This window comes from Rhineura floridana, chromosome 11, assembly GCF_030035675.1.
Source record: "Rhineura floridana isolate rRhiFlo1 chromosome 11, rRhiFlo1.hap2, whole genome shotgun sequence".
Taxonomy (NCBI): domain Eukaryota; kingdom Metazoa; phylum Chordata; class Lepidosauria; order Squamata; family Rhineuridae; genus Rhineura; species Rhineura floridana.
Genome location: NC_084490.1, coordinates 13837468 through 13909556, shown reverse-complemented (window position 1 = coordinate 13909556; position 72089 = coordinate 13837468). Strand labels below are relative to the sequence as shown.

At 42.4% G+C, this 72089-nt stretch overlaps 2 protein-coding genes and 1 pseudogene across 2 annotated transcripts; all 3 read left to right on the top strand.

Moving 5' to 3' along the window:
* Nucleotides 1–7106: 7106 nt before the first annotated feature.
* Nucleotides 7107–9626, top strand: LOC133367438 (vomeronasal type-2 receptor 26-like). Its single transcript, XM_061591541.1, has 2 exons — nucleotides 7107–7170; nucleotides 8716–9626. Exons 1-2 carry the CDS (start codon nucleotides 7152–7154, stop codon nucleotides 9624–9626), a joined length of 930 nt encoding a protein of 309 aa, XP_061447525.1. The 5' UTR covers nucleotides 7107–7151.
* Nucleotides 9627–47436: 37810 nt separating this feature from the next.
* On the top strand, nucleotides 47437–60433 carry LOC133367437 (vomeronasal type-2 receptor 26-like). The gene is made up of 7 exons (XM_061591540.1): nucleotides 47437–47687; nucleotides 49361–49652; nucleotides 50867–51724; nucleotides 54940–55167; nucleotides 55612–55671; nucleotides 56588–56714; nucleotides 59523–60433. The coding sequence occupies exons 1-7, from the start codon at nucleotides 47437–47439 to the stop codon at nucleotides 60431–60433; spliced, it is 2727 nt and encodes a 908-aa protein (XP_061447524.1).
* A 71-nt stretch (nucleotides 60434–60504) lies between these two features.
* On the top strand, nucleotides 60505–61314 carry LOC133367436 (coiled-coil domain-containing protein 85B-like; annotated as a pseudogene).
* The last annotated feature ends 10775 nt before the right edge of the window (nucleotides 61315–72089 follow it).

Here is a 72089-nt window from a genome sequence, read left to right as displayed (position 1 = left end):
GCACATGAGCAAATGTGGCCAAGTCTGAATTCTTGCAGGAGTGGGAAAACAGCTTAGAGTGGAAATTTAGTGAACAATATAATTATAGGCACAAAAACGGTGAAGTCCATGCTTTTTCTCCACGAGTTTTCAGATCTGAACTTCCCTCCACCAAATGTTCTATTTTTGTTTAGTGCACTGATGAATGTGTGTGTATCTAATATTTACTTTGCTCAGTAATCATGTCCAGATTGTGATGCCATAGAATTTATAGCCTCCACAGTATTTGCTGAAGGAACAAATGTAACAGGAGCTCAAAATTCTCCCCAGCCAAATCACTAAAGGAAGTAATTTAAATTAAGAAAGAATATCCTAGATTTTTGCCAGGTCTAAAAAGGTCATTCTCATTGTTCTTAGCTCACTTATGCCTCCTTTGACCCTGAACTGAGTGATAAAACACAGTTCCCTTCTGTCTATCGGATGATCCCCAATGAAAGGCCTCAGTATTCTGGGATTGTTCAGCTGCTTCAGCATTTTGGATGGACCTGGATTGGCCTGATTGCTTCAGATGATGACAGTGGAGAATTGTTACTGAGGACTCTCATTCCTTGGCTGCACCACAGGAGTATTTGTATTGCTTTTAAGGAAATTATTCCAACACCAAAGGAACCTTGGGATGCAGCACTGCTAGGAAATAAGAACTTGGCAAGAATAAGATCTACGCTTGTGTCAGTTGAAACCAATGTGATTCTTGTTCATGGAGATTCACGGTCTATGGAAGGCTTACGACTCGTTCTATTATTACAAGAATTTAAGCAACCAAAACCAATAGAGAGGGTTTGGATCATCACAGCTCAATGGGATTTCACAACTGTGTTGCATACGTTAGCATTCACACCAAAATCCTTCAATGGCACCTTGTCCTTCGCACTCCACACTAAGGGTGTGGCAGATTATGAAGAGTTCCTTGAGACGGTCAATCCTGACCTATCGGCACTTTATTACATCCATCATTTCTGGTCTACTACATTTCTGTGTGCATTCCCCACTTATAACCTTAATGCACGAGACACAGAAAATTGTACTGGAGAAGAGAAGCTGAGGAACCTCTCTGAAATTGTGTTTCAAATGGGAATGTCAGGTCAGAGCTACAGTATCTACAATGCAGTTTATGCTGTAGCACATGCTCTCCATGCCATGATTTCATTACAATCTAAACAGAAGGCAATGGGTGCCCAAGGGAACTTATTGAATATTTACCCATGGCAGGTAGGATTCTCATGTCCATCTCTATGCTAATGCAAGACAATAATAATACTCTTCTCTGGCGAATGGAGGTTATTTATTTTAGTGCAGAAATTCACTGAATTTGATAGAAGCCACACATAGAGAGAAAGTTAGCTTGCCCTGCATAACCCCCTTGCTTTATTGGTTTTTGAAATGTTCTGAACAAGCATTCCCAAAACTGGTGCCCCACAGATGTTTGTGACTACAACTCCTTTTAGCACCAGCCAAAATGGCTAACAGTCCTGGATAGGGTTGCCAGGCTCAGGGCCTGAGAATGATTCTGTATCTTTAAGAGAAGAGACAATTCAGCCAAGTGCAGGTTTTCTTACAACCCTGTAATGGGAAAAACCACAAGGTGAAATTCTCCCTTCCCCCTGCACAACTTTTAAAGATACAGAAGACCTCTTGGTTGCCAGGCCCAGCCTCCAAGAGGTCTTCTGTATCTTTAAAAGTTGTGCAGGGGGAAGGGAGAATTTCACCTTGTGGTTTTTCCTATTACAGTGTTCCAAGAAAACCTGCACTTGGTTGAATTGTCTCTTCTCTTAAAGATACAGAATCATTCTCAGGCCCTGAGCCTGGCAACCCTAGTCCTGGATGACTTGCTGTCTAAGACATCCTGAGTGTACCAGGTTGGCAGAGGCTGTGCTACACGAAGCCTGTAGAACTTGTGAATACAGGATATCCAGAATCAGCTCCCTAATCTGTTCTGCTTCTAGAACATTGAAATCTTTTCTCTCTCCCTCTCTCTCACACACACACACACACACTCACATATAGTGTGTGTGACTGCCTCAGTTAACTGCATCCAACTGTAAATTTAGCCCAGGAAGGTTTTTTCACTATTAATATAAACCAACCTGCTGAGGCCTAGAACTGGGTGTGAAGACAGCAGCTTAATTGTACACAGCAAATCTAGAGTGAGAGACTAAGGCGGGGGATCCCAAACCTTCACCCACAGGTGCCATGGCAAATGTGAAGGCCTTGTGTGGCACCCCCAGACAGTAGCCCAGAACCTGAACTTCTGGCTTTTTTTTTTAAAGTAAGTATCTAGCCCTCCTAGAAAGAAAGTTATAGAGTATAATGTGCAGGTACCCTTCTAAGTGATGTATGTGAAATGAGCAAGCCTGGCTGCTATTGCTTGTCAGTGTTATTAGCCAATGAGTGACATCACAGCTGTGACTGATCATAGAATCATAGAATAGTAGAGTTGGAAGGGGCCTACAAGGCCATCAAGTCCAACCCCCTACTCAATGCAGGAATCCAAATCAAAGCATTCCCAACAGATGGCTGTCCAGCTGCGTCTTGAATGCCTTTGGTGTCAGAGAGCCCACCACCTCCCTAGGTAATTGGTTCCATTGTTGTGTGGCTCTAACTGTTAGGAAGTTTTTCCTGATGTCCAGTCAAAATCTGGCTTCCTGCAACTTGGGCTCATTATTCCATGTCCTGCACTCTGGGATGATCGAGAAGAGATCCCTGCCCTCCTCTATGTGACAACCTTTCACGTACTTGAAGAGTGCTATTATATCTCCCCTGTCTTCTCTTCTCCAGGCTAAACATGCCCAGTTCTTGCAGTCTCTCCTCATAGGGCTTGGTTTCCAGTCCCCTCATCATCTTTGCTGCCCTCCTCTGAACCTGTCCCAGTTTGTCTGCATCCGTCTTGAAGTGCAGAGACCAGAACTGGATGCAGTGTTCAAGATGAGGCCTAACCAATGCTGAATAGAGGGGAACTAATACTTCACACGATTTGGAAACTATACTTCTGTTAATGCAGCCTAATATAGCATTTGCCTTTTTTGCAGCCACCTCACACTGTTGGCTCATATTCAGCTTGTGATCAACGACAATTCCAAGATCCTTCTCACGTGTCGTATTGCTGAGCCAAGTATCCCCCATCTTATAACTGTGCATTTGGTTTCTTTTTCCTAAGTGTAGAACTTTGCATTTATCCCTATTGAATTTCATTCTGCTGTTTTCAGCCCAATGCTCCAGCCTATCAAGGTCCCTTTGAATTTTGTTTCTGTCTTCCACGGTATTAGCTATGCCCCCCAATTTTGTATCATCTGCAAATTTGATAAGCATGCTCTGTACCTCCTCATCCAAGTTGTTAATAAAAATGTTGAAGAGCACTAGGCCCAGGACTGAGCCCTGTGGTACCCCACTTGTTACTTCCACCCAGTTTGAGAAGGAACCATTGATAAGCACTCTTTGAGTACGATTCTGGAGCCAATCCCTGGAGTCCTAATGAATAGCTGTTTTGCCCTCCCTTTTAGTGCCCTTTTCTTGCTTCTTTTTCTTTTTAAGTCCTTGGAATCTCCATAATTTGCCCCTTTCACTTAGTAACCAGGATGCATCTTTCCTGTGCTGGGTTCACCTAAGATCAAATTGAGTCTAGAAATTATTTTCTGCAAATACTGCTACACAATACAGTAAGTGTGGGGGAATTTCAAAGAATTCCCCTCCCCCCGAAAGGCAAATGTGAAAACTTTGCAAAGAGGCTTACACATGTCTTCTGCTTTGCAGGAGCTAAACACCAGGGACCCATTAAGAATTCACAGTATAGTTAATTAAGAGTACAATGGTAAAATAGGATTCTTGTGGCTTTAATAGCTATATGGCAAGCTGTGAATTCAATAGGTCAAACCTTTTCTAGTATGAAATACAATTATTGGAAAAGCTTCACCATTACTACTCTCTAATTTTGTGTGATGCCGTGCCCCATGGCAGCCATTTTGTGTTATATCACATTCCTGTGGTAGCCATTTTGTGACTGGCTCCCCAACACTCTCAAAATTTGAAATGTGCTCTCTGGTCAAAAAAGTTGGCAACTTATGGACCAAGGTGATGTCAGCATGAGCCAATGTAGATGGGTGGAGTCCTGCATGAGAGGCAGGAGGTTGAGACATATTGAAGGGGGAGATGTGTCAGAAGAAGAAAGAATTGTTAATCTTTATTAGTAATTTGTATCCATGGTTTTATTGTATATTTTTGTAGCATTTATTGTTTTTCATTTTCTACATATTGCTTAAAGATATTTTATGTATTAAGAGGTATAGAAATGGTAAAAATAAATAAAATATGGTCTTATGTTCTTTTGTGCTCCACAAAGGAGACAGTAAATGAATGGTGGGTTTCTCATGAATCAGGAACAATGGTTCACAAATAGCATGATAGGATTTGCCTTTTTCTTTTTGGATATGGAGAAAGCTGAGGGGATCTGGTTGTGCCATATCAGAGGCAGTTGGAGAGAATCTCTCTTAGAAAACATGAAAGATAAGTGTGAATAGGAGGAATGAAACACAGATCCTCTCCAAGTAGCTTCGTGTCTGAGTGCTGATGCCCAGCCCTTCTTCCTAGATAATCCTTTTTCTAGAATTCCGCTGGTTCTAAAATAAACATCACGATGAGAAGGTGCATCTGAGGCTGTTCTTGACTATGTGGAACGGTACGGAATTATAGGAGTACAGGAGTGCTCCTACAGTTAAGCTGAGTAGCAGAAACAATGTTCTGTCATTGACAGCTTCGATAGCTTGTAAAAATGGCATCTGTTCAGCTAATAATTTGAACCTTGGCATACATGGTCAACCTAATGAGGCCTGCAAAAATGCAAAATTCTAAACTACTATATTATAAATTGCCAAAGATGCATCAAGTTAAAAATGCTCAAAATTGACTCTGATTCCTTTTCTCCAGTTATTAAGACAGTAAATCATAGCAAACTTTTTATAGATATGCATCTCCTAATATTGTGCTAACTATAGTATATAACTGGAATTATGCTAAGAAAATATTAGAAAAGGGAGATTTTACACTTAGTTAAAGCTGTTGCATTAGTAAGTTGCATTAGAGCAAAAAAAAATCAACTTCACATATACACTGGCAACAAGGTGTTGAGGTTGTGGTGAACCTTTTCCTACTTTAAATGTTGAAAATGTTAACACAGTATGTGGCAGCTATGGAAAGACTTCATTCCAAGTTAGGAATCCTTAAAAAAGGGACTGAAAAGGAAATCAGCAATATCATAATGCATTTACTGTATACACGGATCTCAAGGAATGACTCAGGTGGGGAAAATGTCACAAAGGGAATCTGTTTCCTCAAGGGTAGGTTTCTACTCCCACCATGTATTTTTTTCAGTATACACGCTCTTCGCCCTGGGGAGAAATATCTTCATTAACTTTCATCAGAGAAGAGGGTGGAAAAGCAGCATAACACAGATCCCCAGGAAAGTCTGAGATGGAAGAAATATCATCTGAGCCAGAACATTGGCACCCTATGGGTTGTTAATGCAGATGGGCTTCTCCCACACCCACACCCACCCACCCCCAACCCACCCACCCCCCCACACACACACAGGGAGACAACCTCTTCTTCCTGTGTCAGATCTTTCGTTTGATTTACACAGGGAAAGGTATAGATCCATATGAAAAAGCAACACTGTTTTTCATCCATCTCCCAATTCACTGTGATTAGTGCACCCTGGGAAAATAATTCAGCATGATTAAAGGGTATGCCTGTTAATCAAAAGGAAAGAGCCTCCCCACTCTCAACTCCTTCCCCTCTCAAACTCTGAGCATTTCATTACTCCCTTGGCTTTGTTTCTTGGTGGTGGTGGTGGTGATGGTCGTGCCTTTTTTAGACAGCCAAAGCCACAGACCAAAAAAGAAAAAATTGCACAGGAATCAGAGTAGTCCTTTCCCACCACTTGGCAAAGTTCACCTTCTTCCCTTCTCCAATCTAGCTTCACTCCTTCCTGAAAAACATCCGCTTCAACAATAGTGCTGGGGAAGAAATATATTTTGATAAAAATGGGGAATTGGCAGCTGGATATGATATCATCAACACAGTCACATTTCCCAATTGTTCCATCCATAAAGTCCATGTTGGAATGATGGACCCACAGGCTCCTGAGGGAAAGGAGTTCACCATCAATGGGAGTGCTATTGTGTGGAATCAGAGATTTAACCAGGTGGGAAGGGTGATTATTTTCTAGAACTATAAAGTTATGTATCGGTCTAAGACCAAGTTCTGCCTGGCCCTAGTTACAAACAGAAGTGGAGTAAAGCCCATCCTGTTCTGATTTTGTTTAGACATTTTGGAGTAATCTGCACAAATCATGGGGGCGGGGGCCGGGATGGAACCTTTTTAAAAAAGATTTTGATCGGATACCTATCAGAGTTGACATACTGGGCTAAAGTAGCCAAAGATCATAAAGTATATGTTCATACTTCATATTATTTGCGAGGCTGAACTGAGTAAGGAGATGAAAGGAGAAAGTAAGTAAGAAAGAGAAAGAGAAAAAAGAAAAGAAAAAAGAATATAACATCTATGGGACTATTAGAAGATTTTAGTAAATGTGTCAGGGTGTTTACTGTGTTATTATTTAAAATGAATGAAACTAAATATAATAGAAATAAGGAGAAACCATACTTGCCCCAAGGAAGCTTAAAGTCAGTGCCAATCAGAAGATCAGCACAGACTTCAAGGCTGCTTTTGAGCTCCATTTGGGAGCTTCTGAGTGGAAATAATCCTGGTAGGTCATGCTTTTGGTGCCAAATTAGAATACTGCAGAATAGAAGGCCCATTTGCTCCCAGTTGTTGCTTTTTACCTGACCCACATCTGAAGTCATACATGGGCAGATGGGGGCAGATAGACATGGCTTGGGGAAAACATCATAGCATGCCAAATTAGGACCCCTGCTGGCCCTGACTAGGCTCAAAGGCTGGAGGATCACCACCCTGGTCTGTACCCTAATTGCTTTCTTTTTGAATATTATTAGATCCTACCCACATCCACATGTGTTGAGAGTTGCCATCCTGGACACAACAGGATCGTGCGACAGGGGGAACAGATTTGTTGTTATGATTGTCCACGGTGCTCTGAGGGAATGATTTCAAACTTGACAGGTAAGCAGATATTGCATTATGTAAAGATGGTAGTCTATATCTCTGTAACATAAATTTTCGCAAAGGCGTCATTCACACTATGACTTTGATGTGTGAATGGGTCATCATTGATATAAGACCTTAGAAAGAGTGTTCTCATCCCTTCAGATATAATTCTTTTCATGGAGTCTGTTCATACCTTTACCAATTTGTATTCACTTGTATGGTAAACTACTGTAAATAAATGTTTCCCTAACTGATACTGTGTAGATAGATAGACTAATTTATCTAATTCAATTTTGAATTGCTTCTCAGTGATATAGACTTGGATAAAAATGTCAGTTTAAAAGGCTTTTTGGAAGATGAAGGTCATCAATAGCCGCTGAAAATATAATAGAAATGGCTGATATGTAATGGGAAGCAGTTCCAAAGGGTAAAGGGCAGCAATGGACTGATTCCTAAATTGTATGCAATGGACCTCCTGATGAGATCCTGTCTGCAGAGGTCACCTTCTATAGAGCACAGTAACTGGTTGGTTGTAGAACTAGTGAGACAAACGTTAAAGTCATTTCAACATTGGCATAACATAAACATGATAGCCTTATCTATTATTATTTGAAAAATCTATATACTGCTTCATAGCATTAAGCTATAGACGTGATGTCCAAGAAAAAAGAATAAGACCGCCCCCAAAAAAGTTCTAAAGACAATACTATTTGAACAAACTCTTTAAAAACATGCAATAAAACCATGTGGTCTGTGGCTGTGCAATTAATTAATTAATCATGGCCATGCTCCAAAATGCCAATGTGGTCCCTTCAGATTTCCACCTGCTGAAACAGAGAATTAGCAGTCATGTAGCTGCATTTTGTATTAGCTGCAGATTCCAGGCCAACTTTGGGGGCAATGCAATCCAATCCAAAGGTTACCAGCACATTGTACAAGTGCATGGATGACACAATAGCAAGGCTATCTCAGTCCAGTAACAGCCATAGTTGCCTTAAAGAGACACTGTTACCCATTGAGGTCACTGGGATTTCTGGTGACAGAAATGAATCCAGGAGCACTGCCAGTCAGCAAATTTAGAGATGGGTGCCTTACTCATCCCTCTTTCCTTCTCTCCCTTTGAATATATGTCTCACCAAATCCCATAGACCCAAATTCTGCCCTCTGTCATTGTTGTCAGAGCACCAATGACAGAGCAAGAAGGGCAGGGAGGCTGCCGTACATCCAAGAGGAAGCCTTCTGAGGATGAGGCTCTATAATCATGGAGAATCCTATTGATTTTATTCTACTGGAACACCCTCCAAGGGACCAGAGTGCTCAAACTTTATTGACAAAAAAAACATGTGGAGTACAAACCTGTTGGTCTTCCTGGACCATCCGGTGTTACTATTGTCTTAAAACATTTTGATTATGATATCAGTTCTGAAAGGAAGGGATTCCATTCTTCTTCAAGAAAAATAGGGTCAAACCCAGATTTCATACCACAATATTAAATAGTTGATGCAATTTAATTAAGAGAGTATATATACATTTTTAACTATTGAGACTTATAACTTTCAGATGCAGACCATTGCAACAAGTGCCCTGAGGATCAGCATTCAAACAAGAACCAGGATCACTGCATCCCTAAAGATATAAACTATCTATCGTATGGAGACCCCCTGGGAATAATTTTGGCTTTGTTTGCTCTTTTCCTTTCTTTTATCACCCTTGTAGTAATGTGGATCTTCATTCAACATAAGAATAGTCCCATTGTCAAAGCCAACAACTGGAACATCACATGCACCCTCCTCAATTCCCTCTTATTTTGCTTTTTATGTTGTTTCTTATTCATTGGGCAGCCTGGGAAGGTGAGTTGTCTTCTGCGTCAAACAGTGTTTGGAATCATCTTCTCCCTTGTTGTCTCTTGTGTGTTGGCTAAAACCATCACTGTGGTTCTGGCCTTCATGGCTACCAAGCCAGGCAACAAGATAAGGAAATGGGTAGGGAAGAGATTGGCAGTCTCTGTCATCTTCCTCTGTACTCTGATTCAAACTGGCATCTGTGCAGTGTGGCTGGCAACCTCTCCTCCCTTCCCAGAGTTTGACATGCACTCCCAGACTGGCCAGATCATTGTTCAATGCAATGAAGGATCAATCACCATGTTTTATACTGTCCTGGGTTACATGGGGCTTCTGGCCATCATCAGCTTCACTGTGGCTTTCTTTGCCAGGAAGTTGCCAGATACTTTTAATGAAGCCAAGCTCATTACCTTCAGCATGTTGGTTTTCTGCAGTGTTTGGTTATCCTTTGTCCCCACCTACCTGAGCACCAAAGGGAAATACATGGTGGCTGTGGAGATCTTCTCCGTCTTGGCCTCTAGTGCTGGATTACTGGGTTGTATCTTCCTCCCCAAATTCTACATTATTGTCCTGAGGCCTGAACTGAACACCAGACATCAGCTAGTAATAAAAAAGAATTATGGTATCTGATGGTATCTTACTGATATCCCATTTCTACTCACAATTTACTTCACTTGCCTTTTTTAATTTGCAGTGCAAGGTACTTGCAGCCAAGGGGCGAAATCAGACAGACACAGCAGCTTGGGTTGAACAAAAGGCCACTTTATTAAAACTATAACAAAACCCCTTTTAAAGTGACCTGCAGAGGGAAAACCTAGGTGTGGGAACTGTCTATAAGCAAGCAGCTGGCCATATAGCTCTCGGGCGACCAGCCCCTCCTGGGGCAAGGGCAAGCCCCTCTGCTTACCCCTTACCCTGGCACACCCTGTAGGTGAGCAAGGGGGCCTTCCCACATCACCATCCCCCAGGGCCATACAACTCCAGGTGGATGAGGTACGTTGGCCCCAGAAGCAGCCCATATCCTGCCCTTGGGCAGTAAAGCCTTGACAGACACGCCTCTGGAACCACCAATCACTTCCAAAGGTGCCTAAGGGGGGCACCTAGCTGTCCTTACCTACTTCACTTCCCGCACCTTACCACCACAAAAGGGGGACAAATCTCTATTTAGTCCCCCTTTACCCCACTGCTGAGAATCACCTCTTCCAGACACCTCTGCAGGTCTCCCAAGAAGATGTCATTCCCTGCATCTGTCAGGTGAACGCCATCGGCCCTATAAAGCGCAACCCTAGAATACTGTATATGTGGGTGAGGAATAGCCAAACCCCATGCTCAAGAAGAGCCAACCGAATCTGCCGGTTAACCTTCCTCCATGCCCAGTCTATCCCCTTTGGGCCCCTCACACCACACCAATCCCTGCGTGGATGTCTGACCAAAGCAGACGTACAAAAGGCCAATGTTGCCTTATAAACTGCATGTCCTCACATGCCTGTATACTAAGGGCCCTGCCCTTCAACAAACCAAGTTCATTCCCCCCCAGCTGAATGACCATAACATGCAGAACTGCCTGCACTAAACCTTCCTGGAACATTGCAGGTAGGAGCCCATCCCAGCGCATCCTTCGCCTTCCAAGGCACTGCACTGTAGCCCACTGACTGAGGCCTGGCTGTGAGCCCACGTGTAACTTCGTGGCCCTATGGCCTGCCCAGAATACCATGCTGTGGCCACATATTAGGATTATTTATTTATTTATTTTATTAAATTTATATACCGCCCGACTAGCAATAGCTCTCTGGGCGGTGAACATAAAACAGCATAAAAATACAATAAATAACAAAACAATACTAAAACACAAGCAACAATCCAACACAATAAACATTTTTAAAAGTAAATCAGTGTAAATCAGGATGCGTGTCTGCTCCTTCCCATCCAGAAACCTGTCAAAATAAATTATAACTCGTTAGACTTTCGGATTTCCGGCCCACCAAAAGGGTGAATATAGCCTTTATAAGCCCCAGATGACCACCACCATCCCACAGCCTGCAACCTTGCCTGAGAAAACCCAAGGCCTGCTGCTGTAGAAGCAGCTCCAATCCCAAAAAAGTGGGTCCCAAACCCCGAGTGGTCCTCTCCTAGACCTTGCAAAGCCCGTTTTGTAAGAGCCTGGAACTGATACTTTGTGAGGGGAGACCCCTCTTCATGAATAAACAAATATCTGATCCCCGATTGCCTAGCCCAGCCTTTCCCAACCAGTGTGCCTCCAGATGTTGTTGGACCACAACTTCCATCTTTCCTGACCATTGGCAATGTTGGATGAGGCTGATCAGAGTTGTGGTCCAACAACATCTGGAGGCACACTGGTTGGGAAAGGCTGCCCTAGCCCCTAGAAAAACCTGTAAAGCCCACACAGGGTAGAGGTTTGGTACAGAGGAAGGGGATAAAATCACAGTCTGGCCCCTGCAGCTCTGATCATTCTTGGACCTCCTTAATTTAATGTAGGCACAAACCCCCTCCATGCTGACATCTGACAGCAGGAGGGCACGCTAGGAAGGGTCTAGCTTGGACCCAGCTACCACCTCTCCTATCTGAAATGCTCCAAAAAACAATGTGAGGGCCACTGCCTGGAACAGCCAGACCTCATAGCTCAATGAACATATTGTTGTTCACTGGCCCCACAAACCCATCAAAAGGTCTGGTGACAAAGGGCAATGGGGATCCGGGGTAGCAGGGTGCTCTCTAGCCCACCCAGCCAACATACTATGGATGCTAAAGTCCCCTGAATGGTCTTGAAAGCCACCAGCTTTGGCCATAAAGGAAAGTCCCGCCAGCTTACCTTGAAGTGCTCAGACTGACAGGCCCCTCCTCCTGCCATCCACCAGGAATTCCAGCAGATGACTCACTGGAATAGGCCACTATGGAGCATAGCCCCTGCGGGCCTAGAACTCCTGAAGTGACCTACCTGCTCTCTGATAGCTGGCAAGCATGCTGGGGGCAATGGATAGGCTTATGGCCATCTCCAACTCCATTCTCCAATCTTCCAAATCGTGGGGGCATGGCTTCCGGCTGAGCCCTGGCCAGCGGCGTCAGCTGACGAAAACGCTCCATCTGGTTCCATGACAGAGCATCAGCAACACTATTGTCAATGCCTGGAACATGTCGTGCCCAGAAAAGCACATTAAAACGTAGGCATTGGAGAACAAAAGACCAGACAAGGCCCATAACTCTGGTGTTCCTGAATGTAAGGGAATTGATAACATGGACTGTAGCCATGTTATCACACCAAAAATGGACTGCAGAGTTCCACAGCCATTCAGCCCACAAATAGACTGCCACTACTATCAGGGAAAGTTCCAGAAAGGTCAGATCCTTGATCAGCCCTTCCAGAACCCAGGTCTGCGGCCAAAGCCCATTACACTAGGAAGACCCAAAAACTACCCAAAATCCAAAAGCCCCTGATGCATCATATTGGACTTGTAACTCCGCCTCCAGGAGGCAGTCCTGCCTCCAAAAGGATAGTCCATTAAGATCTTGCAGGAAAGAGGACCACACTGCCAGGTCAGCACACAATGCAGCCGTCGGGGCCACAAAAGCCCCACCGTGGCATCATAAACCTTTTGCAAAAATGCCCAACCTGGTGTGACAACCCTGCATGCAAAGTTCAGGTGTCGGGCCAGCTCCTGGAGGGTGGAAAGAAATACTTTCTTGGCCTCTGCAATCTCCCTAATCTTAAATTGGAGGAGTTCAAGCTTCTCCATGGGCAGCCTACAAAACTGGGACACCAAGTTGATCTGAACCCCTAGAAATGTCAGAACAGGGGCTGGACCCTCTGTCTTTTCAGCAGCTAAGGGAACACCCAGTTCCCTCACCAGGTCACTAAACTGTGACATCAGGTGTTGGCATTCACCCGTGCCAGCCCTACCCGCAAACAGGAAGTCATCCAAATAGGGAACCACTGCATTCAAACCCGCTCATCTCCTGACTGCCCATTACCTTCTGCTGTATGTTTTTAATTGACCATGCCCACCTTTCCTTAAATGAAGTGGTTTAAATATAGCAGGCTAAAAACATGCATCTTGGGCAGGCCAATTTTGTTTTCTCCTAAAGCTAGAGTCATTGCTGAAGTAGCAACATATTGTAATCAATCTGATTTTACATCAAATTGCAGTTTCAGATTCAACGGTTAATGCACCCAAAATAGAAATAGAACATAACGTCCAGTTTGAAACACAAAAGGCTGTCTTCACCATCACATGACATTGACTAATAAGAAGGCTTTGAAATTAATACAAATAATGTTGACACAGACTTCTAGGATGAACAATGTGAGAAATATAATTTTCTAGGTTAGATACTCTGCTGAAACAGTAGTAACACAGGAAAGAAGTCAAATAAGAAGAACTCCAACAAACATACAAAAGCGTAATTGTCTATCTTTGGAAATGGCAGGTGTTGCCACCACTCACCATATGCTCAGAGGCACATGCTACCAAATTCTTCCAAGCTACACAGGAAGTGGATTGGACTGTGAAAGACCAACCCAAATGGTGTTTGCATTTTGACTAATTTGTAGGGCAGTACAATATCTCAGAGAGGAGGTCAGGTCTTCTGCTCCCCTGGTGTATTCACTATAGCTGCCCAATTTCCCTGCTTTTTAAAGTTTGATAGAAATATCTGTTGGCTATTGGTATGTTCTTAACCCGCAAAGAGTTTTTTTCCTATTAGTGAATGCTTGTTGCTGTTCGTAAAGTGTTTAGCAGGATTATAATTCCTAGTAGTTTTGGCTTTGTAGGCTCTCCTGTTTTTTTGCAATTTATTTGCCAACACACCACTGTAGAAGATTCATATGGCAGAGTAATGGTGGAAAAGTCATATTTATTCAAATACGACAATAGATGATCTGCCAAACAATAACCAAATTATATAAGTATAGGCATGTGATTTATCATTATTGTATATGAGGAAAGCATCCCTCTACTCTGCTGGGCATGTAAATAGCTGCATTCAATGGCTCACCATCCAAGGATTGGGAGAAAAATTTCCCTCCCTAGTAAGTGAGCTTTAGGTATGTGAACCCTACCTGCGCATCTGGGCCCCACTGTCCACCTTTCACAAAGTGTGTATGCCAGGCCTAAAAGGCAGGCCCAAGGATCCCTCAAGCCAAAGGCTGTCAAAGGTGACTTAAGAGTCAAGTATTCCTGAAAGTATATCAGTGATTTTCACCAAAATTGGAAAGAAATACAGACAAAAGTGGCAAAGTTCTCTATATTTAACTTGTAGTACCTGTGGCACTTTAAATCAGATTGGTTTGAAATTTGTAGATCAGGTATCCCAAGTTTCATGTTATTACCCCAACATGTACTATTTCTACAAGTCATAGAATTGTGAGACTTGTAATCAAATAAACTTATTTTGCTACTCACCTTAACTATAGCAGCACTCCTCTCCTACTATAGTACCCAGCATGCCATGAATTCCAGTACTGAACATTTCATTAGCAGGCATTGGATATAAAGATGCTAAATAAGTTTCCTTTACTTTGGCAAGAGGTGAGAATCTTAGAAAAGGTAATTATCTACCTTATTATCATAATCACAGCCCTCATGTAATTGAAGTGGGATCCCACAGCTATCAGAAAGAAAGAAACACAGATGAACCCACCGCAGAATCTGGGGAAATGCTTCTCTCCATCTATAAATATGAGTTTCAAAACAACCTTTCCCACACAGCTCTTTGGAAGAGCTATGTCAAACAAATGTTTGAGAATTAACCCTTATGGGGTTTTGAGGTGTGTGTGTGTGTTTTGGAGCTGGTCTGTGTATCTGTCACAATGAATGTGTCCAGCTGGGGACAAGAATTGTCAATAGCCAGATGGGCATCCTTGATGATTCTCATTTTGCTGCTGCAGATGCCTCAGATTGTCAGCAAGAATGTGGACAAGAGGCTTGATCAGCAGACATTGGCTCCAAATGGCTCTCGCATACCAGAGAATATTGTCATTGGTGAATTTGTCTCTTTTTTAATCCACACGTTTAGAGAGATCCCATATACTACAACACCAGATCCAGAAGTAATTGTCAAGTAAGTAAATAGGGCTGAATTAAAATTAAAAAGTATATAGTAAGTCAGTGGAGGCCAGTGGAAACCTATAAGGTTTCAGCAGCTTGGCCAGCTCCAGAACCCACCCACCCACCAGAGTGGATTCCACAACCCCACTAACATGGAGCCACCAGCCTCCACTGTAGTAAGCAATAGGGCTGAATTAAAATTCCAAATTAATAGTGTCGTGTGAATATGGCAAAATTACTCATTATTCTAAGACTTATTTTTCAAAGCTACTGTGCCTTGTAGCACAATTTGAAGAAATGGGATTCAGAAAAGGAATAATGAAGTGAAGTCTTTATAGTGAAATTACTGTGGCAATTTCTATATCTATATACCTGGAGAAACCAGGGCTTGAACCTAGAACCTTCTGCATGCAAGGAAGATATTCTACCACTGAGCTATAGCCCTTTCCTTTTTCAGGACAGAAACTTTGGTACGGGCCAGATTCCCTGTGCATTAATGCAGGGCTTGCATTGTTTCTTATTCGCTCAGAAATGAAGTTCTTGCATGAGATAAATTCCTTCAAATCTTAACTTTCTTGAAAAGAAAGCATCATTTTCAGTACATCAAACATGAAAAAAATCAGTTTGGAGGGACAAATACAGGTTAGGGAGACAGCTAGGAAGGAGCGAGTGGTCATGGTTGTGGTGAACACTGGCACCAACTATATGAGATCATGCCATGAGCTTTGAGATCCTGGAAGCAAAATTTAGGTGACCAGGTAGGGATGCTGAAAACCAGGACCCCCAAGGTAGCTTTTTCTGAAATGCTACCAGTTCCATGTGCAGGGCCAGCTAGACAGACACAGCTGTGTAGTCTCAATATATGGATGAGACTTTGGTGTTGGGAGGAGAGTTTGGATTTGTTATGCAGTGGAGAACATTTTGCGACAAGTCACCTGGGCTTGCAAAATAGGGATGGGCTACACTTGAACTGGGTTAGATCCAGACTGTGGACACTAGAAATCAAAATCTTTGCAGAACAGTTCTTAAACTGATTGTGGGCATTTGGAACAATTCCCCTCCCTCTGGATGAAGATGGGGGAAGTATGATGATTGAAATGGGGTGGAACAAAACTAGGCTTTGTGAGTATAGGGCACAGGACAGGAATTCAGAAAGGTCAAGACGCTGCAGGCCAAAACACAAATACTAAAGATACTTGGAGAGGGACACTGTATCTACGTGTTTATACGCTAATGCCAGAAGCCTCCAAGCCAAGATGAGTGAACTAGAGTGCTTAGTCTTAAGAGACAGCATAGATATAGTAGGCATAACCTGGCAAAATGAAAAGAACTAGTGGATCTCTGGTTATAAACGCTATATAAAGGACAGGAAAGGACTTACTGAACATAGTGTTGCTCTGTAAGTGAAAAATGTACAGTCCTGCAAGCTAGAGATCTCAAACGGGGCAGGTTCCTTCACAAAATTGTTGTGATTCAGGGCCCCAAAAGTAATTTAGTAGTGGGGAGGAATTTATAAACCAAAATGCATATTTAAGTGTTATAAAGATACTTTGCATAATTGCATGCCTGGTATTTCATTGAAATATCATTGCAGCACGATGCCAAGAATAGCTTCTAATGGTCAATAAGTTCACTCTGTGTACATTAAATCAGTGGATATGTGACACATACTGAAATATCATTGCAGCCTAGTGCCAAATTACTACCACCAAGTTCTTGCTTTTTCGTTTGCTATGAATGAGATCAACAAGAATGTCAACCTCTTACCCAACACAACACTGTCTTCCATCTTCAGTCAAAATGCTTACAATGAAATGGGAAGCTGCTCTGGCACTATGGAACTCCTTTTCCCAACAAAGGGGAAGACCCTTAATTACATCTGTAGTGAGACATACAAGCTAATGGCCATCATTGGTGGACTCACCTTTCATAACTCCAAGCAGATGCCTCACATCTTAAATATCTATAAGATGCCACAGGTGTGTCTGTCTCCTTTATATGTCACAGGTGCAACCAGTATGAGTAATTAAGGATGCAGGCCCATTTGGGCATCCTTGTCCTTCCTCTTCACAGATATTGTTTAATTCGGGTGAATATTAGGCAGGCGACATCTCTGCTATCTTTTCGGAGTCTTTTGGAGACTTTCCTCTTTCAACAAGCCTTTTAGGTTGAGACCTGTCCCCATCTGCATTATAATTGCTTAATATGTTTTTAATAATTTTTAACCCTTTTTTAAAGTTGTTTTTTTTAAATGTTTTTAACGCTGTTTTAATGTATTTTAAGATCTGTTTTTTATTATGTTTCAAAGTGTTTTTAGCCTTTTTTTGCCGCCCTGGGCTCCTGCTGGGAGGAAGGGCAGGATACAATTTAAACAAACAAACTACACTTTATGGGGAAATGCATGCTTTAAAGGCTAATCATTAAGTCATGTGACTAAACAGGAAGAAAGTTACATTTTCACAGCAGAAGCCTGTTTGAGTGGTTAAGCCAGCATTATCTCATCAGGGTAGAACAATCCTCAATTTAAGAAGACCAGGAAAGTGGCATTTTTTTCTTCCTCAATCTTAAGTTATATATTTAAGTTATAAAAATAGTGACTTGTAATAAAATTATTCATTTTGTAAAAGAAATTGGGTTACTAGTTCTCTTCTCATGTATTCAGTACTGGAAGCCTCTTTTATTCTTTTTGAAATATGCCCTGTATAAAAATATCTGCAAGTTCTCTCTCTCTCACTCACACACACACACTCACCCTACCTCTCTCCAAATCATACCCTCACTGGGTTCATAGCACACGAACAAATGTGGCCATGTTTGAATTCTTACAAGAGTGGAAAATTTAGTGAATAATATAATCATTGGCACAAAAAGGATGAAATCCATCCTTTTTCTCCACCAATTCTCAGATCTGCACTCCCCTCGACCAAAGGATATATTTCTTGATTAGTGTTTATGGCTCTGTTTCATGTATCAGTATCTAATATTTACTCTGCTCAGTAATCATGTCCAGACTGCAATCCCATAGAGTTTATAGCCTACACAATATTTGCTGAAGGAACAAATGTAACAGGAGCTCAAAATTCTCCCCAGCCAGATCACTGAAGGAAGTAATTTAAAGTGAGAAAGAATATCCTAGATTTTTGCCAGGTCTAAAAAGATCATTCTCATTGTTCTTAGCTCAATTATGCCTCCTTTGACCCTGAACTGAGTGATAAAACACAGTTCCCTTCTGTCTATCGGATGATCCCCAGTGAAAGGCCTCAGTATTCTGGGATTGTTCAGCTGCTTCAGCATTTTGGATGGACCTGGATTGGCCTGATTGCTTCAGATGATGACAGTGGAGAATTGTTACTGAGGACTCTCATTCCTTGGCCGCACCACAGAAGTATTTGTATTGCTTTTAAGGAAATTATTCCAACACCAAAGGAACCTTGGGATGCAGCACTGCTAGGAAATAAGAACTTGGCAAGAATAAGTTCTACTCTAGTGTCAGTTGAAACCAATGTGATTCTTGTTCATGGAGATTCACGGTCTATGGAAGGTTTACGACTTGTTCTGTTCTTACAAGAATTTAAGCAACCAAAACCAGTAGAGAGGGTTTGGATCATCACAGCTCAATGGGATTTCACAACTGTGTTGCACACGATAGCATTCACACCAAGATCCTTCAATGGCACCTTGTCCTTCGCACTCCACACTAAGGGTGTGGCAGATTATGAAGAGTTCCTTGAGACGGTCAATCCTAATCAATCTACACTTTATTACATCTATCATTTCTGGTCCGGTACATTTCTGTGTGCATTCCCCACATATAACCTTAATGCGTGAGACATAGAAAATTGTACTGGAGAAGAGAAGTTGAGGAACCTCTCTGAAATTGTGTTTCAAAAGAGAATGTCAGGTCAGAGTTACAGTATCTACAATGCAGTTTATGCTGTGGCACATGCTCTCCATGCCATGTTCTCATCAAGATCTAAGCAGAAGGCTTTGGGAGATGGAGCCACATGGAAGCTCTCAAATATTTATCCATGGCAGGTAGTCATCTCATGACCATCTCTAATTCATGTATGGCTATGAATGCATTTCACTGGCTGGATTCCAGTTTGTTACTTTAGTACAGCAATTTATTGAATTTGATAGGAGCCATACACAGACAAATAGATAGCTTGTCCTGAATAACGTCCTTGCTGTGTGGATTTTTTTAAAAAAGGGAAAATCATTAACTCTCATTTACAGCCAGGATTGATGCAATTTGGGGGGGACAACAACAAAGCCTGTCAACTTTCAGAACGATAGCTGCAGTGGTTCTCCCATAGGAACAGTACCATTTGGGGGTTGCGTACAATAATGTCGGTGGGGGTTACATGGACTTTAAGGAAAATATCCTAAAAGGAGATGTCACTCCCACCAAAATTTTGCTAATTCAAAGTAACTGGTGGAGTTGAGACACTGCCCCAGCCACTAACTTTTGGAGATATAGGCTGTGTACATGCAACATTATATTCTACATTTAATGCACCCTGAGTTGTTGTGGTTTTTTCCTACCTAGTGCACATACAATCTGGACTTATCTTTTATGCCTCTGGAAGGTGTTTTTTCACAAACTCGTTTCATTCTGAAAATGAAAACTCAATGCAGATTGATTCTGCATTACCCCTCCCCGTGCTTCCATTTTACAACAGATGGAGGCAGTCCCAGCAATTGGGGGTGCATCCACACAGCCCAATGAGGTTGTGGATAGATGTATATCAAGATCACAACTGTGAGTTACTTATTATGTTGGAGGCCATGGAAACCCAAATCAAGAGGAGGGTTTTCAAATGTATATCAAGTAGGGATAGAACCATCTGTTAATTTTGGTTCTCTCTGGTTTTCATTTTTTCATTCTTAAATTAGGTTCACATTTCTGTAGCGATTTACAATGTTTTAAATAAAATCCTCATGAATCTTCTCTAGCATTTTAGTGACAATTTCTTCTTCTCATCGCATTTTTATATACAGTTTTGACTAATATTTGCATTTTTAAACGTATTTTCTCCTAATATAATGCATTTTTTAAATAATTTTTATTCAAATTTTTCAAAAAACAAACAAAACAAAGTAAAAAAAACATAACAATACAACATCAAAAAATAAAAAATAAAAATAATATAATGCATTTTGTATGTTTTTTTCACGTATGTATTTCTTCTTATGCACATTTTTCCCTAGTGCATGCATTTTTGTAAACATTGCTAAGTCGGAGAACTACATCGCAAAATTCAGATACGTGCAAATTTTAAAGGACGGCTGAGTTTCGATTGTCATTTTCTTTTTGAAAGTGTGAATTAGATAAATTCAGATTTAAATGCAAACTGAATCGAATTTCTCCCCCATCCCTAATATTAAGTAACCACAGCAACGCTTGTGGACAACAGGATCTAGAATACAAACTGCATCTCTAAGAGCACCTACATCTGTTTTGATATGTTTTCAAACGGACACACTGTGGGATGGTGCAGAATCAATTTGCAATCAGCTTTTATTATTGGACCAAAACCAGATTCTAAAGAAGTGCCTTTCAGGGGAGGAAAATGTGCAATAGTTCTATGTAGAAAAAACAAGTACTCAATGACCATTGCAGAGCTTGGAAAAGTTACTTTTTTGAACTACAACTCCCATCAGCCCCATCCAGCATGACCACTGGATTGGGCTGATGGGAGTTGTAGTTCAAAAAAGTAACTTTTCCAAGCTCTGGACCATTGATTCTAGACTAATATGTGTGTATGCAGCCTACATCTTTGTGCTCTCAATGGATAAATATGTATGCAGCCATTATTTCTTCTCCCTGTGACAGAAATCTTTCCACTGATTTTCAAAAGGGAAGAGGGTGGAGAATTAGCATAGCTTAGGTCCCCAGGAAAGTCTCAGATGCAAGAAATATCACCTCCTAGGAAAAAAAGTCACCTCATAGGTTGCTGATGCAGGTGAGCTTCTGCCCTCCCATATTTATGGAGATGCAACATCTTCTCTCTTGCGCGAGGAGGCGGGAAATAAACAAGCCAGACACATGTATGGAGTAAACTAGGGCCACTTTATTAACTACAACTTAAGAACATATGAACTCAAGAACTTATAAACCTCTGACTTCTAAAATGCATAGGGAATTGAAATATGTGCAGGAAATCCATTAATCCTTGTCAGGCTCATAAGCCTGTCATGCCTGGGCGAGCCTACCCCACAGGGAGTCAGGCTGGCCACGTTTCCAGCTCTTTCCCCCTGCCACACCCTGCAGGCGCAAAGGGAGGTCTTCCTGCTTCATGCCCCCCTGAAGCCCCATAACTCCAGGTGAGTGACACAGGTTAACCTCAACAGTGTCGATACCTTCCCCCACAAGGTCCCACAGCCCTGTGTGCATGTCTCTGGGGTAACTGTTCACCTGAAAAGTGTCTCAGGGTACTCACCACTTGTACTCCCCTCTTCCCTTTCCTGCACACACATGCCACAGGAGGAGGACAAGTCTCAACCAAGTCCTTCTTCCCCCACCTGGCCCCAATGGCCTCCTTCAATCCCCTATGCAGGTCTTCTAAGAAAAAGTCATTCCCTAAATTGGAAAGGTGAACCCCATGCTTGATCTCTGCATGGGGAATTATGCCATCACCCACTTTCAGCAATCCCAACCTGAGCTCTGATTGTCACACCAGAAGTGTGCCACTTTATTTGTAAGGAGCTTTGGCCACAGTGGGAAAGAACTCTAGGAAAGTTAAATCCCGAGTCATTCCTTCCTGATGCCAGAATACACTGTGCAGAACACCACCTCTCCTTGAAAATGACTCCAAAACCACATGCGCCTGCTGCATCTGGTGACACTTGTAACTCAGCTTCTAACAGCAGGTCATCTCTCCAAAACGAAACCCCATTGAAATGATCCAAAAAGTCCAGCCAAACACCTAGATCCAAATGGATCTCAGCTGTCACCCGCCATCTATGATGTGGCACCCTCAAACCCCTCATGGCGTCACAAAGACATCTGATAAACGCTCTGCCTGGGGCCACTACACGACACGCAAAGTTAAGGGATCCTACTAATTCCTGTAATTCCCTCAATGCAACTTTCTTAGCTGACTGTACCTATTGAATCTTATTCCTCAGTGATGACAATTTATCCTCTGGCAACTGGGAGCACTGCACAACTGTACCTAATTCAATCCCTAAAAAGGTCAGAAGGAAACTAAGCCCCTCCATCTTCCCTGGAGCCAAAGGCACCCCCAACTCCTTCGCCATCTCACTGAATTCCTTCATCAAATGTGCACATGCACCCAAGCCTTTACGCCCAACGAACATAAAATCATCCAAGTAGTGCACTATTTCATCAGATCCTGTCTGCGTCCTCACAGCCCACTCCAAGAATGAACTAAAACACTCAAACATGGCACAAGTTATAGAGCAACCCATTGGAAGGGCCCTATCAACGTAATACTGCCCTTCATAATAAAAGCCTAATAAATCAAAATCCTTTGGATGAACTGGAAGGAGGCAGAAAGCCAATTTGATGTACACTTCCCCATCTGTGCCCCATGCCCACACCTGCGCACCATCTTCACTGCACTGTCAAAAGACATGTAGCGAACTGAACATAACTCTTCCGGAATGTAGTCATTCATGGAATCGACAGGTGGTGCACCAACCTAAATTGCCCTAGCTCCTGTTTTGGAACCACAAACAGAGGAGATGTGCGCAGCGTTGGCAAAGGTGGGGAAGAGAAAGGACCCAGAACTCTACCTGCTTGGACTTCCTTATTTATCTTATCTCTAATTACCCATTGCATTCCTTCAACTGATTTCAAATTCTTATTAAAACAAGAAACCCTTGGCCCCTGATAGGGTATCCTAAACCCTTCCTTAAAACCTTCCAACAAATAACACCTATCTCCTGACCTGGGATAGATCTCTAACAATCTATTCTGAACTGATAACCTAATGGGACTGGGGCCCCCAGCTTTGAGCAGGGTCAGCTGCCCCTGGTTTCTTCCCTTGGCTATCCCTTGAGGGCCTGAAATTCCTGCCCCTGGGGCAGCTGGTGAATGGGTGAGCTCCCCCCCCCATAAATGGAGCATTCATGCCTAAAGCGGCATGGGCTTCTAGCACAGTGTCCAGGGAAGATGTACTCCCAACAGAGCAAGCGGAGTTGAACCACCTCTCCCATGCTTCCACAGGATGTGCTGGTAACCTGTAACTTAGATACCAGATGACTGCTATCTGATCTATCCCCAGATGCCACCTTTGCTCCAGACATGAATTGTAGCCCCAATTCTGGCTCCTGCCTGTCCCATCTCAACTGGAGTCAAAAGTCACCTGCAACCTAAAGACCTCATCATAAGCCAACCAGACTCCACCCATCAATTCATTATATACTCTGAATACAATATTAATGTATTTCATGAGCACTGCCCCTTTATTGGGATGTTTTTCTAATACCACCCCGGCATAAGTCAGGAATCCTGCCAACCAATTCCTATCCACTTTCTTCCTTTTATACCGTTCTTTCTCCCTCTACTCCCCTGAGTTTTTATCCACTTGTTCCAGCTCTCAAAAAAGGAGCAAGAAAACATCCACAAACTCTCCCTTCCATATCTTCTCCTTTGTTGCTGGAAGGAGATGATACCCTAGACGACTAGAGGCTCTGCATATGGGATGTCTGTATCTCTCACCTCTGAATATGCATCCTTAACTTCAATGCCTGCCTTGTCCACTTGCTCTGCCTCTCCTCCTGTCTGTGTACCTGCAGTCACTGTTGTAGGTGTAACTAGCTCCTGTTCCATCGTTGTATGCCCCCCCGATGGCCTCTGTCCCTCCCCTGGGACATTTTCCACAGCTGTACGTGAGGATGTCCCTGTAGCTCCCCAATACGGCCAACCCCACAGAGGAGGCTGGCATGAAGCTGGCCATCCCATGGTTATGTAGGTGCATTGGCCTCACCTGCAGGGGGGTTTCCTGGGGGCTGGGGCTCCTGAGGTCTCCCCTCTGCTTGCCGTTGCAGAGGTCCCCTCTCTGCTTGCTGTGACTCCTGCTTCACTGGCCTTTCCGCTGGAAGGGTAGTTCTGTTTGCAGAGGCTCCTAGCGCAGCCAGGCGTGCTGCAACATCAAACAACGTTTGCTTTCCAGAGGACTTCCTCAGCCTTGCAGGCTGTTTGCCCGCTGCCCTCTCCATAGCCTCCAACCTTGCCAAAATACTCCTAATATTGGGGCCATCCTCCTCCTCTGAAGCCTCTGCCACCCCGTGCCTAACAGAACTTAAAACAACCTTATGAGGCTGCTTTTGGGCTTTGCCCTTACCCTTTTTACCTCCAATACCCTTTTTTGGTGCCATGTTAATAACTTCCAATCAACCCTGGCACCTGAAAATAACCATGCCAAGGTGCCAACCACCAAACCCCTTAACCTGGGCAATCCCCTTTTAGGTAAGAGCTTCCTCCCCCCAAGGTAGGTAGGAACTACCAGACCTCCCTCTTTCCCCAACGTAAGTAGGACCTAAGGCCCAATGTCCCAAGCCTCCCACCTCCCCTAAGGCAAGTAGTATGTAAGGCCCAATGTCCCAGACCTCCCTCCTCCCCCAGGCAGTAGTACCTAAGACCTCCAAGTCCAACCCCCCTCCTCCCACCTAGACCTCCCCCCTCCCCCAAGCTCCAAACCACTAAGGGAACCAGGCCCCACTGCCGCCACCCCCGTCACTCTCAGGTAGTTGCCCGCCACTGCCGCCAGTCTCCGCTGCCTGCTGCCTCTGCAGGCCCCTGCTCATGTCACTGCAGAGTCTCAGCCGCTCACAGGCTCTCCCCCAACCCAGACAAGGAAGCGGTGGCAAACTTGCAGCAGCCAACCAGCTGACCACAGCCCAGCTGCAGAACAGCTGATCACAGCGCCGCCGCTCTACAGCTCTCCCCAGCTCTGGTTGTAGCCGCACGCACATGGTAAAAAGCTGCCTGGCTCGGCTTTGGGTTGTGATTCCTGTGTCGCAGTCCCTGGAGACAAAGAGGGGGAGGTCAGCGGGGGCATGGCCTTAAATAGCCTTCCCTGCTCCTCCACCTTGCTGGCATTCCTGGAACCAAAGAGGCCAGAAGGGGCTTCATGCCCTTCCCACCCCTCGCGCAAAAGCGTTCCTGCCTGGACCCTTTGGGATGCTGGACAGAGAGGAGCGGAATTTTTGAGAGAGGAGGTGTAGGACCACATGAAAAAGAAACAGTTTTTAAAATATCCCCCAAGTCACTGTGATTGCTGTGCCCGGGGAAAATAATTCAGTGCGAAGGCTAGGCCTGTCTGATCCTTCCCACCTCTCCACCCCCTGCCCTCTCAAACTCTGGCCATTTCCTTAGTCAGCTTGGCTTTATTTCTCAGGGATGGGGGGAATCATGTCTTCTTTGGACAGCTAAGGCCACAGAGCAACTCAGAAGATTAAGGAGTCTCTGATCCAAGTGGAAATGTGAGAACCTTTCTTTAATAACTCCAATTCATGTCATCACATCCCTACTATTTTCTACTTCTGCTATCAGAGGCAGCTGCCTCTCCAGTTGCTGGGAATCACAAGTGGGGAGAGTGCTGTTGCACTTACGTGATACTTGTGGTCTTCCTACAGGGACCTTGTTGGCTGGTATGAGAACAGGATCCAGGACTAGATGGGCCATTGATCTGATCTCTCTTCTTATGTTCTTTTGCCAGAAGTTTAGAAATGGAATATCTTTGTAGATTTACAGTGTATTGCCTTTCATCTGAAAAATTCTTTATATGAAAACAGAAGGTGGGAAAAAACTGCTGTTTGATAACAATATTTCAAATTTGTGGAGTGTGGATTTAAATGAGAAATTCTGGTTTATCACTGGAAACCTAACCCATAAGAAGCAACAAGTTGAGTATAACGTTAGAGTGCCAAAGACATGAGAGAAAAGCCCACAGAAATCAGAGTAGTCCTTTCCCACCACTTGGGAAAGTCCATCTTCTTTCCTTCTCCAATCTAGCTTCACTCCTTCCTGAAAAACAGCTGCTTCAACAATAGTGCCGGGGAAGAAATATTTTTTGATAAAAATGGGGAATTGGCAACTGGATATGATATCATCAACACAGTCACGTTCTCCAATCGTTCCATCCGTAAAGTCCATGTTGGAAGGATGGACCCACAGGCTCCTGAAGGAAAAGAGTTCACCATTGATAGGGGTGCTATTGTGTGGAATCAGAAGTTTAACCAGGTGGGAAACTATTATCATTCAGAACTATAGGTTTATGGGTGGCCTCAAGACCAAATTCTGGCTGGTCTTGGTCCAAAGTCCACTGTCTTCTGGTTCTGTTCAGATATTTTAGGAGGAATCTGCACACATGCTAAATTTGTGCTTTTGAAATACTATTACAGTTATCTACAAGTGGCCAGCTAGCAGATCAGGTTCCTGCTGCCATGCACAATGAAAACAAAGCAAGTCTTTCTGGGAGTGATTGGTCTTGCTGATGTCCCATCAGTCTCAGAGGAATTTTCATTGCATGGAATGAAACAAACAAAAACACTTTAAAAAATGAACAATTCATCTGGAGAATGTTGATACATCTTCAAAATAATCAAACCTGTTAGGGACATATGCTTTAGGGACAATGTGTTGGGCTGCTTTTAAGTGGCTGTAACAAAGAAGCCAGACCACCTTTTATGAGATCCATAATGTAAAGAAGGGGAGGTCCAGGAATTTATGGATTCTATGGGGAGACATCAAGCCAATCTACACATTGGTCATGACAGTGAGATATAGGTGGTTCCACATTAGGAATTGATTATGCTGGATTTCCACTCCATTTCCACATAGGTTCCAAAACTGCAGATCAAGTCTAGTCCTTGAGAATCCATAATGGAGATACTCCTGATTAGTTCATATAACACTCAATACTGCTGAACCCCAAAATGACCATTGTCTGGTGAAGCTGCTTGAGCAGGGAGTGGCTGTGGAGTCCTGATTTTTAACTCAATGCACTTTTGAATTTACTTGATGGCTTTTTGCAAACCTTTGTTCAACAGAGAGAACATACAAAATGTAGCTACACACAACTGTCTTCTATACTGTGTGAGCATTTACATTGGTACGAGTAGCATGTTTCTGTTAGCTAAAATCATTTCATTCATTCGTTCCCTTTGACTCTGACTTCCATTGCATAGTATCCCTTCTTTCAACGTTCTCTTGCCTACTCATTCATTCCATAGCACCTGCAGGGATGAGGGGAGGGAGAGTCTGCATGCAACCTTTTTTAGGTTAGACCTATCAGAGTTGACATATTGGGCTAAGCTGACCCAAAGTCTAACTCTGTTATAGATACATACATCATTTGAGTTCTGAAGATGAAGTGAACATGGAGATGAGAGGAGGCAAGAGAGATAAAGCTAGAGGACCAGGAATATGATGGAGCATCTTTGGGACTATTGGAGATGTCTAAGAAACATGTCAGGGTTGTGTAATTTTGTAAAAAGAATGAAATTCAATATTGGAGACATAAGGAGAAACCACTTGACCCACGTAGGTTTGAACTCACTGACAATCAGCTAATTGGCATTGGCTTTGAGCCCACTTTCAAGTGCTGATTTGGTGTTTCCAAGGGGAACCAATCCCAGTAGGAATTGCATTTGGGGCCAGCATTGAAATGGGCTAAAAAGCCCCATTGTTCCAGATTATTAGTTTGCAGCCATATCTTTACCTGCCTCCCATCTGAAGTCATGCATGGGCAAACATGTGCGGGTGGGCATGGCTTGGGGAAAATGTCATAACAGACCTAGGTGGGACCCCTGCCGGGCCTAATTAGGCCCACAGGTCGAAGGTTACCCACCCCTTGTCTACAACCTCAATCTTTTCTTTCTGGTTTTTAACAGATCCTACCCCAATCCACATGTGTTAAGAGTTGTCATCCTGGACACAGCATAATTTTGCAACTGGGGAAACAGATCTGCTGTTATGATTGTCTTCAATGTTCTGAAGGAATGATTTCAAACTTGACAGGTAAGTAGACATTGCAAAGTTACCTGGAGATGATAGTCATGAGATACTGAAAATACTTTTTTCTCAAAGGGCTGGTTTATACATACTTACTCATGAGTCACTTGGTTTTATACTATAACTTTGGTCTGAGAATGGGCCTTTGTCAATAAAATATCACTCTGTCATTTTACTTCAGATACAATTCCTTGTCATATCATTTCAGATGCAATTCTTTTCATGGAGTTTATTCACACATCTAGCAATTTCCATACAATTGTATAGCAATCTGCTCTGCAGAGTGTTTATCTAACAGATTTCTTTTTTAAAAATCCTTTATGAATCACTTATCTAACTTCCTGATGCAAATAACACCAACTTTTCTTAAAAAGAAATCCACATCCAATGCAGATATCGATCTGGATAAAAATATCCATTTAAAAGACTGGTTGAAAAAGGAAGGTCTTCAATAGGCACCCAATGGATAATGAAGACAATGCCTGGATGGTATGTAATGGGGGGTAGGTGCTGCCACATAAACCCCACATTGTATGCAATGGACTTCCTGATGATGTGCTATCAGCAGGAGTCACTCTCCCGGAGAGCTCAGTGATTGGTTCAGTATTTAAAGGGATATTCCTTTAGGTATCCTAAATAAAATATTGTACACTAATATCATCACCATGAGCATAGCCTAGTAGCTAATTGGCAGCAAGTGCAGTTTATTCCACACTCGGCTAACATTATGACAATATTCTGTCCTAGTAAACAATGAAGACACTGGATTTTGCACTAGCTGCAGCTTCTGGGTCATTGTCAAGGGCATCTCCAGTAGAGTTCACTGCAGTGGTAGGATCTAGACATTACTAGAGTATAAATGACAGTGGTTGGGATATCGTCGTGCAGAAACAGCCACAACTTTCTTATCAGAGCTTGGAAAAGTTACTTTTTTGAACTACGACTCCCATCAGCCCCAGCCGGCATGGCCACTGGATTGGGCTGATGGGAGTTGTAGTTCAAAAAAGTAACTTTTCCAAGCTCTGTTTCTTATCAGCTGAAGTTGGTAAAAAGGGGCACTCCTAGTAACTGAAGTGACATGGATATCTAGTGACAGAGATGGATCCAAGAGAACTCCAGACTGTGAATTTAATGATGAAGCCAAACTCATCACCTTCAGCATGGTGGTCTTTTGCAGTGTTTGGTTATCATTTATCCCAACCTACCTGAGCACCAAAGGGAAATACATGGTGGCTGTGGAGATCTTCTCCATCTTAGCTTCTAGTACTGGATTACTGGGTTGTATCTTCCTCCCCAAATTCTATATTATTGTACTGAGGCCTGAACTGAACATGAGGGATCAGCTAGTAAGGAAAAAGAATTTTGACATCTAAGTTACTTCCAACTCCTTCTTGGGGTTTCATTCCTGACAACTGTACATTGCTGCCATATCTGTTTTAAAATTGTAAACCTTCAGACAATGCTGTGTATATTTTTCATTTGTCGGTTTGTAAAGTAATTAGGCGAATTTTGGAATGTGCATTGCACATAGCATCCAGAACTTCACTCTGTCATTAAACACTGAACCCCTGGCAAAACCTTAGCTTCACACTTGCTTCTTGTCATGCATGGCACTATTTTGACTGAACTAGTTTTCCATGAACATTTTTAACCCTTTTTAAAAGATGTTTTAAAGCTTTTTAAAAAACAAACATGTTTTCAACATTTTGTTTTAATGTATTTTAAGGTCTGTTTTTATTATGTTTTAAAGTTTTTTTAGTGTTTTTGTTTGCCGCCCTGGGCTCCTGCTGGGAGAAAGGGCGGGATATAAATACAATAATAAATAAATAAAAATAAACATTAGTACATAAACATTAATAATGTTTCATTTAATTATCAGAAGTTCATCCAAACAATGAAAGTGTGTTCCCAAAAATACATCTGAGTTTTTACCAAAATTGGAAAGAAATACGAACTATACTTTCTCCAAACGTGTCAAAGTTCTCCACATTTGACTTGCAGTATCTGTTGCACTTTAAATCAGATCGGTTTGAAATCTGATACTTTTGTAGAAATCCTCAGGTAAATCAGTTGTGCCAAACATCAAGTTATTACCCCAGCATGTACTCTTTCTACAAGTCATAGAATTGCAAGAATTATAATGAAAGAACCTTGTTTTTGCTACTCATCTTAACTAGAGCAGCACTCTTCTCCTCCTATAATATCCAGGCCAACATGCCCTGAGTTCCATTAGTGATCATTTCATTAGCAAGCATTGGATATAAAGTTGCTAGATAAGTTTCCCTTAGCTTTGCTGAGAGTTGAGAATCTTAGAAAAGGTCATTATCTACCTCATTATTATCATAATCACAGTCCTCATGTAATTGAAGTGGGATCCCACAGCTATCAGAAAGACAGAAACACAGATGAACCCACCGCAGAATCTGGGGAAATACTCCACTCCATCTTTAGATATGAGTTTCAAAACAACCTTTCCCACACAGCTCTTTGGAAGGGCTATGCCAAATAAATGCTTGAGGATTAACTCTTATGGGGTTTTGAGCTTTGTGTGTGTGTGTTGGAGATACTCTTGTTCTGTGTATCTGTCACAATGAGTGTGTCCAGCTGGGGGCAAGAATTGCTAGTAGCCAAATGGGCATCCTTGCTGCTGCTCCTTTTGCTGCTGCAGCTCCCTCAGATTGTCAGCAAGAATGAGGACAAGAGACAAGAGACAAGAGACCAGCAGACAATGGCTCCAAAGGGCTCTCGCATACCAGAGAATATTGTCATTGGTGAATTTGTCTCTTTTTTAATCCACACGTTTAGAGAGATCCCTTATACTACAACACCAGATCCAAAACCAATTCTCAAGTAAGTAAATAAGGCTGAATTAAAATTAAAAGTATCTAGTAAGTCAGTGGAGGCTGGTGGCTCCATGCCAGGTGAAACCTGTAAGGACAGCTTGGACAGCTCCAGGAAAACCCCTGAGTGGATTCCACAACCCCACTAACATGGAGCCACCAGTCTCCACTGTAGTAAGCAATAGGGCTGAATTAAAATTCTAAATTAATAGCATAGTGTGAATATGGCAAAAATATTCATTATTCTAGGTCTTCTTTTTCAAAGCTACTGTGCCTTGCAGCGCTATTTGAAGAAATGGGATTCAAAAAAGGAATAATGAAGTTAAGTCTTTGTAGTGAGAGAACTATTGTTCTTTAATGCATTGATAAAAAATGATAGTAAGTGTAGTTGGGGAAATCCAAACCTTTCATACAATTGTTTATTCAGAAAGGTTGTTGTTCATGTGTTTTATTTATTTCCTCCATTTTCATCCTGGTTTGCTTCAAAACATAATTGTAAAGTAAATTATGGTCACTGCAATCTTACAGTTCTACCTTGATACTGAGCTCTATAACTTGTAAAACTGAACCTCTCGGTACCCAAAGCTAGCAGCCTATATCATGGGGCTTTTAAATTCATCAGTGAATGAATCCTTGAAGATATTACATCTCTTGAAAATAAGGCATAGTTTTAAGTGAATATGGACACTACCAAAGTTTCTGTCCTGAGGAAGAAGTTGAACCTTCCACTACTAAATTTAAGCAGCCTGTGTTATAGACATATAGGCTATTTAAATTTTATGGCTGAAATCTCAGCTTCTAGGAATATAGGACGCTGCCTTCTACTGAGTCAGGCCCATTGGTCCATCTAGCTCAGCATTGTCTACACTGACTGGCAGTGGCTCTCCAGTGCTTCAGGAAGGAATCTTTCCCAATCTCTGGAAACACAAGGGCTTGAATCTGGGGTCTTCTGCATGCAAGGCAGATGTTCTACCACTGAGCCCTTACATTCATCAGGACAGAATATTTGGTACATGACAGATTCATTTTGCATTAATGCAGGACTTTTTCCACTTAGTATAAGAAACATAAAAGAAGATAAAAGAATATAGTGCTGAGAAGGAGCCAATGGTTGTGGTGAACATTGGCACCGATGACATGAGAGAATATAGTCTTGAGATCCTGGAAGCCAAATTTTGGGACAACCTGCCCTGGTGTTTACAACAGAGATGGGTTCCATTTGAACTCGGCTGGATCCAGACTGTGGATACTTGAAATAAAAAGGTTGCCAAGCTGTTTTTAAACTCATTATGGGCAGAAAGCTGATAGAAACTGAGGAGGGTTCACTGTGGAACAAATCACCTCACCTCCCCAGGGAATGATGATGGGGAAAGTACGATAATTGAAATAGGGGTGGAGCAAAACTAGGCTTTGTGAGTATAGGGGCACAGGATAGTAATTCAGATAAGATACTTTGCATAACTGCATGCCTGGTATTTCATTAAAATATCATTCCAGCCTAGTGCCAAATTACTACCACCAAGTTCTTGCTTTTTCATTTGCTATGAATGAGATCAACAAGAATTCCAACCTCTTACCCAACACAACACTGTCTTCCATCTTCAGTCAAAATGCTTACAATGAAATGGGAAGCTGCTCTGGCACTATGGAACTCCTTTTCCCGACAAAGGGGAAGACCCTTAATTACATCTGTAGTGAGCCATACACGCTAATGGCCATCATTGGTGGACTCACCTCTCATAACTCGAAGCAGATGCCTCACATCTTAAATATCTATAAGATGCCACAGGTGTGTGTCTGCTTTATATGTCACAGGTGCAACCAGTATCGGTAATTAAGTATGCAGGCCCATTTGTGGACCCATGTCCTTCCTCTGCACAAACTTTGTTTAATTTGGGTGTTAACTACACTTTATGGGGAAATACATGCATTAAAGGCTGGGTGTGGTGTACTGCTCCTTTAAGAGGCAAATCCAGAAGGCCTCATTATTAAGCCATGAGAGTAGACAGGAAGAATGTCACATTTTCATAGCAGAAGCCTGTTTGAGTGGGTAAGCCAGCATCATCTCATCAGAGGTAGAACAATCCTGGACTTAGGAAAACCACTAAAGAGAGAGAGAGAGAGAGAGAGAGAGAGAGACTCATCTATCCACTCACAGGGTTCATAGCACATGAGCAAATGTGGCCAAGTCTGAATTCTTGCAGGAGTGGGAAAACAGCTTAGAGTGGAAATTTAGTGAACAATATAATTATAGGCACAAAAACGGTGAAGTCCATGCTTTTTCTCCACGAGTTTTCAGATCTGAACTTCCCTCCACCAAATGTTCTATTTTTGTTTAGTGCACTGATGAATGTGTGTGTATCTAATATTTACTTTGCTCAGTAATCATGTCCAGATTGTGATGCCATAGAGTTTATAGCCTCCACAGTATTTGCTGAAGGAACAAATGTAACAGGAGCTCAAAATTCTCCCCAGCTAAATCACTAAAGGAAGTAATTTAAATTAAGAAAGAATATCCTAGATTTTTGCCAGGTCTAAAAAGGTCATTCTCATTGTTCTTAGCTCACTTATGCCTCCTTTGACCCTGAACTGAGTGATAAAACACAGTTCCCTTCTGTCTATCGGATGATCCCCAATGAAAGGCCTCAGTATTCTGGGATTGTTCAGCTGCTTCAGCATTTTGGATGGACCTGGATTGGCCTGATTGCTTCAGATGATGACAGTGGAGAATTGTTACTGAGGACTCTCATTCCTTGGCTGCACCACAGGAGTATTTGCATTGCTTTTAAGGAAATTATTCCAACACCAAAGGAACCTTGGGATGCAGCACTGCTAGAAAATAAGAACTTGGCAAGAATAAGATCTACTCTTGTGTCAGTTGAAACCAATGTGATTCTTGTTCATGGAGATTCACGGTCTATGGAAGGCTTACGACTCGTTCTATTATTACAAGAATTTAAGCAACCAAAACCAATAGAGAGGGTTTGGATCATCACAGCTCAATGGGATTTCACAACTGTGTTGCATACGTTAGCATTCACACCAAGATCCTTCAATGGCACCTTGTCCTTCGCACTCCACACTAAGGGTGTGGCAGATTATGAAGAGTTCCTTGAGACGGTCAATCCTAATCTATCTACACTTTATTACATCTATCATTTCTGGTCCGGTACATTTATGTGTGCATTCCCCGCATATAACCTTAATGCGCGAGACATAGAAAATTGTACTGGAAAAGAGAAGTTGAGGAGCCTCCCTGAAATTGTGTTTCAAATGGGAATGTCAGGTCAGAGCTACAGTATCTACAATGCTGTTTATGCTGTAGCACATGCTCTCCATGCCATGATTTCATCACAATCTAAACAGAAGGCAATGGGTGCCCCAGGGAACTTATTGAATATTTACCCATGGCAGGTAGGATTCTCATGTCCATCTCTATGTTAATGCAAGACAATAATAATAGGGTTGCCAGGTTCTTGGCCTGAGGCTGATCCTGTATCCTTAGGAGAAGAGAAGACCTCTTTGTTGCCAGGCCCAGCCTGCAACCAAAACCTGCACTTGGCTGACTTTCTCTTCTCCTAAAGATACAGGATCAGTCTCAGGTCATGGACCTGGCAACCCTAAATAATAATACTCTTCACCAGTGAATGGAGGTTATTTATTTTAGTGCAGGAATTCATTGAATTTGAAAGAAGCCACACACAGAAAGTTAGCTTGCCCTGTAGAACTCCCTTGCTTTCTTGGTTTTTGAAATGTTCTGAACCAGCATTCCCAAAACTGGTGCCCCACAGATGTTTGTGACTACAACTCCTTTTAGCACCAGCCAAAATGGCTAACAGTCCTGGATAGGGTTGCCAGGCTCAGGGCCTGAGAATGATTCTGTATCTTTAAGAGAAGAGACAATTCAGCCAAGTGCAGGTTTTCTTACAACCCTGTAATGGGAAAAACCACAAGGTGAAATTCTCCCTTCCCCCTGCACAACTTTTAAAGATATAGAAGACCTCTTGGTTGCCAGGCCCAGCCTCCAAGAGGTCTTCTGTATCTTTAAAAGTTGTGCAGGGGGAAGGGAGAATTTCACCTTGTGGTTTTTCCTATTACAGTGTTTCAAGAAAACCTGCACTTGGTTGAATTGTCTCTTCTCTTAAAGATACAGAATCATTCTCAGGCCCTGAGCCTGGCAACCCTAGTCCTGGATGACTTGCTGTCTAAGACATCCTGAGTGTACCAGGTTGGCAGAGGCTGTGCTACACGAAGCCTGTAGAACTTGTGAATACAGGATATCCAGAATCAGCTCCCTAATCTGTTCTGCTTCTAGAACATTGAAATCTTTTCTCTCTCTCTCTCTCTCTCTCACACACACACACACACACACACACACTCACATATAGTGTGTGTGACTGCCTCAGTTAACTGCATCCAACTGTAAATTTAGCCCAGGAAGGTTTTTTCACTATTAATATAAACCAACCTGCTGAGGCCTAGAACTGGGTGTGAAGACAGCAGCTTAATTGTACACAGCAAATCTAGAGTGAGAGACTAAGACGGGGGATCCCAAACCTTCACCCACAGGTGCCATGGCAAATGTGAAGGCCTTGTGTGGCACCCCCAGACAGTAGCCCAGAATCTGAACTTCTGGCTTTTTTTTTAAAAGTAAGTATCTAGCCCTCCTAGAAAGAAAGTTATAGAGTATAATGTGCAGGTACCCTTCTAAGTGATGTATGTGAAATGAGCCAGCCGGGCTGCTCTTGCTTGTCAGTGTTATTAGCCAATGAGTGACATCACAGCTGTGACTGATGAGTTGATTCTTCTCTTAACTGCTTTTTTCACTGTCCAGCTTTCACATCCATACATAGAGATCGGAAATAGAATCATAGAATAGTAGAGTTGGAAGGGGCCTACAAGGCCATCAAGTCCAACCCCCTACTCAATGCAGGAATCCAAATCAAAGCATTCCCAACAGATGGCTGTCCAGCTGCGTCTTGAATGCCTTTGGTGTCAGAGAGCCCACCACCTCCCTAGGTAATTGGTTCCATTGTTGTGTGGCTCTGTTAGGAAGTTTTTCCTGATGTCCAGTCAAAATCTGGCTTTCTGCAACTTGGGCTCATTATTCCATGTCCTGCACTCTGGGATGATCGAGAAGAGATCCCTGCCCTCCTCTATGTGACAACCTTTCACGTACTTGAAGAGTGCTATTATATCTCCCCTGTCTTCTCTTCTCCAGGCTAAACATGCCCAGTTCTTGCAGTCTCTCCTCATAGGGCTTGGTTTCCAGTCCCCTCATCATCTTTGCTGCCCTCCTCTGAACCTGTCCCAGTTTGTCTGCATCCTTCTTGAAGTGCAGAGACCAGAACTGGATGCAGTGTTCAAGATGAGGCCTAACCAATGCTGAATAGAGGGGAACTAATACTTCACACAATTTGGAAACTATACTTCTGTTAATGCAGCCTAATATAGCATTTGCCTTTTTTGCAGCCACCTCACACTGTTGGCTCATATTCAGCTTGTGGTCAACGACAATTCCAAGATCCTTCTCACGTGTCGTATTGCTGAGCCAAGTATCCCCCATCTTATAACTGTGCATTTGGTTTCTTTTTCCTAAGTGTAGAACTTTGCATTTATCCCTATTGAATTTCATTCTGCTGTTTTCAGCCCAATGCTCCAGCCTATCAAGGTCCCTTTGAATTTTGTTTCTGTCTTCCACGGTATTAGCTATGCCCCCCAATTTCGTATCATCTGCAAATTTGATAAGCATGCTCTGTACCTCCTCATCCAAGTTGTTAATAAAAATGCTGAAGAGCACTAGGCCCAGGACTGAGCCCTGTGGTACCCCACTTGTTACTTCCACCCAGTTTGAGAAGGAACCATTGATAAGCACTCTTTGAGTACGATTCTGGAGCCAATCCCTGGAGTCCTAATGAATAGCTGTTTTGCCCTCCCTTTTAGTGCCCTTTTCTTGCTTCTTTTTCTTTTCAAGTCCTTGGAATCTCCATAATTTGCCCCTTTCACTTATTTTGTGTGATGCCGTGCCCCATGGCAGCCATTTTGTGTTATATCACATTCCTGTGGTAGCCATTTTGTGACTGGCTCCCCAACACTCTCAAAATTTGAAATGTGCTCTCTGGTCAAAAAAGTTGGCAACTTATGGACCAAGGTGATGTCAGCACGAGCCAATGTAGATGGGTGCAGTCCTGCATGAGAGGCAGGAGGTTGAGACATATTGAAGGGGGAGATGTGTCAGAAGAAGAAAGAATTGTTAATCTTTATTAGTAATTTGTATCCATGGTTTTATTGTATATTTTTGTAGCATTTATTGTTTTTCATTTTCTACATATTGCTTAAAGATATTTTATGTATTAAGAGGTATAGAAATGGTAAAAATAAATAAAATATGGTCTTATGTTCTTTTGTGCTCCACAAAGGAGACAGTAAATGAATGGTGGGTTTCTCATGAATCAGAAACGATGGTTCACAAATAGCATGATAGGATTTGCCTTTTTCTTTTTGGATATGGAGAAAGCTGAGGGGATCTGGTTGTGCCATATCAGAGGCAGTTGGAGAGAATCTCTCTTAGAAAACATGAAAGATAAGTGTGAATAGGAGGAATGAAACACAGATCCTCTCCAAGTAGCTTCGTGTCTGAGTGCTGATGCCCAGCCCTTCTTCCTAGATAATCCTTTTTCTAGAATTCCGCTGGTTCTAAAATAAACATCACGATGAGAAGGTGCATCTGAGGCTGTTCTTGACTATGTGGAACGGTACGGAATTATAGGAGTACAGGAGTGCTCCTACAGTTAAGCTGAGTAGCAGAAACAATGTTCTGTCATTGACAGCTTCGATAGCTTGTAAAAATGGCATCTGTTCAGCTAATAATTTGAACCTTGGCATACATGATCAACCTAATGAGGCCTGCAAAAATGCAAAATTCTAAACTACTATATTATAAATTGCCAAAGATGCATCAAGTTAAAAATGCTCAAAATTGACTCTGATTCCTTTTCTCCAGTTATTAAGACAGTAAATCATAGCAAACTTTTTTTAGATATGCATCTCCTAATATTGTGCTAACTATAGTATATAACTGGAATTATGCTAAGAAAATATTAGAAAAGGGAGATTTTACACTTAGTTAAAGCTGTTGCATTAGTAAGTTGCATTAGAGCAAAAAAAATCAACTTCACATATACACTGGCAACAAGGTGTTGAGGTTGTGGTGAACCTTTTCCTACTTTAAATGTTGAAAATGTTAACACAGTATGTGGCAGCTATGGAAAGACTTCATTCCAAGTTAGGAATCCTTAAAAAAGGGACTGAAAAGGAAATCAGCAATATCATAATGCATTTACTGTATACACGGATCTCAAGGAATGACTCAGGTGGGGAAAATGTCACAAAGGGAATCTGTTTCCTCAAGGGTAGGTTTCTACTCCCACCATGTATTTTTTTCAGTATACACGCTCTTCGCCCTGGGGAGAAATATCTTCATTAACTTTCATCAGAGAAGAGGGTGGAAAAGCAGCATAACACAGATCCCCAGGAAAGTCTGAGATGGAAGAAATATCATCTGAGCCAGAACATTGGCACCCTATGGGTTGTTAATGCAGATGGGCTTCTCCCACACACACCCCCACCCACCCACCCCCACACACACAGGGAGACAACCTCTTCTTCCTGTGTCAGGTCTTTCGTTTGATTTACACAGGGGAAGGTATAGATCCATATGAAAAAGCAACACTGTTTTTCATCCATCTCCCAATTCACTGTGATTAGTGCACCCTGGGAAAATAATTCAGCATGATTAAAGGGTATGCCTGTTAATCAAAAGGAAAGAGCCTCCCCACTCTCAACTCCTTCCCCTCTCAAACTCTGAGCATTTCATTACTCCCTTGGCTTTGTTTCTTGGTGGTGGTGGTGGTGATGGTCGTGCCTTTTTTAGACAGCCAAAGCCACAGACCAAAAAAGAAAAAATTGCACAGGAATCAGAGTAGTCCTTTCCCACCACTTGGCAAAGTTCACCTTCTTCCCTTCTCCAATCTAGCTTCACTCCTTCCTGAAAAACATCCGCTTCAACAATAGTGCTGGGGAAGAAATATATTTTGATAAAAATGGGGAATTGGCAGCTGGATATGATATCATCAACACAGTCACATTTCCCAATTGTTCCATCCATAAAGTCCATGTTGGAATGATGGACCCACAGGCTCCTGAGGGAAAGGAGTTCACCATCAATGGGAGTGCTATTGTGTGGAATCAGAGATTTAACCAGGTGGGAAGGGTGATTATTTTCTAGAACTATAAAGTTATGTATCGGTCTAAGACCAAGTTCTGCCTGGCCCTAGTTACAAACAGAAGTGGAGTAAAGCCCATCCTGTTCTGATTTTGTTTAGACATTTTGGAGTAATCTGCACAAATCATGGGGGCGGGGGCCGGGATGGAACCTTTTTAAAAAAGATTTTGATCGGATACCTATCAGAGTTGACATACTGGGCTAAAGTAGCCAAAGATCATAAAGTATATGTTCATACTTCATATTATTTGCGAGGCTGAACTGAGTAAGGAGATGAAAGGAGAAAGTAAGTAAGAAAGAGAAAGAGAAGAAAGAAAAGAAGAATATAACATCTGTGGGACTATTAGAAGATTTTAGTAAATGTGTCGGGGTGTTTACTGTGTTATTATTTAAAATGAATGAAACTAAATATAATAGAAATAAGGAGAAACCATACTTGCCCCAAGGAAGCTTAAAGTCAGTGCCAATCAGAAGATCAGCACAGACTTCAAGGCTGCTTTTGAGCTCCATTTGGGAGCTTCTGAGTGGAAATAATCCTGGTAGGTCATGCTTTTGGTGCCAAATTAGAATACTGCAGAATAGAAGGCCCATTTGCTCCCAGTTGTTGCTTTTTACCTGACCCACATCTGAAGTCATACATGGGCAGATGGGGGCAGATAGACATGGCTTGGGGAAAACATCATAGCATGCCAAATTAGGACCCCTGCTGGCCCTGACTAGGCTCAAAGGCTGGAGGATCACCACCCTGGTCTGTACCCTAATTGCTTTCTTTTTGAATATTATTAGATCCTACCCAAATCCACATGTGTTGAGAGTTGCCATCCTGGACACAACAGGATCGTGCGACAGGGGGAACAGATTTGTTGTTATGATTGTCCACGGTGCTCTGAGGGAATGATTTCAAACTTGACAGGTAAGCAGATACTGCATTATGTAAAGATGGTAGTCTATATCTCTGTAACATAAATTTTCGCAAAGGCGTCATTCACACTATGACTTTGATGTGTGAATGGGTCATCATTGATATAAGACCTTAGAAAGAGTGTTCTCATCCCTTCAGATATAATTCTTTTCATGGAGTCTGTTCATACCTTTACCAATTTGTATTCACTTGTATGGTAAACTACTGTAAATAAATGTTTCCCTAACTGATACTGTGTAGATAGATAGACTAATTTATCTAATTCAATTTTGAATTGCTTCTCAGTGATATAGACTTGGATAAAAATGTCAGTTTAAAAGGCTTTTTGGAAGATGAAGGTCATCAATAGCCGCTGAAAATATAATAGAAATGGCTGATATGTAATGGGAAGCAGTTCCAAAGGGTAAAGGGCAGCAATGGACTGATTCCTAAATTGTATGCAATGGACCTCCTGATGAGATCCTGTCTGCAGAGGTCACCTTCTATAGAGCACAGTAACTGGTTGGTTGTAGAACTAGTGAGACAAACGTTAAAGTCATTTCAACATTGGCATAACATAAACATGATAGCCTTATCTATTATTATTTGAAAAATCTATATACTGCTTCATAGCATTAAGCTATAGACGTGATGTCCAAGAAAAAAGAATAAGACCGCCCCCAAAAAAGTTCTAAAGACAATACTATTTGAACAAACTCTTTAAAAACATGCAATAAAACCATGTGGTCTGTGGCTGTGCAATTAATTAATTAATCATGGCCATGCTCCAAAATGCCAATGTGGTCCCTTCAGATTTCCACCTGCTGAAACAGAGAATTAGCAGTCATGTAGCTGCATTTTGTATTAGCTGCAGATTCCAGGCCAACTTTGGGGGCAATGCAATCCAATCCAAAGGTTACCAGCACATTGTACAAGTGCATGGATGACACAATAGCAAGGCTATCTCAGTCCAGTAACAGCCATAGTTGCCTTAAAGAGACACTGTTACCCATTGAGGCCACTGGGATTTCTGGTGACAGAAATGAATCCAGGAGCACTGCCAGTCAGCAAATTTAGAGATGGGTGCCTTACTCATCCCTCTTTCCTTCTCTCCCTTTGAATATATGTCTCACCAAATCCCATAGACCCAAATTCTGCCCTCTGTCATTGTTGTCAGAGCACCAATGACAGAGCAAGAAGGGCAGGGAGGCTGCCATACATCCAAGAGGAAGCCTTCTGAGGATGAGGCTCTATAATCATGGAGAATCCTATTGATTTTATTCTACTGGAACACCCTCCAAGGGACCAGAGTGCTCAAACTTTATTGACAAAAAACATGTGGAGTACAAACCTGTTGGTCTTCCTGGACCATCCGGTGTTACTATTGTCTTAAAACATTTTGATTATGATATCAGTTCTGAAAGGAAGGGATTCCATTCTTCTTCAAGAAAAATAGGGTCAAACCCAGATTTCATACCACAATATTAAATAGTTGATGCAATTTAATTAAGAGAGTATATATACATTTTTAACTATTGAGACTTATAACTTTCAGATGCAGACCATTGCAACAAGTGCCCTGAGGATCAGCATTCAAACAAGAACCAGGATCACTGCATCCCTAAAGATATAAACTATCTATCGTATGGAGACCCCCTGGGAATAATTTTGGCTTTGTTTGCTCTTTTCCTTTCTTTTATCACCCTTGTAGTAATGTGGATCTTCATTCAACATAAGAATAGTCCCATTGTCAAAGCCAACAACTGGAACATCACATGCACCCTCCTCAATTCCCTCTTATTTTGCTTTTTATGTTGTTTCTTATTCATTGGGCAGCCTGGGAAGGTGAGTTGTCTTCTGCGTCAAACAGTGTTTGGAATCATCTTCTCCCTTGTTGTCTCTTGTGTGTTGGCTAAAACCATCACTGTGGTTCTGGCCTTCATGGCTACCAAGCCAGGCAACAAGATAAGGAAATGGGTAGGGAAGAGATTGGCAGTCTCTGTCATCTTCCTCTGTACTCTGATTCAAACTGGCATCTGTGCAGTGTGGCTGGCAACCTCTCCTCCCTTCCCAGAGTTTGACATGCACTCCCAGACTGGCCAGATCATTGTTCAATGCAATGAAGGATCAATCACCATGTTTTATACTGTCCTGGGTTACATGGGGCTTCTGGCCATCATCAGCTTCACTGTGGCTTTCTTTGCCAGGAAGTTGCCAGATACTTTTAATGAAGCCAAGCTCATTACCTTCAGCATGTTGGTTTTCTGCAGTGTTTGGTTATCCTTTGTCCCCACCTACCTGAGCACCAAAGGGAAATACATGGTGGCTGTGGAGATCTTCTCCGTCTTGGCCTCTAGTGCTGGATTACTGGGTTGTATCTTCCTCCCCAAATTCTACATTATTGTCCTGAGGCCTGAACTGAACACCAGACATCAGCTAGTAATAAAAAAGAATTATGGTATCTGATGGTATCTTACTGATATCCCATTTCTACTCACAATTTACTTCACTTGCCTTTTTTAATTTGCAGTGCAAGGTACTTGCAGCCAAGGGGCAAAATCAGACAGACACAGCAGCTTGGGTTGAACAAAAGGCCACTTTATTAAAACTATAACAAAACCCCTTTTAAAGTGACCTGCAGAGGGAAAACCTAGGTGTGGGAACTGTCTATAAGCAAGCAGCTGGCCATATAGCTCTCGGGCGACCAGCCCCTCCTGGGGCAAGGGCAAGCCCCTCTGCTTACCCCTTACCCTGGCACACCCTGTAGGTGAGCAAGGGGGCCTTCCCACATCACCATCCCCCAGGGCCATACAACTCCAGGTGGATGAGTTACGTTGGCCCCAGAAGCAGCCCATATCCTGCCCTTGGGCAGTAAAGCCTTGACAGACACGCCTCTGGAACCACCAATCACTTCCAAAGGTGCCTAAGGGGGGCACCTAGCTGTCCTTACCTACTTCCCTTCCCGCACCTTACCACCACAAAAGGGGGACAAATCTCTATTTAGTCCCCCTTTACCCCACTGCTGAGAATCACCTCTTCCAGACACCTCTGCAGGTCTCCCAAGAAGATGTCATTCCCTGCATCTGTCAGGTGAACGCCATCGGCCCTATAAAGCGCAACCCTAGAATACTGTATATGTGGGTGAGGAATAGCCAAACCCCATGCTCAAGAAGAGCCAACCGAATCTGCCGGTTAACCTTCCTCCATGCCCAGTCTATCCCCTTTGGGCCCCTCACACCACACCAATCCCTGCATGGATGTCTGACCAAAGCAGACGTACAAAAGGCCAATGTTGCCTTATAAACTGCATGTCTTCACATGCCTGTATACTAAGGGCCCTGCCCTTCAACACACCAAGTTCATTCCCCCCCAGCTGAATGACCATAACATGCAGAACTGCCTGCACTAAACCTTCCTGCAACAATGCAGGTAGGAGCCCATCCCAGCGCATCCTTCGCCTTCCAAGGCACTGCACTGTAGCCCACTGACTGAGGCCTGGCTGTGAGCCCACGTGTAACTTCGTGGCCCTATGGCCTGCCCAGAATACCATGCTGTGGCCACATATTAGGATGCGTGTCTGCTCCTTCCCATCCAGAAACCTGTCAAAATAAATTATAACTCCAATCCCAAAAAAGTGGGTCCCAAACCCCAAGTGGTCCTCTCCTAGACCTTGCAAAGCCCATTTTGTAAGAGCCCAGAACTGATACTTTGTGAGGGGAGACCCCTCTTCATGAATAAACAAATATCTGATCCCCGATTGCCTAGCCCAGCCTTTCCCAACCAGTGTGCCTCCAGATGTTGTTGGACCACAACTCCCATCTTTCCTGACCATTGGCAATGTTGGATGAGGCTGATCAGAGTTGTGGTCCAACAACATCTGGAGGCACACTGGTTGGGAAAGGCTGCCCTAGCCCCTAGAAAAACCTGTAAAGCCCGCACAGGGCAGAGGTTCGGTACAGAGGAAGGGGATAAAATCACAGTCTGGCCCCTGCAGCTCTGATCATTCTTGGACCTCCTTAATTTAATGTAGGCACAAACCCCCTCCATGCTGACATCTGACAGCAGGAGGGCACGCTGGGAAGGGTCTAGCTTGGACCCAGCTACCACCTCTCCTATCTGAAATGCTCCAAAAAACAATGTGAGGGCCACTGCCTGGAACAGCCAGACCTCATAGCTCAATGAACATATTGTTGTTCACTGGCCCCACAAACCCATCAAAAGGTCTGGTGACAAAGGGCAATGGGGATCAGGGGTAGCAGGGTGCTCTCTAGCCCACCCAGCCAACATACTATGGACGCTAAAGTCCCCCGAATGGTCTTGAAAGCCACCAGCTTTGGCCATAAAGGAAAGTCCCACCAGCTTACCTTGAAGTGCTCAGACTGACAGGCCCCTCCTCCTGCCATCCACCAGGAATTCCAGCAGATGACTCACTGGAATAGGCCACTATGGAGCATAGCCCCTGCGGGCCTGGAACTCCTGAAGTGACCTACCTGCTCTCTGATAGCTGGCAAGCATGCTGGGGGCAATGGATAGGCTTATGGCCATCTCCAACTCCATTCTCCAATCTTCCAAATCGTGGGGGCATGGCTTCCGGCTGAGCCCTGGCCAGCGGCGTCAGCTGACGAAAACGCTCCATCTGGTTCCATGACAGAGCATCAGCAACACTATTGTCAATGCCTGGAACATGTCGTGCCCAGAAAAGCACATTAAAACATAGGCATTGGAGAACAAAAGACCAGACGAGGCCCATAACTCTGGTGTTCCTGAATGTAAGGGAATTGATAACATGGACTGTAGCCATGTTATCACACCAAAAATGGACTGCAGAGTTCCACAGCCATTCAGCCCACAAATAGACTGCCACTGCTATCAGGGAAAGTTCCAGAAAGGTCAGCTCCTTGATCAGCCCTTCCAGAACCCAGGTCTGCGGCCAAAGCCCATTACACTAGGAAGACCCAAAAACTACCCAAAATCCAAAAGCCCCTGATGCATCATATTGGACTTGTAACTCCGCCTCCAGGAGCCAGTCCTGCCTCCAAAAGGATAGTCCATTAAGATCTTGCAGGAAAGAGGACCACACTGCCAGGTCAGCACACAATGCAGCCGTCGGGGCCACAAAAGCCCCACCGTGGCATCATAAACCTTTTGCAAAAATGCCCAACCTGGTGTGACAACCCTGCATGCAAAGTTCAGGTGTCGGGCCAGCTCCTGGAGGGTGGAAAGAAATACTTTCTTGGCCTCTGCAATCTCCCTAATCTTAAATTGGAGGAGTTCAAGCTTCTCCATGGGCAGCCTACAAAACTGGGACACCAAGTTGATCTGAACCCCTAGAAATGTCAGAACAGGGGCTGGACCCTCTGTCTTTTCAGCAGCTAAGGGAACACCCAGTTCCCTCACCAGGTCACTAAACTGTGACATCAGGTGTTGGCATTCACCCGTGCCAGCCCTACCCGCAAACAGGAAGTCATCCAAATAGGGAACCACTGCATTCAAACCCGCTCATCTCCTGACTGCCCATTACCTTCTGCTGTATGTTTTTAATTGACCATGCCCACCTTTCCTTAAATGAAGTGGTTTAAATATAGCAGGCTAAAAACATGCATCTTGGGCAGGCCAATTTTGTTTTCTCCTAAAGCTAGAGTCATTGCTGAAGTAGCAACATATTGTAATCAATCTGATTTTACATCAAATTGCAGTTTCAGATTCAACGGTTAATGCACCCAAAATAGAAATAGAACATAACGTCCAGTTTGAAACACAAAAGGCTGTCTTCACCATCACATGACATTGACTAATAAAAAGGCTTTGAAATTAATACAAATAATGTTGACACAGACTTCTAGGATGAATAATGTGAGAAATATAATTTTCTAGGTTAGATACTCTGCTGAAACAGTAGTAACATAGGAAAGAAGTCAAATAAGAAGAACTCCAACAAACATACAAAAGCGTAATTGTCTATCTTTGGAAATGGCAGGTGTTGCCACCGCTCACCATATGCTCAGAGGCACATGTTACCAAATTCTTCCAAGCTACACAGGAAGTGGATTGGACTGTGAAAGACCAACCCAAATGGTGTTTGTATTTTGACAAATTTGTAGGGCAGTATAATATCTCAGAGAGGAGGTCAGGTCTTCTGCTCCCCTGGTGCATTCACTATAGCTGCCCAATTTCCCTGCTTTTTAAAGTTTGATAGAAATATCTGTTGGCTATTGGTATGTTCTTAACCCACAAAGGGTTTTTTTCCTATTAGTGAATGCTTGTTGCTGTTCGTAAAGTGTTTAGAAGGATTATAATTCCTACTAGTTTTGGCTTTGTAGGCTCTCCTGTTTTTTTGCAATTTATTTGCCAACACACCACTGTAGAAGATTCATATGGCAGAGTAATGGTGGAAAAGTCATATTTATTCAAATACGACAAAAGATGATCTGCCAAACAATAACCAAATTATATAAGTATAGGCATGTGATTTATAATTATTGTATATGAGGAAAGCATCCCTCTACTCTGCTGGGCATGTAAATAGCTGCATTCAGTGGCTCACCATCCAAGGATTGGGAGAAAAATTTCCCTCCCTAGTAAGTGAGCTTTAGGTATGTGAACCCTACCTGCGCATCTGGGCCCCACTGTCCACCTTTCACAAAGTGTGTATGCCAGGCCTAAAAGGCAGGCCCAAGGATCCCTCAAGCCAAAGGCTGTCAAAGGTGACTTAAGAGTCAAGTATTCCTGAAAGTATATCAGTGATTTTCACCAAAATTGGAAAGAAATACAGACAAAAGTGGCAAAGTTCTCTATATTTAACTTGTAGTACCTGTGGCACTTTAAATCAGATTGGTTTGAAATTTGTAGATCAGGTATCCCAAGTTTCATGTCATTACCCCAACATGTACTATTTCTACAAGTCATAGAATTGTGAGACTTGTAATCAAATAAACTTATTTTTGCTACTCACCTTAACTATAGCAGCACTCCTCTCCTACTATAGTACCCAGCATACCATGAATTCCAGTACTGAACATTTCATTAGCAGGCATTGGATATAAAGATGCTAAATAAGTTTCCTTTACTTTGGCAAGAGGTGACAATCTTAGAAAAGGTAATTATCTACCTTATTATCATAATCACAGCCCTCATGTAATTGAAGTGGGATCCCACAGCTATCAGAAAGAAAGAAACACAGATGAACCCACCGCAGAATCTGGGGAAATGCTTCTCTCCATCTATAAATATGAGTTTCAAAACAACCTTTCCCACACAGCTCTTTGGAAGAGCTATGTCAAACAAATGTTTGAGAATTAACCCTTATGGGGTTTTGAGGTGTGTGTGTGTGTTTTGGAGCTGGTCTTGTTCTGTGTATCTGTCACAATGAATGTGTCCAGCTGGGGACAAGAATTGTCAATAGCCAGATGGGCATCCTTGATGATTCTCATTTTGCTGCTGCAGATGCCTCAGATTGTCAGCAAGAATGTGGACAAGAGGCTTGATCAGCAGACATTGGCTCCAAATGGCTCTCGCATACCAGAGAATATTGTCATTGGTGAATTTGTCTCTTTTTTAATCCACACGTTTAGAGAGATCCCATATACTACAACACCAGATCCAGAAGTAACTGTCAAGTAAGTAAATAGGGCTGAATTAAAATTAAAAAGTGTATAGTAAGTCAGTGGAGGCCAGTGGAAACCTATAAGGTTTCAGCAGCTTGGCCAGCTCCAGAACCCACCCACCCACCAGAGTGGATTCCACAACCCCACTAACATGGAGCCACCAGCCTCCACTGTAGTAAGCAATAGGGCTGAATTAAAATTCCAAATTAATAGTGTCGTGTGAATATGGCAAAATTACTCATTATTCTAAGACTTATTTTTCAAAGCTACTGTGCCTTGTAGCACAATTTGAAGAAATGGGATTCAGAAAAGGAATAATGAAGTGAAGTCTTTATAGTGAAATTACTGTGGCAATTTCTATATCTATATACCTGGAGAAGCCAGGGCTTGAACCTAGAACCTTCTGCATGCAAGGAAGATATTCTACCACTGAGCTATAGCCCTTTCCTTTTTCAGGACAGAAACTTTGGTACGGGCCAGATTCCCTGTGCATTAATGCAGGGCTGGCATTGTTTCTTATTCGCTCAGAAATGAAGGTCTTGCATGAGATAAATTCCTTCAAATCTTAACTTTCTTGAAAAGAAAGCATCATTTTCAGTACATCAAACATGAAAAAAATCAGTTTGGAGGGACAAATACAGGTTAGGGAGACAGCTAGGAAGGAGCGAGTGGTCATGGTTGTGGTGAACACTGGCACCAACTATATGAGATCATGCCATGAGCTTTGAGATCCTGGAAGCAAAATTTAGGTGACCAGGTAGGGATGCTGAAAACCAGGACCCCCAAGGTAGCTTTTTCTGAAATGCTACCAGTTCCATGTGCAGGGCCAGCTAGACAGAAACAGCTGTGTAGTCTCAATATATGGATGAGACTTTGGTGTTGGGAGGAGAGTTTGGATTTGTTATGCAGTGGAGAACATTTTGCGACAAGTCACCTGGGCTTGCAAAATAGGGATGGGCTACACTTGAACTGGGTTAGATCCAGACTGTGGACACTAGAAATCAAAATCTTTGCAGAACAGTTCTTAAACTGATTGTGGGCATTTGGAACAATTCCCCTCCCTCTGGATGAAGATGGGGAAGTATGATAATTGAAATGGGGTGGAACAAAACTAGGCTTTGTGAGTATAGGGCACAGGACAGGAATTCAGAAAGGTCAAGACGCTGCAGGCCAAAACACAAATACTAAAGATACTTGGAGAGGGACACTGTATCTACGTGTTTATACGCTAATGCCAGAAGCCTCCAAGCCAAGATGAGTGAACTAGAGTGCTTAGTCTTAAGAGACAGCATAGATATAGTAGGCATAACCTGGCAAAATGAAAAGAACTAGTGGATCTCTGGTTATAAACGCTATATAAAGGACAGGAAAGGACTTACTGAACATAGTGTTGCTCTGTAAGTGAAAAATGTACAGTCCTGCAAGCTAGAAATCTCAAACGGGGCAGGTTCCTTCACAAAATTGTTGTGATTCAGGGCCCCAAAAGTAATTTAGTAGTGGGGAGGAATTTATAAACCAAAATGCATATTTAAGTGTTATAAAGATACTTTGCATAATTGCATGCCTGGTATTTCATTGAAATATCATTGCAGCACGATGCCAAGAATAGCTTCTAATGGTCAATAAGTTCACTCTATGTACATTAAATCAGTGGATATGTGACACATACTGAAATATCATTGCAGCCTAGTGCCAAATTACTACCACCAAGTTCTTGCTTTTTCGTTTGCTATGAATGAGATCAACAAGAATGTCAACCTCTTACCCAACACAACACTGTCTTCCATCTTCAGTCAAAATGCTTACAATGAAATGGGAAGCTGCTCTGGCACTATGGAACTCCTTTTCCCAACAAAGGGGAAGACCCTTAATTACATCTGTAGTGAGACATACAAGCTAATGGCCATCATTGGTGGACTCACCTTTCATAACTCCAAGCAGATGCCTCACATCTTAAATATCTATAAGATGCCACAGGTGTGTCTGTCTCCTTTATATGTCACAGGTGCAACCAGTATGAGTAATTAAGGATGCAGGCCCATTTGGGCATCCTTGTCCTTCCTCTTCACAGATATTGTTTAATTCGGGTGCTATTCGGGTGAATATTAGGCAGGCGAGATCTCTGCTCTCTTTTCGGAGTCTTTTGGAGACTTTCCTCTTTCAACAAGCCTTTTAGGTTGAGACCTGTCCCCATCTGCATTATAATTGCTTAATATGTTTTTAATAATGTTTTAACCCTTTTTTAAAGTTGTTTTTTTAAAATGTTTTTAACGCTGTTTTAATGTATTTTAAGATCTGTTTTTTATTATGTTTCAAAGTGTTTTTAGCCTTTTTTTGCCGCCCTGGGCTCCTGCTGGGAGGAAGGGCAGGATACAATTTAAACAAACAAACTACACTTTATGGGGAAATGCATGCTTTAAAGGCTAATCATTAAGTCATGTGACTAAACAGGAAGAAAGTTACATTTCCACAGCAGAAGCCTGTTTGAGTGGTTAAGCCAGCATTATCTCATCAGGGTAGAACAATCCTCAATTTAAGAAGACCAGGAAAGTGGCATTTTTTTCTTCCTCAATCTTAAGTTATATATTTAAGTTATAAAAATAGTGACTTGTAATAAAATTATTCATTTTGTAAAAGAAATTGGGTTACTAGTGCTCTTCTCACGTATTCAGTACTGGAGGCCTCTTTTATTCTTTTTGAAATATGCCCTGTATAAAAATATCTGCAAGTTCTCTCTCTCTCTCTCACGCACACATACACACTCACCCTACCTCTCTCCAAATCATACCCTCACTGGGTTCATAGCACACGAACAAATGTGGCCATGTTTGAATTCTTACAAGAGTGGAAAATTTAGTGAATAATATAATCATTGGCACAAAAAGGATGAAATCCATCCTTTTTCTCCACCAATTCTCAGATCTGCACTCCCCTCGACCAAAGGATATATTTCTTGATTAGTGTTTATGGCTCTGTTTCATGTATCAGTATCTAATATTTACTCTGCTCAGTAATCATGTCCAGACTGCAATCCCATAGAGTTTATAGCCTACACAATATTTGCTGAAGGAACAAATGTAACAGGAGCTCAAAATTCTCCCCAGCCAAATCACTAAAGGAAGTAATTTAAATTAAGAAAGAATATCCTAGATTTTTGCCAGGTCTAAAAAGGTCATTCTCATTGTTCTTAGCTCACTTATGCCTCCTTTGACCCTGAACTGAGTGATAAAACACAGTTCCCTTCTGTCTATCGGATGATGCCAAATGAAAGGCCTCAGTATTCTGGGATTGTTCAGCTGCTTCAGCATTTTGGATGGACCTGGATTGGCCTGATTGCTTCAGATGATGACAGTGGAGAATTGTTACTGAGGACTCTCATTCCTTGGCTGCACCACAGGAGTATTTGTATTGCTTTTAAGGAAATTATTCCAACACCAAAGGAACCTTGGGATGCAGCACTGCTAGGAAATAAGAACTTGGCAAGAATAAGATCTACTCTTGTGTCAGTTGAAACCAATGTGATTCTTGTTCATGGAGATTCACGGTCTATGGAAGGCTTACGACTTGTTCTGTTCTTACAAGAATTTAAGCAACCAAAACCAATAGAGAGGGTTTGGATCATCACAGCTCAATGGGATTTCACAACTGTGTTGCATACGTTAGCATTCACACCAAGATCCTTCAATGGCACCTTGTCCTTCGCACTCCACACTAAGGGTGTGGCAGATTATGAAGAGTTCCTTGAGACGGTCAATCCTAATCAATCTACACTTTATTACATCTATCATTTCTGGTCCGTTACATTTATGTGTGCATTCCCCACATATAACCTTAATGCGCCAGGCATAGAAAATTGTACTGGAGAAGAGAAGTTGAGGAACCTCTCTGAAATTGTGTTTCAAAAGGGAATGTCAGGTCAGAGTTACAGTATCTACAATGCAGTTTATGCTGTGGCACATGCTCTCCATGCCATGTTCTCATCAAGATCTAAGCAGAAGGCTTTGGGAGATGGAGCCACATGGAAGCTCTCAAATATTTATCCATGGCAGGTAGTCATCTCATGACCATCTCTAATTCATGTATGGCTATGAATGCATTTCACTGGCTGGATTCCAGTTTGTTACTTTAGTACAGCAATTTATTGAATTTGATAGGAGCCATACACAGACAAATAGATAGCTTGTCCTGAATAACGTCCTTGCTGTGTGGATTTTTTTAAAAAAGGGAAAATCATTAACTCTCATTTACAGCCAGGATTGATGCAATTTGGGGGGCACAACAACAAAGCCTGTCAACTTTCAGAACGATAGCTGCAGTGGTTCTCCCATAGGAACAGTACCATTTGGGGGTTGCGTACAATAATGTCGGTGGGGGTTACATGGACTTTAAGGAAAATATCCTAAAAGGAGATGTCACTCCCACCAAAATTTTGCTAATTCAAAGTAACTGGTGGAGTTGAGACACTGCCCCAGCCACTAACTTTTGGAGATATAGGCTGTGTACATGCAACATTATATTCTACATTTAATGCACCCTGAGTTGTTGTGGTTTTTTCCTACCTAGTGCACATACAATCTGGACTTATCTTTTATGCCTCTGGAAGGTGTTTTTTCACAAACTCGTTTCATTCTGAAAATGAAAACTCAATGCAGATTGATTCTGCATTACCCCTCCCCGTGCTTCCATTTTACAACAGATGGAGGCAGTCCCAGCAATTGGGGGTGCATCCACACAGCCCAATGAGGTTGTGGATAGATGTATATCAAGATCACAACTGTGAGTTACTTATTATGTTGGAGGCCATGGAAACCCAAATCAAGAGGAGGGTTTTCAAATGTATATCAAGTAGGGATAGAACCATCTGTTAATTTTGGTTCTCTCTGGTTTTCATTTTTTCATTCTTAAATTAGGTTCACATTTCTGTAGCGATTTACAATGTTTTAAATAAAATCCTCATGAATCTTCTCTAGCATTTTAGTGACAATTTCTTCTTCTCATCGCATTTTTATATACAGTTTTGACTAATATTTGCATTTTTAAAAGTATTTTCTCCTAATATAATGCATTTTGTATGTTTTTTTCACCAGTATGTATTTCTTCTTATGCACATTTTTCCCTAGTGCATGCATTTTTGTAAACATTGCTAAGTCGGAGAACTACATCGCAAAATTCAGATACGTGCAAATTTTAAAGGACGGCTGAGTTTCGATTGTCATTTTCTTTTTGAAAGTGTGAATTAGATCAATTCAGATTTAAATGCAAACTGAATCGAATTTCTCCCCCATCCCTAATATTAAGTAACCACAGCAACGCTTGTGGACAACAGGATCTAGAATACAAACTGCATCTCTAAGAGCACCTACATCTGTTTTGATATGTTTTCAAACGGACACACTGTGGGATGGTGCAGAATCAATTTGCAATCAGCTTTTATTATTGGACCAAAACCAGATTCTAAAGAAGTGCCTTTCAGGAGAGGAAAATGTGCAATAGTTCTATGTAGAAAAAACAAGTACTCAATGACCATTGCAGAGCTTGGAAAAGTTACTTTTTTGAACTACAACTCCCATCAGCCCCAGCCAGCATGACCACTGGATTGGGCTGATGGGAGTTGTAGTTCAAAAAAGTAACTTTTCCAAGCTCTGGACCATTGATTCTAGACTAATATGTGTGTATGCAGCCTACATCTTTGTGCTCTCAATGGATAATATGTATGCAGCCATTATTTCTTCTCCCTGTGACAGAAATCTTTCCACTGATTTTCAAAAGGGAAGAGGGTGGAGAATTAGCATAGCTTAGGTCCCCAGGAAAGTCTCAGATGCAAGAAATATCACCTCCTAGGAAAAAAAGTCACCTCATAGGTTGCTGATGCAGGTGAGCTTCTGCCCTCCCATATTTATGGGGATGCAACATCTTCTCTCTTGCGCGAGGAGGCGGGAAATAAACAAGCCAGACACATGTATGGAGTAAACTAGGGCCACTTTATTAACTACAACTTAAGAACATATGAACTCAAGAACTTATAAACCTCTGACTTCTAAAATGCATAGGGAATTGAAATATGTGCAGGAAATCCATTAATCCTTGTCAGGCTCATAAGCCTGTCATGCCTGGGCGAGCCTACCCCACAGGGAGTCAGGCTGGCCACGTTTCCAGCTCTTTCCCCCTGCCACACCCTGCAGGTGCAAAGGGAGGTCTTCCTGCTTCATGCCCCCCTGAAGCCCCATAACTCCAGGTGAGTGACACAGGTTAACCTCAACAGTGTCGATACCTTCCCCCACAAGGTCCCACAGCCCTGTGTGCATGTCTCTGGGGTAACTGTTCACCTGAAAAGTGTCTCAGGGTACTCACCACTTGTACTCCCCTCTTCCCTTTCCTGCACACACATGCCACAGGAGGAGGACAAGTCTCAACCAAGTCCTTCTTCCCCCACCTGGCCCCAATGGCCTCCTTCAATCCCCTATGCAGGTCTTCTAAGAAAAAGTCATTCCCTAAATTGGAAAGGTGAACCCCATGCTTGATCTCTGCATGGGGAATTATGCCATCACCCACTTTCAGCAATCCCAACCTGAGCTCTGATTGTCACACCAGAAGTGTGCCACTTTATTTGTAAGGAGCTTTGGCCACAGTGGGAAAGAACTCTAGGAAAGTTAAATCCCGAGTCATTCCTTCCTGATGCCAGAATACACTGTGCAGAACACCACCTCTCCTTGAAAATGACTCCAAAACCACATGCGCCTGCTGCATCTGGTGACACTTGTAACTCAGCTTCTAACAGCAGGTCATCTCTCCAAAACGAAACCCCATTGAAATGATCCAAAAAGTCCAGCCAAACACCTAGATCCAAATGGATCTCAGCTGTCACCCTCCATCTATGATGTGGCACCCTCAAACCCCTCATGGCGTCACAAAGACATCTGATAAACGCTCTGCCTGGGGCCACTACACGACACGCAAAGTTAAGGGATCCTACTAATTCCTGTAATTCCCTCAATGCAACTTTCTTAGCTGACTGTACCTATTGAATCTTATTCCTCAGTGATGGTATAATACTGTTGAATTTCAGCTTTCTACCATGTGTACAAGATGGTAAGCTCCATCTAATCTATATCCAAGATACATTAATCAGAAGCAGGAATTTGAGTACATTAGAGTTCAAAAAGAGGTTGCTTGTTAAGAGGACAAGACAGTAAATTCCAGGGAAATCACAGTAACCTTTTTCCACCTCTGGCCTCAGTTCATGTTCTTTCCTTCTCCAATCTAGCTTCACTCCTTTCTGAAAAATGTACACTTCAACAATAGTGCTGGGGAAGAAATATTTTTTGATAAAAATGGAGAGTTAGCAGCTGGATATGATGTCATCAACACAGTCATGTTTCTTAATAAGTCCATCCATAAAGTCCGTGTTGGAAGGATGGACCCACAGGCTCCTGAAAGAAAGAAGTTCACCATCAATGGAAGTGCTGTTGTGTGGAATCAGAGGTTTAACCAGGTGGGAAGTATTATTATTTTCCAGAAATATAAGTTCGGGGATGGCCTCAAGTCCAAATTCTGCCTGGTCCTTATTCCACACAAAATGCCTAACCTGTTCTTGTTCCATGCAGATATTTTAGGAGGAATCTGCACAAATGAAGGTGGTCTGAAGGCTGCCTCTCTGTCTTGCCTTCCTTGCTTTTGCAGAGTAATTACAGCTGCCTACAAATGCTTAGTTGCCACCATGCAATTTGAAAAGGAAGCAAGTCCCTCTGAGAGTGACAAGACTTACTGATATGCAGTCACTGTCAGGGGGAATGGTGTGTTAAAAATGTACAAAAATGCATTGTATGTAAAAATATCCAGATAATGATGGCACCTCATGAAGATCTGTCAGCAGGACATGCTTTGTTGTAGTCATGTGGGTTTAATGTAAGTGGCTGTAATTACTTTTTTAAAACAGCAGCAGCAGCAGCAGCAACAAATGAGGCAGATCAGCAGCCTACAAATAATCTTCTATGAGGTAAGCGGAGGATCCAGCAATTTGTTGATTCCATTTCCATGGAAATGCCCAAGTCATTCCACCCATTGATCAGGATGGTATGTATCAGGTAATTTAATAGGGGTGGTCTTTGTCAGATTCCTCCCATCCCTTTATAAGACCCACAATTGCAAAAGGATAGGGAAATACTATTGGTTAAGTCTAATCTTTGAGAATCCATAATGAAGATACTACAAGGTATTACAAGGAAGTTCATATTCCATTCAATATAAACTGATCCCACCACTGACAATTGTTTTGAGAACCTGCTGGAGTGGCTATAGAGTCCTTCGTTTCAAAGCTTAACTCACTCATGAAATTAGTAGTTGGCTTTTTCCAAACCTTTGTTCAGCAGAAAAGAAATGTTTTACTTGTTTACACCAGGGTTGGGGAACAAGGTCCAGCCAGTGTTCCTGATCTTCAGCTTCTTTACTCCTGGTATGTCACTTTGACAGATAGATGGGGCCATCCACCTGTCAATCACCTGAAGTCACCATGCCATTAGGTGGTTTAATTTTCCTTTGCAGCATGGTTAAGTACAAGATGTGCTACAAAGGAAGATCCCAGGTGATCCAAACTGTTCTGATGTGTCTTCAAGCCCCACTTTTGGTAGGAATGACTTGTACAGGGGATCTCAGATTGGGAGTTCTTGTGTGGAACCAAGTCCAGTGGGGCTTGCATCACAAGCACCACTAGCCAAAGAAAAATTGTAAACACATGTTTTTTGCAGTTTTATCTTTCACTGTTCCACCCTGATATCATATATGACTTCAGGTGTAGGCATGATGAAAATGATATTGTGGCTAAATCAGGACCCCTGCTGTTAACTAGGCCCATGGGGTGAAGTTTCGCCATCATTGGTCTACACTCTCAATACTTTCTTTCTGGGTATTACTAGATCCTTCCCAAATCCACATGTGCTGAGAGTTGCCAGCCTGGACACAGCAGAATCATGCGACAGGAGGAACAGATTTGTTGTTATGATTGTCCTCAGTGCTCTGAAGGAATGATTTCAAACCTGGTGGGTAAGTAGAGATTGCACAGTTACATAGGGATGGCAGTCCTGAAATATGTAAATCAAATTTGCTGAGACTGGTGTTTGCACTTATAACCCACAACACCATACTATGACTTTGATATGCAAATGAAGGTGAGGCATCATCACACTAAAAATTAAATTCATACATTGTGGAATGGACCACCTGATGAGATGGTATTTGCAAGAGGCTCTCTTCCAGAGCGCAGTGATGTATATTGGGTATATATAAGTGGTGATTTTTTTTAGGAATCCTGGTCCCAAGCTTTATAGGACTTTGTACACTAGTAATAACACCTCAAACGTAGTTCAGTAGCTGACAGCCAATTTTTTCAGCAGTGATGTAAGATGGTTACAATATTTTGTTTCAGTGAGGAATCAAGTCACTTCATTTTGCACTGGCTGTAGCTTCCTGGCTAAACTCTGGGGCAGACCAACATTGAGTGCATTGCAGCTATCCAATCTGGAGCTTATCAGCACATGAACAACAGCTACTAGCCAATCTCAGTCCAGAAACAGTTGTAGCTGTCTTCTCAGCCAAAGTTGGTAAAAAAAGGCACTTCTAGCCACTTAGGTTACCTGTGCCTCCAGTGCCAGAGATGGATCCAGGAGCATCTCTGTACCATGAATTTACAAACTGGGATCTTGTTCATCCCTCTTTTCTTACCTCCCTCCCTCCCTTAAAATATATGTTGCACCAAGACCTATAGATGCATATAGAGGTCCTGGAAAACCACATCTTTGCCATGACTGATGTCAGAGCTCCAACAGCCCAGCATAAAAGTCAGAGTAGGTTTTGACACCTGCAAGGCTTGTGAAGATGTGTCTCTTCCTCTGTTTGAGGAGTCCTCTCATTTTGGGTAGAGAGTGATGTATTCTATGACCCCTGGGCCACCCTTCCAGTAATCAGAGTGCTGCATCCTGTGATGACCTTTATTGAGAGAAAAATAGATGGATTGCAACCCTGTTGGTTTTTTCTGGATATCTCAGCAGCTTTCAATATACAATGGGCCATGCTATCCTTCTGGATATGCTGTCCTGATTAGGGGTCAGATGAACTGGTTAGCACCGATTCCTCTCCTACTTTGATGCCCATTTCCAAAAAAATGGAGATTATTGCTTGATCATTTGGCACCCATGCTTTCAGGTTCCCTAGGATTCTATTCTCTCTCCCATGATAGTTAACCATTATATGGCAATTCTGGGAGAGATCATCCTAAGATTTCGTCTTCTTCCAGAAACACTACAAGTGGGACAAGGTGGTTTAACCATTTTACACCTGTGCTTTTTTCAGCTGCACTGTTTTCAAGTCCATTTCCAAGCAGAATTCAAAGTGCTGATTTTAAACATTGGAGCCCTAAATGTCTTGGGGCCAGGCTACCTGAAATAACGCCTCCTCCCTACCTGAACCTTAAGATCTTCTTCATAGACCATGATCTGCTAGACGAAGGGAGATGGGAAAGAGGTACTAGGGAGAGAGCAGGAAGGTTTGCCTGGTGACATCTTCATGGACTTTTTGGTCTTGAGTGAAGACTTTCACCTTGACCTTTTAAATAACTATGTAATCTGGACCTATATTTTTAAAAATCCTTTATATTTTTATTTTGGTGTGTGGGGGGAATTCAGTTTTGAGATATTTATGTGGGTTTCCTTTGCTTTTTAGTAACTTTATGTTTTATTTTGTACTTTAATTGTTTTTCTCTTCTTTTTGGAAGTTATCTATCTATCCATATATATATGCTATGTTAACAATGTCACAAGTACAGCAAATGGTGGTTTTAGAGCAGAGGACTGCAATTAAGTCTTGGAAGATTGGATACTCATGTTGCTGGTCTCTTTCCTACAAATAATAACAAAACCTACTGTTTATGAAGTTTACCACTCAAGAAAATTTAATATCTATGTGCTTTTTCTGGAAAGAACTTGGAAAACATTGAAGAAAAGCACTTGCTAACACTGAACAAAAAATCCTAAGTTTTTAAAGGATTCAATTAAACATGTGTATCCTCTTTTCAACTTTTGGATTAATTGTTACAATGTATTCAAGAGGAATGTATGATGCTCCTAAATATTAACACCAAATGAACTGAATCATCCAGTGTAATTATTTACCTCCAGTCTACCACAAAGTAATACATGCTAATGACAATCATATCAGTTCTTCCAAAATGAAAGGAAGGGATTCCAATCTTCTTCTCCAGGAGAAATATTTTTTATAATTTTTATACTTTTTATAATTTTGACACCAGATTGTTAACAAAGACCAAGCGGTCCGAGCACATAACACCTGTTCTGGCTCACCTGCACTGGCTACCAATATGCTTCCGGGCCAGATTCAAAGTGTTGGTATTAACCTATAAAGCCTTATACGGCGCGGGACCATGTTACTTGTCGGAACGCCTCTCCCGATATGAACCGGCCCGTGCTCTACGTTCTACTGCAAAGGCCCTCCTCTGGGTTCCGACTCATAAGGAAGTCTGGGGGGTGGTGACAAGATCTAGGGCCTTTTCAGTGGTGGCCCCCGAACTGTGGAATAGTCTCCCCGAGGAGGTGCGCTTGGCGCCGACATTGTTATCCTTTCGGCGCCAAGTTAAAACCTTCCTCTTTTCCGAGGCATATTAATTTAAGTTAACGTAATTTTAAAATTTGCTGTGATTGATTTTATTTTTATATGTTTTTGGCTATATTGTACTATGTGATTTTATTGTTTTTCTTGTGTTCACCGCCCAGAGAGCTATTGCTAGTCGGGCGGTATATAAATCTAATAAATAAATAATAAATAAATTATAACTTTCAGATGCAGAACATTGCAACAAGTGCCCTGAGGATGAGCATCCAAACAAGAACCAGGATCACTGCATCCCTAAACTTATAATCTATCTATCATATGGAGAGCCCTTGGGAATAATTCTGGTTTCGTTTGCTCTTTTTGTTTCTCTGATCACCCTTGTGATAATGTGGATCTTCATTCAACATCATAATACCCCCATTGTCAAGGCTAACAACTGGAATATCACCTACACCCTGCTCAATTCCCTTTTGCTTAGTTTTCTTTGTTCATTCCTATTCATAGGACAGCCTGAGAAGGTGACCTGCCTTCTCCGGCAAACAGTGTTTGGAATCATCTTCTCCCTCGCTGTTTCTTGTGTGTTGGCTAAAACCATCACTGTGGTTGTGGCCTTCATGGCCACCAAGCCAGGAAACAGAATGAGGAAATGGATAGGAAAGAGGCTGACACTATCAGTCATCATCCTCTGTACTCTTATTCAAACGGGCATCTGTGTAGTGTGGTTGGCAACCTCTCCACCCTTCCCAGAGTTTGACATGCACTCCCAGACTGGCCAGATCATTGTGCAATGCAATGAAGGATCAGCCCTCATGTTTTATAGTGTCCTGGGCTACATGGGACTTCTGGCCATCATCAGCTTCACTGCGGCTTTCTTTGCCAGGAAGTTGCCTGATACTTTCAATGAAGCCAAACTGATCACCTTCAGCATGCTGGTGTTTTGCAGTGTTTGGGTGGCTTTTGTCCCCACCTACCTGAGCACCAAAGGGAAATACATGGTTGCTGTGGAGATCTTCTCCATCTTGGCCTCTAGTTTTGGATTATTGTGTTGCATCTTCCTCCCCAAATTCTACATTATTATACTGAGGCCTGAGCTGAATACCAGAGAGCAGCTGGTAAGGAAAAAGAATTTGGTTGCCTGACAGTTGTCCTTTCCCCCACACTCACCCTTTTCTTTTCCCTCCCTTTGCCATTGTGGTATGTCTTCTTTATAATGCAGCCTTCGGGAGAAGGTCATGTTAGCAGGATACCAATACTCCACAAATAAATTATGATGATGTACTGACTCTTCAGAGGCCTTCATTACTGACCCATTTTCCTTCCACTGTCAGCAAAAGAAACTTCTCTCTTTCAATGTAATATTTTGTCCAGTGGAGGGGGAATGCCTTGGCATCAGAGCTTCATGTCTATCTGAAAGCACAGTCACACGCACACACACACAAATTCTGCACCTTTCCCTGTCAATATATATAACCTCCAACAGGCCTTGGGAAATGTGCATAGATCACCTGTATTTTGTATATTCTTCATCTATTATGCTTACACTGTAAAGCACTTAAGAAGATGGTGTCAACTGGCAGCTGCAGGAGCATCTCCACAAGATCCGCAAGCTGAAGGCAGTCAACGGGCGGTGGCAGGCCAAGAACCACAAGCTGTGCAACGTGTGCTGCTTCCTTGACAAGGTCCAGCTCAAGGCCAAGCACCTGGCGTGCCACTGGCAGCTCTCCAGGCACCGTGTGGCGTAGGTGCTGTGCAACGAGGTGGCCACCTGCCTCCGCAAGCTGGCCAGCCTGGAGGGCCTCCAGGAACACCTGGCCAAGGACAACCTGGAGCTGAAGGAGCTCTGCCTGGCCCTCGAGGAGGAATGTGCCTCCATGCGACCCAATGCCAGCCCAGCCCTGCTGGCAGCTCGTCGGAGCTTAGCCTGCCCTGCGGGCTCCATGACCTAGGTGATAGCAGCTCCAGCACCGGCAGCATCGGCAGCCCAGACCACCTCTACTCCACCTGCACCCCCAATGACTAAACCCACGGGGAGGATGCCTTGCTTCCTTTGCCCCCACATTGGAAGATGGGTGAGCCCTGCCCTAGCCCACAGACTCTCTGTCCTTTGCTCTGTGCTCCTGGCTTCAAAGAACCTGGAAGGGGTGCTATGTTTGCCTCTGTTCCTATTTCTCCTGCCCAGCTGAAGATGTCATGCCCAGGGAAACCCGTACCCGTGTCAGTCCCAAAGCAAGGCAGCAGTGGATGTATGTAATTTATTCTGAGTTTCTTCTCTGACATTTTTTTCTTAATAATGCTATTTGTTATTTAGTTTAATTTTTGTAAATTGTATTGCTTTCATTGATGTATTTTTATACTTGTGTTTATTTTTCTTTGTAAGCCGCCTTGAGGGCCTTTGGCCGAAAGGAGGGATATAAATAAATTAACAACAACAACAATAATCTCCAATAGGCTTTGTTGAATGTACATATCTGAACTGCATTTTGTTTATCCTCCAGGCAATTTGCACATTCTCCAGTCAGTATATAAAGGCTCCAAGAAACATGCCTTCTTTTTCTATCTCTTGTTCATAAGTGTGTAATCTGTGCCCTCAAACCTGCTTCTGGCCAATGCCTAATCTTTCATATCCTACAACATGCCCTCCCACTGATCCATACTGGGGGGGGGTTATTTCTAGATAGATTAACATTTTTGCAGCCCAGCCCCCTTTTCACCATTCTTGCCTGTTTCCCAGTCAGTTGAACAGCACAGGGGGGGGGGGTTGCAAGTAGAGGAAAGTTGTTAAATTTCCCTCCCCCTCCCACAATTTTGATGTTTCAGGGAACATAGTATAGCTATAAAATATCTAAATAAAAGACCCAAGTAACAATAAAAGATTATATTGATACTAATACAATTATTATTATTAACATTCAGGAAGAATGTAAAAGGATCCCTTTTCCCTCAAGCATTTAATAGCTGTAATATTATCTGCTGTGATAGTCTGCAGCAGTTTTAAAAACATTTTAGATGTTTTTAGTGTTTTAAATATGTTTTTATTTTAGTTTTCGTGTGCCTATTTTATTCTGGCCTATATGAGGGAAAGAAGGCAGGATCAGAAGACATCAGCAGAATAGTTCTACTCTCTTCCACTGATACATGGTGATGATTGGCTGGTTGCTTCTACATAATTGGCTCATAGGTTGAAGTGATTGCTAGTGGGGATAATTTCAAGAACTCTTAGTCTGATGAGCACATGGATGGGGAACCATCTAAACATCAGAAATGCCCTTCTGGTTAAGGCCAACAGTCAATTTGTTCCATCATTCTCCTTCTAATAGCACCCAGCCTGATGCTGCTGGGAAGCTCACAAGTCTCATCCTATTGCTCACCCCTAGCATCTGGTACTCTGAGCTATGCTGCCTCTGAACATGGAAATCCCATTGAGCCCTCATGGCCAACAGTCTTTGACAGACCTCTCCCTCCATAAATTTCTCAAAAGAAATTTGAGGTCGATAGAAAATTAAGAGTCCTTTAAAAGAACAGCAAGGTGACAAATAAATAATCCAGAGGCACAACTCTTCCCATGGGTATCTGGTTGGACACTGTGAGAACAGGATGCTGGACTAGATGTCCCACTGGCCTGATCTATCAGGCTCTTCTTATGTTCTTAACTATGAAGCCTGATGCCATCTGAAGAAATCTGCATGATCCAGCAATTATTTATGTATGTATTTATTTGTACACCTCTTCAGACAAAAAGACTCCTGGAGTGGCTTACATACAATCAATGAATACAAGACAGTCCCTGCCTGTAGGCTTACCATCTAAAATACACAACACACAAGGGGAAAGGGGCAAGGGAAAAAGAGGAAAAAAGCAAACTCAGGCACCAATTCTTAAATAGTAGTTCTTATCATGACCAGCTGTCATAGAAACAGTTCGGGGATAGGAGGTGCTGGATGGAGCTGGCTTTCAGCAGAGCTGACAGAATGAGCTCTGTTTCTGATCTCTCCCACTGAGGCAGTGTGATGGAATGGCTGCTGCCAGGGGGACAATTGAAAGAGAGGAGGCCTGATGGAGCTGATGGAATGTACGCTGCTGTTAGCTATACTTAACAGATCTAGAACATCATGAAGTGCATTCTTTGGTTGCATTAACTGGTTGTAATCCTCACAACAACCCTGTAAGGTAATTCCATATTGGACAAATGGTCAAAGTAAATAGATCAGTCATACTTTCTAAGGATCTGGGTTGGTCATCTGTTTCCCCTCTCTTCCCACTATTAATTGGCCAATAGCAATTCAAAACAAAAGGCTAGACCTTATTCCCACTGTTATTCCAACACAGTTAATTGAACCCATTACTCCTTTAATGAAAAAGAGATACTGAAGTTTTTGGATTTGTACATGTATGTATATGTATATATTTCTGCTTATGTAAGGAGTTGAGGATATTGTGAAAGATATTTATTTGCCCTATAATTATCTCAAATCACTATAATTGGAGTCTGTTTCTCATGGTAGCTTCATAGCTATCCAGATAGCGCTAGCAAAATGAATTCTAAGCAAAAACATTGCCAGTCTCTACTCAATAGTTTGTTTTGTGCTGCACCCAATCTATAAAAGGTTCTTACTAATCACTATGTGACATAGAGATATGGGAGGAAACGTGAGGCAGGCAATGCTCTGGAAACTGGGGATATTATTTATTATCATGTATTTATTAATGATATCTATGAGTCACTTTTTTTTCCAAAAATGAAACTCAAAGCGACTTACAAAAAAGAAATAAAATATCTCAAAAACCTATACAGAATAAAGACAGCAGTACAAGAGCATACCAAGCAAAACTCAATACCATAAATAGAACAATACGATAAAAATCGCAACACACAATACAACTCAAATATAGGTTTTCTGCTACCCCCCTCCTGTCCCCAAAACTCAGAGCCTACTAGTTCAACCATCGTAGCCAAGAAACCGCCCCCCCCGGCTTACGCTACAGGGAGCCCCACTTCAGGTATGTTTGGTGGCAGAAGCCACCTTGGAAACAAACAGGGCGTTGCCGCATTGTAGATGGAGGCAGGGCACCGCTGCGTGCCAAACAGGGGGTCTCCGTGGATGCAGGAAAGCCATGGGGCAACCCAGTGGGCAGCCCCCACCTGTGTGGGTCCAGAGTTGCGGCTTCAGGTGGTAGCTCTTAATGTAGATCTTCTTGCAGCCGGCATAGGAGCAGGTGTAGATGGCCGTCCATTTGGGAGGCCAGAAGCGATGTCCCCTCTTGGGCTTGGCTTCCAACTGCTCCAGCGAGGAGGAGGGTGGGGTGAGCAGGTCCCCCAGGGCAAAGGCCTGGGAGGGGAGGCTCTCCTCGAAGAAGCTGGAGGCACTTTGGTGCGGATGGAACTGATACTAGAGTGAGTGGGTGAAAGCCGGGTGGTAAGGCAGCAGCAGCGGCTGCAGGGGCGCTCCCAAGTCCTTGGAGGTTACCAGGAGGTCATTGGGCTGAGCTGTGGCATCTCCACGCCAGGGCCCTGCAGGGAGCTGGCGGCCAGCATGCAGGGCATGGGCTGCCCTCCTGTTTGATCCCAGGACACGGCTGCAATGCCAGGCCCATCAGGGGCCCGTAGTCCATCTCCATAGTCCATCTCCAGCTTAATGCTCTCCGCTGCAGCTTGTTGCATTCTTTGCCTTTGCGCATCAGTTGAAAACCCTTTAGTACATGGCTGATTTTCCAAGTTTCACCTTCATCATGATATATTTTACCCATAGATCAAAAGCAAAGTTGGATACCGTGTACTGAAAAAACAACCACATTCTTGTACATGCCTTTCTGAAGCTCTGATCAGGACTGATGCTACTTGAAATTACAGTCGCAATTGTGGAAGTGGCATTACAGGTGAACAGTTGGAACTATGTCCAAAATATGCTGGCATTCAGAAAGGTTTTGTTACCTTTTTTCTTGCCTTCTCCTGTCAGCAGTGTCATGAACCTGGATATGTTCATGAGTTATTAAAATTATATGTAACATCATGGCTCAGTGCAAAGAACTCTGGGAGGGACATCTTGTTAGAGAAACAGGCCTCAGAAAGGAAAAAAATGTTAAGTTTCGATTCCCAGCTGAAGACAGTTAAGGGAGGCTCAAGCAGAGGCACCTGGTTATCTATGCTAATTAGTAAGAGCCTGACACCCAAGGCCATCCGTGTCTGAGAAGATTGAAAACCTGTTGGGAGGGGGGCCTGGAAGGCGTGAAAAAGTGCAGAAACATCTAGAAAGGGATTACATCAGAAGACTCCTGATTGGTTAATTAACTTTGGACCATTGGGATTCTTTTCCTTAAGTATAGGGTCTCAGACCCATAGCTTTTGTTCCCTCAGGAAGGTTCTGAAAGGTTCCTTCTGTCTGGTGCCTATGGGAGGCAACCTAAGCAGGGTTCCATTGCTTTGCAACTGATGCTATTCTCTCTAAGGAGAGACAAGACTTCAACCAACTACCTCCTAGTTAGGCTAGTTAGGTTATTATTTTCTCATTGTGTGAATGAACTCTCTTATGTGTACCTAAACCCCTGTTTGGGTGTATGGTTTTAAGGAATTGTTTGCTGCTATATTTTAATGTGCACTTATATTTTGAATAAAGCTACTTCTATTTAACCTGGTGTGTTCATTGAAAGTAGGGGTGGTCCTGAATCCAGCACTTTGACCATTCAGCTACACTATTACCAACAGGAAACAGGAGTTAAAGCTTAATTCTAATTTGTGGGGTTTTACCAGAGGTTTCTTGACAAGGAGTGTAAATTTGGCTCTTGTCTTATAGGACCCTGGTTTACCTATTTTCTGGGCTCAGAGTTCCCCTAGCTCTGAGTGGATCCAGTGACAGGGGTGGTGGCAGCCTACATTCTACCTTGCAGGGTTGGTGTTAGTTTGCACAGCCTTGGCAAGGGTGAATTTAGTATTTGGTTTCCAGAACAATTACCCTAAGGGTGGGAATTGGGTCTGAAGCATGATTCTGGCGCCTTGAGGGGCCCAGGGCATGACAAGCAGGAGTTTGACTTCTATGTGCAGAATGTAGCCAACAGGTCAGCAAACGTTTTCTACTTCTACAGATGGTATTATGATCAGGGAATTTCTTTCCCTTGCACGTGCAGCATTTCCCATGCACAACTTTAGGGTACACCCATACTTCTTCCCAAAGGCATGGTGAGTAAGTATTTATTTTTATGAAATATCTTCTATAAATATTTCTGATTTGTTGTAGATAATTTTGATTTACTTATGGATGGTCATTGGTTGGTGGTTGCAGAATTCATGGACAAAGAGCATGTTTAAATGTAACAATCAGAGAGCTTACACTCACGAAATCTTTCATGTCACATCAATCAAAATGGCTTTCAATCACATATTCAGCTACCAGTCTTCCAGAGTATAGCAGAAGAATGAAGTTATACACATGGTTTTGTGAGCCAACTACGGAGAAGGAATTAATTTGGTCCACTTTTTGTAGTGAACTGACCCAATCTGACACTCTCAGACTTGTTTGCAGAATGCAACACAAGTTCCAATTAGATTAATTACTTTTCTGGGTTTTGCACTGCACATAAAACTGACATAAAATACGCACATATATTTTGCATTAATGTGTGCAAAATACACATTTTACTGAAAATTCATTGGAAAACATTGATAAATGTACATTTTATGTTTTAAAAAGAGCATCAAAACAAACAATTCAAATGAGGACTTTTCATGCACTCTTTCAAACTACATGTTGGAACTGAGAGAAAATGCCTTCACATAATTATCTGCTATATGCTTATGGGTGGCAAAATGAGATGGATGGTTGTAGCATCCATCTCTGGATGGTGGGTACAAATGTCCAACAATTGAAAAAGAAAATTCTGAAGGAAAAAAGATTGAGAAAGTTGTCTTGTGAGAAATTCTGAATTAGACTCTATTACTTCAGAAGAGGAAGCATTTCAGTAGGTAGCTTTCCTAAGAACAGAGATTCAACAAAATCTGACACTCTTTTCTGGGCATCTCTGAACATTGCATGAAATGGTGTTTAGTGATAGTGCTTTGCAAATGGAATGATTCTGGCATGCACAAACGATTTTTAGTAAATACAGTCCTTCTTCCAAACCCCACATTGTCCCATGAGTAAGCGTTTTGCTTTGTACACCTACTCAGACCTCTAAACCCACACTTTGGCAAAACTAGTTGGCTTGGTTTCAAAGTTTTATGACAATTGGTTCAATTCAAAGATAGCCTGTTTGGGCACTCTGGATCTTCTCAAGACGTGTGAATTACAACTATGGAAGAGAAAAGAGTCCCATGGCCATCACTGGTGGGCTCATCTCACCAAACTCAATCCAGATGGCCAACATCTTGAATAATTATGAGATTCCACAGGTATGTGGGCACCTTTAGATGCCCAGGTGTAGTGTTATGGCTGATACATGAATCTGCTCACTGATCATACTTCAAAGTTAAATGGTGCTCTGCAGTAAACTAACCATAGAAATATGAAGGTTGCTTATACCAAATGAGGCCAATGGTCCATTTATCTCAGTAGTGTCCACATTGGGATAGGAGTGGGATCTCCAGCCCATGGGCCAAAAATCATAATCTGTTAAAAAACAGTTTATATAACGTCCTGGGGCATCTGGGCAAATAAAAACCATTGTTACCTGGCTGAGAAGACAATGTTTTGCACTATAAGAGCTTCACATAGGAAGGGATAGAACATGCCAGATGCCACAACAGTGCACCATTCACGATATGCCTAACTTCAGTGCATCTCACAATTCATGATATGCCTAACTTCAGAAAAGCTTTAGGACTTGGGGAACGGTGAATGCTGCTAAACAACATAAAATTCAGAGATACTCATGTAGGATAAGCCAGTGTTTCAGACTCTTGGATCTGATGCTGTTTAACCATATGGATATTGATATTTGGTTATTCTGAACACATTTATGGTTTGTTGTTGTTATTATGTGCCTTCATGTCAATTACGACTTATGGTGACCCTATGAATCAGTGACCTCCAAGAGCATCTGTCATGAACCGCCCTGTTCAGATCTTGTAAGTTCATGTCTGTGGCTTCCTTTATGGAATCAATCCATCTCTTGTTTGGCCTTCCTCTTTTTCTACTCCCTTCTGTTTTCCCTGGCATTATTGTCTTTTCTAGTGAATCGTGTCTTCTCATGATGTGTCCTAAGTATGATAACTTCAGTTTCATCATTTCAGCTTCTAATGATAGTTCTGGTTTAATTTGTTCTAACACCCAATTCTTTGTCTTTTTCGCAGTCCATGGTATGCGTAAAGCTCTCCTCCAACACCACATTTCAAATGAGTTGATTTTTCTCTTATCCTCTTTTTTCACTGTCCAACTTTCACATCCATACATAGAGATTGGGAATACCATGGTCTGAATGTGTTCAGTAGTAAACAATAAATGGTATAATCACCTCTACTAAGAATGCCGTTATAACATAGAAAACCAAACTCAGTGCACCACATGTGAGAAGGGGAAAAAAGACAGTTCCACCAGCCATGCCCCTCATTCTGGTTCCTCCCCAAAAGCAGGGATCCAGAAGACCCGACACAGGCTTTGTGGATAAACACCTGGGCTTTGAATTCAGCCAGGAAAGGGCCCAATAGCTATACAAGGCCTTAACAACTGTCAGGCTGTTAACCTGGCACCAGCTGACAAGCTAGAAGCTTTACATTTTAATTGTTTATTTTTTGTGTGTTTGCCCTCCTGGGCTGTTTTGCGAGGAAGGGCAGAATATCAATTTGATAAAGGAATAACTATTCTAAGATGCCAAGAAATACTCAAATGTTGCCACAATACATTACATAATATAATCTGGAGGTTACCACAGCTTGGATAACTTGGGATAACAGAAATCATATATCAGTAACCTGGCCTAATTTGGCACCTGGCCAATACAACATATAAATCAGAAATGTCACACTTCAGAATTTCACATCCAGAGTTTCTGGAGGACAGGAACAGACAAACATAAATCCTGGCAACATAGAAATGTGGAGGTGGCTTATGAGAGCCATATTGTCTGGGAGATAAAATGGTGGCTGATGGCACAGGAGTGATCCAAGAAGGCAGAGAAGCTATCCAGGACTGACAGAGCAAGGGAGTGGAAGAGGGAAGTCATATGAGCAAGTCTGCCAGTATGGAGAGGAACTGAAAAGAATCCTTGAAGTATAGGAGAGGAGAGGAAGTGGGTTTGTGTGAGGTTGCTTGAGAAGGTATATCTGGGAGAATGATGGAACAAACAAAGGGAAAAGGTGGGAGCAAAAGAGATGCTGAGTGACTAGAAGTGTGCTGAACAAAGTGCAGGGAGGGTGAAAAGGGGCAAATGGGGGGGAGTAAAAGAGAGAACATAGGAGGGTAGCTGGAAAGTAACTGTAGCTTCTAATGAAGCAATTAATGAAACAGATTAGTGAGCTCTGCCTAGATTGCTAAAAAGGGAAGCAGTAGGAAGATAATGCAGTCAGGTATTGGAATTCTTCCCCTAGTGCAGCCTTTCCCAACCTTTGGGTTCCCAGATGTTGTTGGACTACAACTACCATCAGCCCCTGTCAGCATGGCCAATGGTCAGGAATGCTGGGAATTGTAGTCCAGCAACATCTGGGGACCCAAAGGTTGGGAAAGGCTTCCCTAGTGTATGGCCAAGGAAACAGCAACAAAACAGTGTAATTATGGAAGAACACTGACTATACACAGCAGCATAGAGTGACAGCAATGCTGAATCTAAAAAGGTTGTTAATAGAATGTGCCTGGTGAAGAGAATAGCTCTGAGCTTGAGAAAGTGGCATGTTCACCAGTGACCTCTGAAAGAAAGAGAAACTGGCACTCTGAAGACAAGTAGGCCCCTAGGTTTTGAAGGGAGGGGTAGGTTGAAGTCAAAAGCCTTCAAATGTAGTAAAGTCTTCAAATTAAACGCACCATATAATATACAATGCAAGTCTTCCAGAATTAAACACCTGGAAAGATGGTAACGAAATGAAGGTGCATCTTACAATCCTAATTTTATTAATTCCTTTAAAAAATTGAATAATCTACATTAAAATAATGAGCAGATCTTCACAATAAGATTATATGGCAAATAAATAAATAAATAACCACTGGCAAGTAATACCTGGGGGAGAAAGGAGGAGTAAATACACCATTATTTTCAAAGTCATGGGGACAAACAAAAATTCTTGCACATAGAGGCTACTCCTCAAAAGGGCAATTGAAGCAGTTCAAGGATGAGGAAATGGATCCACCCTCTACAGGCCAAAGCCAGAACTAGCCACTTTTGACTGACAAAATTGGAGGCTAAAAACTAATCCATAGACAATTCTGCAGATGGCATCAGGCTTCAAAGTACCCACCCCACCCCATTCCTGTCTGATTGATGAATTATTTATTTATTTGTTTGTTTACTGCACTCCTGTCCTGCTCCAAAAATCCAGAATTTCCAAGCACCTTTCTTTTGAGGAATTCATAGAGGAAAAGTCTTTCAGTGGATATTGGCCCCGAGAGCTAAATGGAACTTCCATGTTCAGATGCTGGAGATGAGCAAATGGAAAGGTTTCTTGCTTCATGAGCTGCTTTTCAGAGAAAGCAGGCTGGCCTCCCATCAAAGCAAAATTCTGGAAGAAGTGGCCCATTGATCATACCCTGTGGGCAGTTCTGAAGTTAGGATGGACATGGATGTGTGTCCTTCTATGTCCTTCCTACGGTGTTGGCATCCAGAGATAACTGTATCCCACTGTTTTTCTCTATTACATCATTTTTGCCTTATATGCACTGTATCTATGCTCTCCTTTAAATCAAAGCATATCAACTCACCAATCTCAGCTTCTAGCATTAGCATATAAACACCTATCCATGATGTCTCTCTGTCTACCTCTCATGCATTGTGTGGTTGTATTATATGGTTATATGTCTCACAACAACTCTGTGAACTAAGTCAGTATTGGACAAATGGAAGAAGAAAAAAGACCAGTCATACCGCCAAAGGATCCGAAATTGTGATCTGTAGCCCCTTTGTTCCTATTGTTCATAGGCCAAGAGTCAGCCTTTCAGAAAGTTAAACCTTATTTCCACTGTGTGAAATAACTTTGTTGGAAATATTTGAACTTTGACACTGTCGTAGTGAAGAAGATACTTTATTGAAATGACAGAAATGTTTTTATCTAGTTCTGTGGGGACTTCAGGACTTTAGGAAAAATAATTCATCTCCTGTAATTGTCTAAAATCACTGTAATTGAATTTTGATTCAGGTGGGAGCTTCACAGAGGGCTAATGATAAACAACACAACCTCTCCATTAATTCTTCTCAGGAGCGTGTTCTGTGCTACACTGAATCTATAAAAAGAGTTAGTAATCAAGAGTAATTAGTAATCAACATGTGCCACAGAGTTTTGGGAAGAAACATGAGGCAGGAAATGCTCTGTGACCTGAAGCTTTGATATTTTACCCATAGATCAAAATGAGGGTTGGAATCTCTGCTAAAGGCTTCTGCACCTTCATGCATGTCTGTTTTCAGCTTTGGTCAGGACTGATGCTGCATTAAAACAAGAGTGGCAATAGTGTCAGTGATAGTGAAGGTGAACAGCTGGGACTTTGTCTCAAATATGTTGGCATTCAGAGAGGTTTTGCTACTCTTCCTCCTGCCTTCTACTGTCAGTTGGAGTGCTATATGCAGATTGCAACCAAACCTTCAACTGCATTTTCATGGTTCTGCGGCTGATATTATCATTGGGGAATTTGTTTCCATTCTACATTCTGAATCTCCCATATACAACTT

What these genes read in the sequence shown, in the direction of transcription:
- LOC133367437 (XM_061591540.1), top strand. Translation starts at nt 47,437, where the DNA reads ATGAATGTGTCCAGCTGGGGACAAGAATTGTCAATAGCCAGATGGGCA. An exon ending in GATCCAGAAGTAACTGTCAA is followed by an intron (nt 47,688 to 49,360) that starts GTAAGTAAATAG and finishes ATATCATTGCAG; the next exon opens with CCTAGTGCCAAATTACTACC. An exon ending in ATATCTATAAGATGCCACAG is followed by an intron (nt 49,653 to 50,866) that starts GTGTGTCTGTCT and finishes CATTGTTCTTAG; the next exon opens with CTCACTTATGCCTCCTTTGA.